Source organism: Bidens hawaiensis, unplaced genomic scaffold, assembly GCF_021521415.1.
Source record: "Bidens hawaiensis isolate Kalapana, Puna unplaced genomic scaffold, B.hawaiensis_p1.1 tig00027748_1, whole genome shotgun sequence".
NCBI classification, from domain to species: Eukaryota; Viridiplantae; Streptophyta; class Magnoliopsida; order Asterales; family Asteraceae; genus Bidens; species Bidens hawaiensis.
Genome location: NW_027494491.1, coordinates 81735 through 153823, shown reverse-complemented (window position 1 = coordinate 153823; position 72089 = coordinate 81735). Strand labels below are relative to the sequence as shown.

Here is a 72089-nt window from a genome sequence, read left to right as displayed (position 1 = left end):
GGACATCAGAAAATGCCTATAAATAGCAAGGTCCGGGTTCTTCACGATCCGTCCCAAAATTCGGCATATATCTCTCTCTAACATCTCACTACACATCGAAAACCGCGCCTTCGATCCATCTAGATAAACGTGCCCGAATCCTCGTTTCCCGTGCCCTACCTCGATAATCATGCCATTTTCCGATGACGTGTATATCAAGAAGGTGATCCCGTACCGACGTCCCGACGATCATTTTGGAGTGCATGCCGTGAAGTGTTGGTGCCTCGAGAAGCGTGCCGACGAGTGATTCGTTGACTTAAGGAAGTGTTGATCAAGTGGCGAGGGGGTGCTGCTCGAATCCTTAGATATTCCAAAACGCCAACAAGGTTAGGCGTAATGTCAAATGAATGTAATATAATATTATATTAAAGGCTTAATACCCCAAGTCGAAATTATACTCGATGTTTATAAAAAGAAAATAAATAACAAAGAAAAGAAAAGAAAGAAATATAAAAGTGTATACATATATATATATGTGTGTGTGTGATTATATATATAATTCTTTGTTATAAATATTATTTAAGTTTAATGGGTATTCTTAAATAATAAAGAAAAGAATACGTTTCTTAAAGAAGAAGAAACGTAGGGTTTTTATAATAAACTAAAGGTTTATAAACATTACTTTTAACTAAAGGTTTTAAAGTAAAAGAGTATTGAACTAAAGGTTCATCGAGATAAATAAGACTAAAGGTCTTAAGCCGGATTGTATATCCGACTAAAAAATGGTTATACTCGTACTATAGGTGCGAGATAGCAAGGGAAAGACCCTCAGACGGTGTTGAAGCCGATCCCAAAGCGATAAGGTGAATAAGCCCCACTTTTACAAACTTGTTTTCAAACAAATCAAACATGTTATGTGTAAAACTTTACATAAGGCTACGTGTCTCTAAAAACATTGTAAATAAGAGTATGAGCCTAGCCCTCAGGCTGTAGTATACGTTTGTCTGGATCCTTACATATGTGGAATGCGGTGGGCATTTCGCACCACGCCTGGTCACGACCTCCAGCCACGATGGGCCGAACCAAATTATGTTCGAGTGAGAATGACCATGTATATATATATGGTACCTAAATATGTCGAAACGCTGCGGTGTTTTGCTAGGGTAACCTAGTGTAGAGACTAGAGTTTATAATGATGTTGTTTTAACTTTGTTATTCCTAAGCCAAGATGGGCCGAGGCTTGCGTAACCCTCGAGGGGTAACAAAGTAAAAGAAAATGTTTTTAGCATCAGCATATTCACCAGCAAATCTTTGCTGACGTATTTGTAGGTAACCAAGAATAGAGCTTGAAGGACGAAGGCTCAAGAATCCGATGGCTCGGATATTTTGTTTGAATATTAAAATATAATGGTTTTTGTTAAACTTATAAACAAGTAAAACTAAACGAGACTTTCGTCTCGTCTTTTGTAATGTATATATTTTAAATTTAAATCCACACGTTTTATAAAGACTTCCGCTAATAAACCGTAACTCTGATTTATTTACAAATATGGTACCAATTGTCGAGTCGCACTCCTAGGCCTAAGATAGGGGTGTGACACATACATACATACTTTCATTCATTCTTTCATACTTTCATTCTTACATAATTATTTATATGTTTTAAAGAGCATTTCTACCTATAACCATCATATATTTTATTAGGGTCTGTTCCCTACATTAGCAGATATTATTTGGGTTTGTTCCCTACATTCGCATATATTATTAGGGTCTGTTCCCTACATTCGCAGATATTATTGGGTCTGTTCCCTACAATCACAGAAATTATTAGGGTATTTTCCTTTCATACTCGTACAACCATACATTCATACAATTATATAATTCATCATTACACATATCTTTCCACATACATATAACATTCATAAGGCATACACTTACCACTTAAGGTAAGTGTATTAACTATCACATAGAGTATGCACACAGCCCCGAAAACATAACAAGGAAATGAGGCTAGAAACTCATTTGGATTCTGTTACGTTCGTAGCTAATTATAATCCCCTTCCTTAGCTGTGCACGACTGACTGTAATGAGGCACATAAGTTAACTACTACTCTAGTGTCCGTTTGCGTAGTTGGCCCTTCTTTCTTGGTCTTTTTCATTTTAAACATTACCTTTCATTATTAGTTGGTTCCTGGTTCTTCGTATTTACCGTAAGTCCATATTCTTTGCTTACACACGTATACGTCATCATATTTAATATACGTACATACACGTTATATATACATATACGGTATATATGCATACATGCTATATATACATATATGGTATACATACATACACGTTGTACATACAGACACGCTATATATACATATACGGTATACATACATACTTATATGGTTTAGCCATATACATATACACATACATACTTATACGGCCTATATATACTTATACGGCCATGTACATATACGCATACATATTTATACGGCCTATACATATACGGAATACATACTTATACGCTTTATATGTGCAGACCAGCCCTCTTCTTCGCGTTTTTAGGGTTTTTCTTTGATTCTGGCGCCGTCAGCCGCTGTTAACCACCATGGTTGGCCAGATTTTGATTGTTTATAACCCAGGTAGCTTGGGGTGTCTAGATCTAAGCTAAGGTGGCCCTTAAGCTCGTTTTTGGTTGATTAAACACCCGAATAAAGCTAGATCTAGATTCAAACGGCTCTTTCGGCATCCAGGGGCTGCGTTGTCGGGTTCTAAAATGTTAGGTCAGTTGAGATAAATGATTTCTTACATTCGATTGGTCTTGGTTTGTTGAATAGAATAGTGTAGCGATTGTTTGGCTTAAGTGTATGTTTTTAATGGTGTAGAATGATGGAGAAGAAAAGGATTTAGCGTTTAAGTGGTATTTATACTCCCCAAGCCCATGGACATTAGGCTCATCTTCATCTTAATTCCATAAATAATTCAGTCTATTTTAGCCCACCATCCTTTTATTATTATTATTATTATTATTATTATTATTATTATTCTACTAACTCAAATTAACTCTTCCGGCTCAATTAATATTTAACTATTACTCAAGAAAATCTCGGGATGTTACAGTTCTTGGGTATGTTTTTACACGTGCATTATTATTATTTTTAATAAGTTCATTTATTTTTTGGAAAAAAATCATTTTTGTGATATAAATAAAATCAATTTATATATAATGATACAAGCATAAATGTAATACATTTTTTCATATACATTATGCATTGCTTTGTTTTTAACTTTATTATTTAGATCATCTCGTTTGTTACACGGCCTCTAAAGCTAGTGTATATAACATAAATTAACGCAAATGTCATATTTATGAAAAAGAATAATTTTACGTGAATTATAAGGCATAATATTGTTGTTTTAATTAAACAACAAGTTGGGGCGATAAGCTGAAATGATAAAATTAAATAAATGTTAAATAATATATTATTTGGCCTAAAATTAAAAATCAAAAAGTATATTTTGGTTAGTAACCGGAATAATTACCAATAGTCCGATAACAATTGATATCACATAATTAATGAATTATCAGTTTTGGAATATTTAAATTATTTGGCATAAAATAATTGAATTTCCAAATCTACCATTAATATCATACTGTATAACCGGAATAATTACCAATAGCCGAAAAAATTGATTTTGCGATGACTATAACCGGAATAATCAACAATAACAGGAATAATTGAATTACTAATGGATTTACGAAATAATTAACGTAGTAAATCTGATAACAATTGAAATCACAAGATAAATAAACCACTCACTGTATGGAAAATAGATCAAGTAGAGAAAGTTCAACATTTCCATTGAATCTTGGATTTTGATATTAAACCTAACGAGATTATATGAAAATGATATAATAATTAAAATCAATACAAACAAAAACGACTAAGAAAATGAATTAACAATAAAAATAATGAATAATATGATAATCGGGCATTAGAGAATAAAAAAAACTTACAGGAAAAATGTAATAGGCGATCGGCAGAGGCAGTCGAGGTGGTAATCCGATATATATATATATATATATATATATATATATATATATATATATATATATATATATATATATATAGAGAGAGAGAGAGAGAGAGAGAGAGATTAATATGGTTAATAGGGTTTGTAAACTTAAGGTTTATAAAATGTGAATTAGATTATTAGACATTAATAGGAAAGGAAACATGTGACTTGACAATGACTTGCCATCTAGGTGGACACCCTAGATTGATGCCAAGTGGAAATTCTTGCATGCTTAATAGTATAGTAAGATTTAAACCGATTAAAATGTTTAAAACCAAACTGGATTACATATTCGGTTTTCAGTTTCAGAATCATAATGGGTTCGAATAAACTGAATATTGTTACAATTTTACCTACAATTTTGAATGACCATTTTTCAACACAATCATATAAGTTTGTCCCCTAAAAAGTATTTTTCAATAGCAGAGAAGTATTATAAATATCAACATATGTAACAATAATTTACATCAACAAAAGTTACATAAATATTTTGCTATCTACTTTCTCTTCTCTTATTTTTTTTATCATCTCCTCAAAGTTCAAATATTACAACATTAATCTTAGACTTAACATTGTTTTCAGAAATTACGAGCTTGATTCTTAAACTTAAATAATTACAAATTTGATCCTTGTAGTTATAAACTTATTACTATGGTGGTCCAGATGTATGAATTTTATTACTATGGTGGTCCTTACTCATTAAAGTCGTTGAATTTTTCAGTTAAATCCATTTAAAATGACCTAACTACCCTCAACAATAAAAAATACATGGGTAAAAGATAAGTTTAAAAACAATATAATTAAAAAGAAAAAAATACAGCCTTGATGTATGTATAAACACTTTGCTAGTTTACCCTTTACATAATGGGAGAATACGACGAAGATCACACATATGATCAATGCATGGAGGATGCATGTGCATGAAAATCTACTATAGATCCAGTGGCTGATCTAGACATAAATCTCAGGGTAACGTTCAAAATATATTTTTTTACCGTATTTAATATAGTTATACGAAACAAAAATAGAAACAAGATACATGGGGTGCAAATTTCTCCTATTCGGTTTTTGAATGCTTGAAATTGAGTCATTACACCATGTTCTTTTATTTTATCGAACATTTCTCTTTCACTGCACAAAGTAAAACATTATTCAAATACCCATCACCCATTCGCTTTTGCAAACTTGTATTGATAAGTTTCATTTCAGAAAAATATATTTCAATTGTTGTGGTTGCAATCGGTAAAACCAACGTTAACTTCGATATTTGATAAACAAAAGAAAAGGTGGTTTGCTTTCCGATTACCACCATTACACGAACAAGGTCACACATTCATCCAATTTTGAAAATTTATCATCTTCCATTAAAAATTGATAAAAGGTGTACGATCACTTACCATCTTTCTTCATTGACATAACAATTGGGATACATTTCCGAAAATGCACTATCTTAGATATGTCAAACTTGGAAAACGAATATCAAGCTTTAAACCAGACATATTTTCTAAAAAACTAGTTAGATCTCACTAAATCTATTTCCAAGTTCTTGAACTCGCATATCCAAAACTGTATTAAAAATTTCAACCTCAAATTGATGATTATGTGGAGCCTGTTTGTGTTTGATGTTTGTCGTTCAAACAAAAAAAAAAGGTTAATGGTTGCTATCTGCTTTGGGCTATACACTTTATTTGAGCTTTATTTGATTTGAACTTTCAAAAAATGATGATTCTATTGAGCCTGTTCTGTTTGAGTCTGTTTATGTTTAATGTTTCTCGTTCAAACAAAATGAAAAAAGATTAGTTGTTTTTATTTTCTTTGGGCTATAAATTTGTTTGGCCTTTATCTAATTTGATCATTTAAATTGGCTGACCTTTTAACAAATAGGGATAACATAATATTTTTTCAGGGGTAGCGAAATATGAAACCGACCCAAAAAAATTAAAATTACACTATCCGCTACCCATCCTTATTAAGTGAATTTGCCACTATGTACATCATAAGATATGTCAGGACGAGTAAGGACCACCATAGTTACAAAAGTCATACATCTGGACCACCTTCAAAATAAGTTTATAACTACAATGATCAAATTTGTAAATATTTAAGTTGAAGGTTTAAGCCTGCAATTTCTGAAAACCACAGGGACCAACCATGTAGTTAAGTCTTATTCTTATTATAATTAGTGGTAAAGTTATAACACATTATTAACACGAGTCATATATATCTTAAATAAGAAGATCAACCGAGCAAAAAGACAGCAAGGTAAACACATCGTTAATAAGGATTAATAAATTGAGAACATAATTATTAATATAAACAAAAGACATCTAATTATGGAATTTTTACTAATTATGGACGAACTCTCTAACCTTTATTTATGTCTCTAACTTTTATTTATACATCTAACCTTTATTTATGCATCTAAATTTTATTTTATGTCAACTAACTTTTACTTATGCAAATTAACATTTATTTATGCACACTAAATTTTATTCATATACTAATGTTTATTTATGTATACTAACAAGTTTATTCTTATTATAGTGCATACTAATTTTACATCTTATTTAATAACGTGTCATTTCTATTTCATTTATTCTATTGATGTGGTCTAAATTATATATATATATATATATATATATATATATATATATATATATTTATATTAATATTTCTTACACTTTTAAGTATTTTTGAGCCATGTTTTTATTAAATATTATTCCTAATTGGTTCATATGTGAGTGTCAATGTTTCAAGAGACAACGAGCCAAAACTTGTAAATCAACTAAAAAAAAGAGATATACGTATTTGTTGGTTACATCACACATGATTTACGTATGAGTTATATATTTAAATTTGAAATGTTAAATTATTGTGTGGATACTAATTATATGTCACAAATTGGCAAAATACGTTGGCGACATATATAATTTTCTTGGATGCACATAAGTATAAACGATTGGTGGGCTATAAGGCTTTATTTAATTTGGTATGGACCGACACAATTTCATAGTGGGTCTATGTGGAACGAATGGTGAAGTTAGAACAAAGTGGCTATGATTTAACTTGACTAAACATAATTTATAATTCAAATCGAGCTACGGGCTGCTGACGTCAAATTTGGTGGGCCTTTTGTTGAGATTTCTTGGACAAAAATGATTATATAATTTTTACCCTACTTGCCGCATGAGAGGAATATATATTAATTTGGTTTTGGGGACGTGAAGGAGGGTCAGAGCAATCAAAAAGATAACAATACATTATTATTATTATTATTATTATTATTATTATTATTGTGAGGGTTTGGGAGAGAAAAGTCAAGACATAGCATCGCCACATTTGGGATTAAATTGAAACAGGAGTAGCGGCCACAAGGAGCAGAACAGAATATTATTATTCAAGGGTCTACAACACATTATATATTCAATTCTCGTTTGGTGCTTTGGTGCTTCTGCTCACACGAAAGAAAGGCAAAAGAAAAGGGATCTTATATTCAAGTAAAGGCGCTTGGTTTCATCATCCAAACACGGTTTTCTTTTGGTTTAAAATTATTTATTATGTTATGGAGTTAGTGTTTGAACTTATTATTTTCTTGTTTTGAACATGATTATTGGCTAAAACCTTTTTAGTTATCTAGGCTTGTGATGATGTTTTGATGATTGTTTTGGACTTGTCAGTTTTCGGGTTTTGTTTACGGGATTTTGATTAATTTAAAGTTTTGATTAGTTTATTGGATGTGTCACATGCGTATTTACTTTTAATTTGTGTCTAAATGAATTTTCACATGTTACTTTATTGATTGTCTTCCGATTATAGGTTGCATGTTAGGGTTGTTTACTGTGTGTTTGCAACTTGTTTATGGTTTAATTGAGCTCATTTACCATAGAAACTGATTTTTGGCATATTATTAGAAGTTTATATTCTTACTAGCTTAAATATCCGACGGGTGATAAGTTTTCGGGTTTGTCTACGTTGTTAGGGTTTTAGGTTAAATTATCTGACAGGAGAATTGCCTATTTTTGCCTTAATTTCACTGTTTACCCATGTCCTTTAGACAGTTCAAAAACCACCCCGTGTACTTAGGTGCATTGAGATAGTGAAACCGACGGGTTAGCTGTTTTCTAGGGTAATTAATCATAGTTGGTGAACTGACAGGTGAACCAATAAGCCGGTGTTTTTACATGATCTCTAAGATTTCTTTTTAGGTGACACCTTGAGAGTGATTAAGGATCCATTAAGTTTCCTAGAGCTTCATACCTTTAGATTCCCGGTTCCCGTAGCATTTTCCCGTAACCGATAAAAGCCCGAGTCGTCATAATTCGGATTCCTTGCATAGGTAACTCTTGCTCTCATTTGAATTTACTAAAGTCTTATTCGGTAATTTAATTTTCTAGTTTACTTTAATTTAATTAAGTAATTAGTTTAATCAATTATTAGCTTTTAAAATAAAATAAATAAAAATCTAAAAATATATATTTTCTTAATTATTACTTTAAATTAGCTTTTAGAACTAGTCTTGTTAATTTAATAAGTGTCTCTAGGGTTCGATATTACCGGTCTTCCCATAGCTATTCTAAATCCGATACGTTCACTTGCCTGTTGCTAGTAGTTTGGTTTAGGGTATTCTAGGTTTTTATTACTCGTTGTGCCTGGTCATTATTTGTTATTTTTTTATATACCACTTCGTGCACATCAAGTTTTCTTTCAATACTTCGTACACATGATTAATATACAGTTAGCAGAGCTCAGTTAAAGTACAGAATAACCGTGAATGGGGAACGTAACAGGATCTAGATGAGTTTCTAGCCCCATTTCCTTGTTATGTTTTCGGGGTTGTTTTCATACTCGATGTGATAGTTAATACACTTACCTGAAATTGTAAGTGTATGTCATATATGATTTATGTGATAAATAATATATCTTGAATGTGAACGAAATCTTGTCGGTACGTGAACGATTTTCAGATATTGCACGTATTGACAAGGAAGATATGTATATGAAATATGAATGTGTATGAAGGATGTATGAATGACATATGAGTATGTATGAATGTTAAAAGAAGTATGTATATGTTTTGGGTACGTAAAGACAGTATGTATGAGTGTGGAAGAAGGAAAGGACCAGACCCTAATAATATCTGAGATAGAGAAGGAAGGGACCAGACCCTAATAATATCTTAGATAGAGAAGGAAGGGACCAGACCCTAAAAATATCTAAGATAGAGAAAGGAGAGGGACCAGACCCTAATAATATCTAAAATAGAAAAGGAAGGGATCAGACCCTAAGAATATATGAAATAGAAGGAACATTAAGTATATAGCATGTAAGTAATGAAGTATGAATGTATATGAATGTATGAAATGAAAGTAATAAGTAAATTACTTAATGTGTATCCTCGGATGCATATATGTAGGTAAGTGTATGTATTGCATGTTGAATGATTAACTAGAACTCATTCAGCGTAGCTGACTTTTAGTATGCACGCAGGTGAGTAGAATGAGGCAGCTGTCTTGAGCAAGACACATGGCAGGTGAATAGGAGGCTGGCATCTGAAGACTCAAGATGTTTTATGTTTATTGACGTTTAATTTGAAAGACGAAATGTTTGTTTAAGACAAGTTATGAATTATTATGTAATGCTTAATGAAAGTTTTAATATTCCATGAAAGTTTTAATTAACTCTGATATATAGAACCACGTTTATGAGTAAATACAACGTCCAACGTGAGGCACCGGGATCAGGGGCTTACAAGTTGGTATCGGAGCAAAGTTTGAGAGAATTAAGCATCCTACATGTTTAGACTCGAACAGAGAATGGGATTAAAGTAAGAAAAGAAAGAAGATGTCAGTTCAGGATAACCATGTGTCACTCAATCAAGTTCAGTAAAAGTAAAGTGTATGGTTAAATAATAATGTATATTGATGTTATCTTAATTGCTAAAGAAAGGATATGTGAATGTTAGGGATAGTATTGATTGATTGTTTGATTGATTAATTGTTTAAAAATAGAACTTAGCACAAATAGACTTATAAAGGGAAGTTATAGGACACGGAAAGTAACATGATCAGCTAATCACAGTTGGCCACTGTTATTACCTGTTAGCCTTACTATCCTTGTACTAAATAGTTCCTTGAGTGATTATGTTGTGTTTCCTTTTAGAATATGAATGGCTGGAACAAGGAAGACAGTTGGATAAGGAGGTCGTACGGGACGTCGTAGCAGGCCATGCATTGTCCGAGAACCTTCTGTAAGAACATCCACTAACACCGAGGAAGAAGTAAGTGCAGCTGGTCGAAATCCGAGCAACAACGAAGGGTATCAACTTGACCATGTTGTTCAAGCCGCCATTGCTCAAGCTGTAGCAGCTGCCATGAAGAACTTGAATCCTGACAAGTCTGCTGGAATTCACGCAAGAACTGCTGAGAGGTTAGGGGAGAATGGTAAGAAAGATGATGAAGGAGAAAAGGGTGATTCAAGTGAGGTTCGATTCGTGAAAGTTGACGACAGGAAGAGAGGCCGAGGCAGGTGTAACTACAAGTTCTTTAAAGGTTACGACCCGCCGAAGCTGACTGGTTTAGGAAACTCAATCGCTATTCTCCAATGGATAAGGTTATCCAAATTAGCGAGTGCAGTCCCGACCAAGCTGGTGGACTATGCTACCCAATCATTCGGTGATGAGTCAATGTACTGGTGGGAGTTTGTTGAACAGAGAAAGAGTCGGGAGGAGATTAAGGCCTTGAAATGGGATGACCTGAAAGAAATGGTCATGAAACGATTATGCGCTGATGCCGAGGTTGAAAGGGCTGAGATGAAGTTTTTGAACTTGAAGGCACGAAATATGACACACTGTGAGTATACTACCGAATTCAACCGAATGTCTAGGTTGGTGCTGATGGTCGGTTAATTTTTATATGTTTTAGTTTGTTTATTATTCAGTTTTAATCGTTTATCCTAGAACTTTCAATACTTCATACATGTATTATTGGTTTTCAGGTCACAGATGTTAAAGTACTCAGTTTGGACCTGTTGTGTGTCACACCCTCAAAATCCACTAACGGAGTTTTACCGTCAGAGGGTGTGAACTGGCAGGATCGGAATCATTAGTTATAACCAAACCAAAGAAAAACGTTTAAATGAAAGTAAGTGCGGAAGCGTAAAACCTTAATTCAAAAGTTGCGTCACGCAGGACGACTTAAAACCAAATGTAAATGTTAAAATTAAGTTTGCAGAGTAAAGATGTTTTCAATTAATGCATGCTCCTAAACCGCGCGCCCGCCTCGGCTACCTGAGAATAACATACTAAAAGTGTCAACACAAGGTTGGTGAGTTCACAAGTAAAATAAGATAAATCGTTTAGCGTTTTGCGTAACCTCGTTACGACGTTTAAATGTTGCGTAACCCCGTTACGACGTTTGAGTGTGTAACCACGTTACAACGTTTAAGTGCTGCGTAACCCCGTTACGACGTTTGAGTGTGTAACCTCGTTACAGCGTTTAAGTGTTTTGCATTACCAGATAGTGTTATGTCAAATTATATATCGATAGGTAGCTAATCTATACAACAAGTATCGCTAAGTGGTTCGCGACCGAAGCTGACTGTTTATCAAGTGCCCGTCACCAGGTCCTCCAGACCATGGTAAGTGTTAGCCAAAATTTACACCCACTCAACCTCCAGTTGAGCTTAGCGTCGGGTGGGGTTTGTCAAACCCAGTAGTACTACCCAAAAGTGACTCGCTATTCCAAATATTAACCGGTCCGATGTGTGGGACTTCAAATGTTACGTATGCCGCTTAGCCTTTACAAGTGATATATAATTTATAACAAAATCTTTCATATGCGTTTATCTCAGAAAATATGTTTATCGGAGTATGTTATCTCCCCCAAGTGAAAAACGTTTGAAAACAGTTTAAGAGTGGGGTAAGTGAACTCACTGTTTGCGAAGAATATCCGATCTAGATCACCAAGTGATGCGCGTCGTAGAAAACTCTCTAGCGTTCTAAAATAACAAAGAGATTTTCTAAGTAGCGGAACATTTAACGAGTCTCTAGACTCGGCACATAATACCTATGCACGTAACATGTTTCGTGTTTCGTTTGTGAATCGTGTGTGACTTGAACAAGTACAATTGTGATACGATACATGAGTGAGCAATTTCTTTCGTGTCACGTATTAATAACATACTTATTAGCAATTATTCCCGTAAGGGCATTTTGGTCAACAAACAAAGACTAACTAACCATTATTCCCCATAAGGGCAATTTGGTCAATTCATGGCAATCAACTAGCAACTATTCCCCGCAAGGGTATTTTGGTCAAAATACAACAATTATATAAAAACTATCATATTTCATGCATTCCTATACAACTCAGCAGCTAGTTTCGTTATGACAGAATTTCTACTTGAAAGATTGCACTAGTTTACCCATTATAACGTCTCAATTAATTCACCAAAAATTACCATAGGAGCATACATATCTTAGGTTTCCAGAACATCTTTTATCTTATTTTTATTCCATATAGATTGTTCATAATGATCAAAACATTACAGCTAACTTATATCAGTCAGATTCATGCGCAACAGAATGTTATTTGAAATTCCCGTTAAACGAAAAATCCAATAAATGCAAGACCACTTGGGTTTGGTTCCTAACTCAGTGAGTCAACTTCCAGAAGTGGAACCAACCCAATTGGTCTCGTAGTTCATGAGATATAATATTTACAACATAACCTAACAGCAGGTCTAACAGCTCAGCTTTGCATCACGTTTTTGTAAAATCATAAAAGTATACTTCCACTTATCCAAAAATTACGAATTTATACTTTATAGAAACTAGACTCAACCTAGTTTACTGCAGTACCCACAATCTCAATCAATTTTCACGTTTACACTTCGTTACAGTCAGTTAAACATCGTATATATATTCTGTCCAGAATCTGTTCACATCAAAACTCAACATAATAACAATCTATGAACTATCATGCATCCATATAACACTCTAGACTCCATAAACAATATCCATGCATATCAATTACACCCAATAAAACTAACAATTAAACATAGAGGATGCATAGAATAGTTGTTTATACCTTCCTAGCACCTTAATCTTCAATCAAACTTGAAAGATCTTGAGTGTGTGTGTGTGTGTATATTGATCGATCACAAGGAGAGGGGAGAGGGGATGGCTGGCCGATTTGGGGTTAGGGAAAAGGGATGGGAGTTAGGGTTTAGGTTTATCATGTATTTATAGACTAATATGTTACACCTTGGCCCCTCAACTCCTAAGTATTACTTTTTCTAGAACATTCTATCATAACTTGCACCTTAAGTTAACATTAAGTATTTCCTTTTTCTAGAACATTCTATCATAACTTGCACATTAAATTAACATGACAATAATATTATCACATAACACATAATCCTAACACATAATTATCACATCATTAGTGTTTTAGTGTGTTTCATTTATTCATCAATCGTTTGCGTTTCGGTGCAAATCCCGAAAGACTACTACACATGTAGTAAGTGTTAAGCGTCATTTAAACCCTAGTTTAAATGTAATGAAGTTTGCGTTATAGATTCAATAAATCTAAAGTTTGAATTGACGGAGTTGCGTTAACGGAGTTAACCTGAAATTGACGATTGTCACATCATTCCCATGTTAAAGAATTTTCGTCCCGAAAATTTGAGTCAAGTCGTGATGAGTGTCTGAAAAAGTAAGAAAAATTTTCAGTTTGTCATATCATCCCCTAGTAGAAAGAAATTTCGTCCCGAAATTTAATTCATACTTCCGGTGATTTCTGACGGTTTGCCGGGTTTCGCGGTTTTCTGTGTTTGGTCAGCCCTTCAAAAAGGTGAGGATACTTTTTCATCATTTGATTCTCGCGTTCCCACGTGAACTCCGGTCCACGTCTCGAGTTCCAATGAACTTTAACAATTGGAATTTTGCTGTGCTTGAGCGTTTTGGTTTCCCAATCCAAAACCTCAACTGGTTCTTCAATGAAGCGTAACTGTTCATCAACTTGCAGTTCCTTCAAAGGGACTACTTGAGTTTCATCGGATAGGCATTTCTTTAAATTCGATACGTGAAAAACGTTGTGTACACCGCTGAGTTCTGCTGGTAAGTCTAGTCGGTACGCCACTGGACCAATGCGTTCCGTTATCCGATAAGGACCAACATATCGTGGGTTGAGTTTGTTTCGCTTTCCAAAGCGAACCACACCTTTCCAAGGTGAGACTTTGAGTAACACTCGATCGTTTACTTGAAATTCGAGAGGTTTTCGGCGCTTGTCAGCGTAACTCTTTTGGCGATCTCGTGCTGCTGCCATGCGATTTCGGATTTGAACAATCTTTTCCGAAGTTTCGAGTACCAGTTCTGGACCAGTGATTTGGCTGTCACCCACCTCTGCCCAGCAGAGTGGTGATCGACACTTCCGTCCGTACAGTGCTTCAAACGGCGCTGCTTTAATACTTGCGTGGTAGCTGTTATTATACGAAAACTCTACCAAAGGTAAGTGGGGTTCCCAACTTTTTCCGAAATCCAACACGCATGCACGCAACATGTCCTCTAAGGTCTGAATAGTTCGTTCACTTTGCCCATCCGTCTGAGGATGGTAGGCTGTGCTCATATCAAGGCGTGTGCCTAGGGCGCTTTGTAGTGACTTCCAAAAGTGTGAAGTGAAACGAGAATCTCGATCAGAAATGATTGAGACAGGCACTCCGTGTCTAGACACTACTTCTTTCATGTAAATGCGAGTCAGTCTTTCCATTTTGTCTGATTCCTTAATCGCTAGGAAGTGCGCGGACTTAGTCAACCGGTCAACGATCACCCAGATGGTATCGCATCCCGTTGGTGTCTTAGGTAATCCCGTGATAAAAATCTATTGAAATTTGTTCCCATTTCCACATGGGAAGTTCTGGTTGTTGCAGCAAACCAGATGGTTTCTGATATTCTATCTTGACTCGGGCGCAAGTCAAGCATTTGCTCACGTAGGTGGCGATGTCGGCTTTCATGTTCGGCCACCAGTAAAGTGCCTTTATGTCGTGGTACATTTTATCTGAGCCAGGGTGGATAGAATGTCGAGACTTGTGTGCTTCGTCCATCACTAGAGTTCTCAACTCTCCGTATTGTGGAACCCAAATCCGGTTCTCAAAATATCGGATCCCGTCCGATTTGGTTTCAAGTTGTTTGTCCATGCCCCGCATGAGTTCTGATGGAAGATTATCATCTTTCAAAGCTTCAAGTTGTGCATCGCGAATCTGGTCGGGTAAGCTAGCATGAATTGTGAGTTGCAATGCTCGTACTCGTCTGGGTTTATCGGTTTCTTTTCTACTGAGGGCGTCGGCCACTACATTGGCCTTGCCAGGGTGGTACTTGATGGCACAATCATAATCCTTAAGCAACTCGACCCAACGACGCTGTCGCATGTTCAGCTCCCTTTGATCGAAGATATGCTGGAGACTCTTGTGGTCGGTGTATATGGTAAACTTGGTACCGTACAAGTAATGCCTCCATATCTTAAGGGCAAACACCACAGCTCCGAGTTCCAAATCATGAGTCGTGTAGTTCTTCTCGTGAATCCGTAGTTGTCGAGAGGCATAGGCTATAACCTTCTCGAGTTGCATCAGCACACAACCGAGACCTTGTATAGATGCGTCACAGTGTACCTCAAAATTTTCCGTTCCCTCGGGGAGGGCTAGAATGGGGGCGCTACAGAGTTTGGTTTGCAACAGTTGAAAAGCAGATTCTTGCGCGTCACCCCAATTGTACTTAGTGCCTTTTGTGAGTCAAAGCAGTGAGGGGTTGAGCAATCTTTGAAAATCCCTCGATGAAACGCCGGTAGTAGCCGGCCAGTCCTAGGAATTGCCGCACCTCAGTCGGAGTCTTAGGTGCTTCCCAGTTTTTGATGGCCTCTACCTTACCGGGATCGACATGGATACCATTCTCGTTGATCACATGTCCTAAAAAGTGAACCTCGCGAAGCCAAAATTCACATTTCGAGAGTTTAGCATACAGTTGTTCCTTCTTCAATAGTTCCAAAATTACCCTTAAGTGATCTTCGTGGTCAGTCTCGTTCTTGGAGAATATCATCGATGAAAACAATCACAAACTTGTCGAGGTACGCCTTGCATACTCGATTCATGAGATCCATAAATACGGCTGGTGCGTTGGTTAGGCCAAAAGGCATAACCGAAAACTCGTAGTGAGCATACCGTGTTCTGAAAGCCGTCTTAGAGATATCTTCTTCGTGCACTCTTAGCTGATGGTAACCAGATCGTAGATCGATCTTCGAGTAGTAACTCGATCCTTGAAGCTGGTCAAACAAATCATCGATTCGGGGTAAAGGATAACGGTTCTTGACCGTCACCTTGTTCAACTCCCGGTAGTCGATACACATTCGGAAAGTCCCGTCCTTCTTTCGGACAAACAAGACAGGGGCTCCCCATGGCGATGAGCTAGGTCGGATAAAACCTTTATCCAACAAATCTTGCAACTGGGTGGAAAACTCCTGAAGTTCCGCCGGTGCGAGCCGGTACGGGGCTCGTGCTATGGGTGCTGCACCGGGTGTCAACTCGATCTGAAATTCGACTTGACGAATAGGAGGGAGTCCAGGTAAATCCTCCGGGAAAACTTCCGGAAAGTCTCGCACAACCGGTATGTCTTCAATTCGTTTCTCCTCCGCGGGTTTCTCAACAATCTGCGCCAAAACTGCCGGATGACCCTTTCGTAAATACTTCTGTGCCTTCATAAGGGTAATGATGCTGGTGGTCATGCCGCTTCTCTCGCCTCGGACCGAAATGTTCTCACCGGAAGGGGTGGTAATATGGACTATCTTATCGTGGCATATAATCTCCGCTCGGTTCTCGGATAACCAGTCCATGCCGACGACGACATCGAAACTACTAAGCGTAAAAGGAATAAGGTCGATGTCAAAGACATGACCTGACAGTTTTAACTTACATCCCGCAAGTACATGAGTCGTTACTATAGTTTTACCGTTAGCTAGTTCAACAGGAAACTTAGCGTCTAACGGGGTTGGAGTTAGGTCTAAGAGTTGGCTAAAGGCTTTCGACACAAAACTCCTATTAGCTCTAGTATCAAACCACACAGAAGCAAAACAATCGTTTACAGGGAACTTAACAGGTTCCTTACCATGTAAGGAATGATTTTTATTAACCAAGACATGTTTTTATGGTATTAAACAAGTTTAAACAAGTTCAAAAGCTACTTATTGCGGGCTTGACCTAACCCAATCACAAAAGTTCTTCCTTTCCCATTGTTTCCACCACCGCTGCCATTTCCATTACCTCCATTGTTGTTATTCTGTTTCAGCTTAGGGCAGTCTTTCTTAAAATGTCCCTCTTGACCACATTCATAACATCCCTTAGTCGTCGCAGGTGGTTTAGGAGCATCCTTTGCCGCAAGGTCTCCTCTACATTCCTTTGCTTGGTGACCCCTTTTTCCGCATTTTAGACACTTGACTCGGTCACACGGGCCAGCATGATGATAGTTGCACTTGTTGCACTTCGGGTGCTTCCCAGCATAGCCGTTCGAACCCTGCCCGCTACCGTTGTTATTGTTGTTGTGACCTTGATTGTTGAAGCTCCGGGTGAAATCGGGCTTTCGGTAGTGTTGCTGCTGTGGGGGGTTCGAGAATGAGGATCTGGTGTTGTCGAACTTTCTCTTTCCGCTGCTCGGGTTGCTGTTGTTGTTGCTGTCAGTACTCGGGTTGTCACGGGCTTTAGTGGTTGAACCCCTAGGTGGTAACGCACCTTGGGTCACAGCTTGATCCGTCAGTTTGTGAGCTAAACGGATCGCTTGTTGGATCGTGGCTGGCCTGGAAGACGTCACCAAGCCCTGAATCTGTGGTGCTAATCCATCAATGTACATTTCTATTCTCTTGCTCGGCGGATCCACCATCCGCGGACACATCACAGCCAACCCGTGCGAACGAGTAGTGTAGGCTTCGATTTCCGAACCCACCATCTTCAACGACCAAAATTCTGACTCCAACTTCGACATCTCCTCTCTCGGACAGTACTCCTCTCGCATCATGTTCTTGAACTCCTCCCAGTTCATCGCGTTAGCCAGTTCCAATCCAAGAATTTGCACATCTGCGCATCGTCTGGGGACACCTCTGAGTGTGCCTCTGGCTCAGCCGGTTCTTCCTCCGGTTCCTCTTCGGGTTCCTCCTCGGGATCTTCCTCAGGTTCCTCCTCAGGCTCCTCTTCGGGATCTGCCTCAGGCTCGGCCTCAGGCTCTGCCTCAGGTTCGGCTGCGTTCTGAGCAATTTGCATTTGTAAGACATCGCAACGCTCTCGAGCTATCTCGGTTCGGGTCCTTGCTTCTTGGAGTTGCTCTTGCAAGTCTATCATCTCGGCTTGCATCTTCATCATAACCTTCGTTTGCTGATCACTAGCCTCTCGCATTTCCTTCATTGCCGCTGCCATGCGGGAAATCTCCTCCTTAGTCTCGATTTCGTCTTTTAACATTCTGGAAACGTTCTCCCTCGTATAGCGCATGTAACCCACGTCACGCTCCAAATATGAGACAACAGCTGCGAGAACTCTCTCTACAGGTTCGGTTATGGGTGGTAGGGTGTTGGGATAAGCAGGGTGGTTCGGGTGAGGTAACGGGGGAACTTGTTCGCGATAGACCATACGTCTGATCATGTTAGGGTACCAATCCCAGCTAACGTCATTTTCGTAAATGCCTCCGGATAGGCGGTACCTCTTTGGTGCGGGTGTTTCGAGTTCCGGGACTACTCGGGGTGGCAATGCGGTAGGTAATTGCGGTTCCTTCCCGTGAGCATGAGTCATCGGATCGGACGATGATGAGGATGGCGTCGACATCTCTACAGGTATGCCGTGTATGCGCGCGTATGAGTGAAAGAGGTAAAGAGATAAGACAACAAAGACTACACAAACCTATGCAGTGCGTATCATTATAACTAATGGGTCGTCGCGGTTATAGTCTAGTATGCATGCAGCTTCTAGTTCGCTATAACCAATGGCTCTGATACCAATCTGTCACACCCTCAAAATCCACTAACGGAGTTTTACCGTCAGAGGGTGTGAACTGGCAGGATCGGAATCATTAGTTATAACCAAACCAAAGAAAAACGTTTAAATGAAAGTAAGTGCGGAAGCGTAAAACCTTAATTCAAAAGTTGCGTCACGCAGGACGACTTAAAACCAAATGTAAATGTTAAAATTAAGTTTGCAGAGTAAAGATGTTTTCAATTAATGCATGCTCCTAAACCGCGCGCCCGCCTCGGCTACCTGAGAATAACATACTAAAAGTGTCAACACAAGGTTGGTGAGTTCACAAGTAAAATAAGATAAATCGTTTAGCGTTTTGCGTAACCTCGTTACGACGTTTAAATGTTGCGTAACCCCGTTACGACGTTTGAGTGTGTAACCACGTTACAACGTTTAAGTGCTGCGTAACCCCGTTACGACGTTTGAGTGTGTAACCTCGTTACAGCGTTTAAGTGTTTTGCATTACCAGATAGTGTTATGTCAAATTATATATCGATAGGTAGCTAATCTATACAACAAGTATCGCTAAGTGGTTCGCGACCGAAGCTGACTGTTTATCAAGTGCCCGTCACCAGGTCCTCCAGACCATGGTAAGTGTTAGCCAAAATTTACACCCACTCAACCTCCAGTTGAGCTTAGCGTCGGGTGGGGTTTGTCAAACCCAGTAGTACTACCCAAAAGTGACTCGCTATTCCAAATATTAACCGGTCCGATGTGTGGGACTTCAAATGTTACGTATGCCGCTTAGCCTTTACAAGTGATATATAATTTATAACAAAATCTTTCATATGCGTTTATCTCAGAAAATATGTTTATCGGAGTATGTTATCTCCCCCAAGTGAAAAACGTTTGAAAACAGTTTAAGAGTGGGGTAAGTGAACTCACTGTTTGCGAAGAATATCCGATCTAGATCACCAAGTGATGCGCGTCGTAGAAAACTCTCTAGCGTTCTAAAATAACAAAGAGATTTTCTAAGTAGCGGAACATTTAACGAGTCTCTAGACTCGGCACATAATACCTATGCACGTAACATGTTTCGTGTTTCGTTTGTGAATCGTGTGTGACTTGAACAAGTACAATTGTGATACGATACATGAGTGAGCAATTTCTTTCGTGTCACGTATTAATAACATACTTATTAGCAATTATTCCCGTAAGGGCATTTTGGTCAACAAACAAAGACTAACTAACCATTATTCCCCATAAGGGCAATTTGGTCAATTCATGGCAATCAACTAGCAACTATTCCCCGCAAGGGTATTTTGGTCAAAATACAACAATTATATAAAAACTATCATATTTCATGCATTCCTATACAACTCAGCAGCTAGTTTCGTTATGACAGAATTTCTACTTGAAAGATTGCACTAGTTTACCCATTATAACGTCTCAATTAATTCACCAAAAATTACCATAGGAGCATACATATCTTAGGTTTCCAGAACATCTTTTATCTTATTTTTATTCCATATAGATTGTTCATAATGATCAAAACATTACAGCTAACTTATATCAGTCAGATTCATGCGCAACAGAATGTTATTTGAAATTCCCGTTAAACGAAAAATCCAATAAATGCAAGACCACTTGGGTTTGGTTCCTAACTCAGTGAGTCAACTTCCAGAAGTGGAACCAACCCAATTGGTCTCGTAGTTCATGAGATATAATATTTACAACATAACCTAACAGCAGGTCTAACAGCTCAGCTTTGCATCACGTTTTTGTAAAATCATAAAAGTATACTTCCACTTATCCAAAAATTACGAATTTATACTTTATAGAAACTAGACTCAACCTAGTTTACTGCAGTACCCACAATCTCAATCAATTTTCACGTTTACACTTCGTTACAGTCAGTTAAACATCGTATATATATTCTGTCCAGAATCTGTTCACATCAAAACTCAACATAATAACAATCTATGAACTATCATGCATCCATATAACACTCTAGACTCCATAAACAATATCCATGCATATCAATTACACCCAATAAAACTAACAATTAAACATAGAGGATGCATAGAATAGTTGTTTATACCTTCCTAGCACCTTAATCTTCAATCAAACTTGAAAGATCTTGAGTGTGTGTGTGTGTGTATATTGATCGATCACAAGGAGAGGGGAGAGGGGATGGCTGGCCGATTTGGGGTTAGGGAAAAGGGATGGGAGTTAGGGTTTAGGTTTATCATGTATTTATAGACTAATATGTTACACCTTGGCCCCTCAACTCCTAAGTATTACTTTTTCTAGAACATTCTATCATAACTTGCACCTTAAGTTAACATTAAGTATTTCCTTTTTCTAGAACATTCTATCATAACTTGCACATTAAATTAACATGACAATAATATTATCACATAACACATAATCCTAACACATAATTATCACATCATTAGTGTTTTAGTGTGTTTCATTTATTCATCAATCGTTTGCGTTTCGGTGCAAATCCCGAAAGACTACTACACATGTAGTAAGTGTTAAGCGTCATTTAAACCCTAGTTTAAATGTAATGAAGTTTGCGTTATAGATTCAATAAATCTAAAGTTTGAATTGACGGAGTTGCGTTAACGGAGTTAACCTGAAATTGACGATTGTCACATTGTGACATGGTATGAAGACCTGGGTTGTCCAGCACGCAAAACAAGAAATCTTATAGAAGTTTGCTAATAGCAGGACCCATCGCTGTACGCGATGAGCTTGCTGAAGACCCATCGCATACCGCGATGGGTGGTTAAAATAAAGTTGAGTTTTGGTCAATCGCGATACGTCATTGACCATTGAAGACCCCATCGCGTACCGCGATGGGGGGTGCAGACGGGAATTTTAGGTTTAAATGATATTCTTCATCATAAGCAACCCTAACTCCGTTTTGACGACCAAGAGGCGATTACAGCAGCTACAAGAGGCGATTTTCACCACCATAGCTTGTGCCAAGACCCACATATGATTCATATCATCCGTATTGAAGATCCAATGATGTCAAGGCTCGGCTAATCTCCTAGAATCGCACCCGGGATGTGTAGTTTGTAAACTTTACAGTTTTTCTCATGTGACTAAGAATATTATTGTATTAGTATTGATGATTGATATATGATTATTGATGTTTAGTATTTCTGAGTGTTCGGTCGGTTTAGGTTTACGTTAGTCTGAACGATCTGTTACCAGTTGCTAGATAATTGATCATATGACTGTTTGGTTAGGTTGAATACAATAAAACATACACTTACCCTTAACTGAGTCACACTGGCAAGGACTGTTTGATAACCAGTGCCATGTGTAAAGTGATTGTTGATGTCTAAGGTTTTGTCTGATTGATCAGTCTTTAGTTAATCGTTAATAATTAATCTGTTAGGTTGCATGAGATAACTGTAGGTTGCTTACTTAAATTCCCGGGTGTGATTTGCTTTGTTAACTGCTTAATACTCGTTTACTTGTTCGTTGCTTAGTTCTCTAAATTCAATTTAAATTGCTTGTGTGATCAGCACTAAACACTAGTTACTTCATAATATTAAATCTGTACACGAATTGCATGGACCACATACTCCTTGTGATACGATAACCTACTTGCTCTAACTATTTAGTTTAATTAGGTTTTTGATTGACTCAAACGACGGTCATCAGGTGCCTGATATGGTTAACACTGAGGCCAAGACGATCAGGTGCTATGTGAGAGGACTTCCACAGAATGTTCGCACGCTAATAAGGGCAAATAAACTGGCTACTTTTGACTCTACTATCGAACTCGCAGAGATGGTTTATGATGACCTGGCAGTGGACGATGTGGTGGTGGAATAGAATAAAGATAAGAAGTGGGTCGCTCCTGTCAAACGACACAATACTCAATTATGGAACCATAAGAACAAGCAGCCGAGAGTTTGGGAGAAGAGGCCGTGTAAGACCTGCGGAAAGAAGCATGGAGGTGAGTGCAAGTGGAGTAAGGAGTCAGATGTTTGCTACAAGTGTGGTAAGGCTCATGGTGGAGAATGCAGGATTGGATCAATTGCCTGTTATAAGTGTGGAAAGGTGGGGCATTATGCTCCAGATTGTACTGCAAAGCCTGTATGCTACAAGTGCGGTAAGACGGGTCATTTTGCTAGGGAATGTACTGAAGCTGGAGGAAGCGGAAAGAAAGATGTTGAACCATCAAGACCAAATACCAGAGCCTACATGCTGACTCAAGAACAGGCCAAGCAGATCCCAGATGTTGTGACAGGTACATTTTTAGTAAACGGTATTTCTGCTTCAGTATTGTTTGATTCGGGTGCTAATAGGAGTTTCGTAACTACACTATTTAGTAAATTAGCTAAAATGAAATGTTGCCGAGTGCCTGAAACCTTTATAGTAGAAACCGCTAGTGACACCTCGGTTAAAATAATGAAAATGCTTAAGGATTGTAAGATAGAGTTAGAAGGACATGAGTTCCCTGTTACATTGTATGTGATGACCTTAGGAGGGTTCGATGAGGTTTTGGGAATGGATTGGTTATCCGAGTTTGAAGATCAAGTGTGGTGACGGTTTATGGTGATAAAGAAAGTTTAGGGTTTAATGTCATTTCGATGATAAAAGCCGAAGGATTGTTAAGGCGAGGGTGTGGTGCCTACCTGACGTATGTTGTCAAAGCTACGGCCGAGATGAAAGAAATGAAATATGTTCCTATCGTGTGCGACTACCCATAAGTATTCCCTAAGGATCTTCCGGGGTTTCCACCGGTGCGAGAGATAGACTTCCAGATAGATTTAATACCATGAGCCCAGCCCGTCGCGAAAGCACCTTACCGTCTACCGCCGTCCGAGATGAAAGAAATGATGTCCCAACTGCAAGAACTCCTAGACAAAGGTTTTATCAGACCAAGTGTTTCCCCGTGGGGCGCGCCGGTGTTATTTGTGAAGAACAAGCTTACGGTGAAGAATAGATATCCGTTGCCACGGATTGATAATGTGTTTGACCAACTACAAGGTTAGAGTTGGTTCTCCTGAATAGATCTCAGATTAGGCTATCATCAGCTAAAGATGAAAGAGGCAGACATCCCTAAAACAGCGTTTCGGACGCGGTATGGACACTACGAGTTCCTCGTGATGTCATTCGGTCTAACGAATGCTCCTGCAGCATTTTTGGGCATGATGAATAGGGTGTGTCGGCCGATGTTGATGATATATTGATTTATTCAAAGAGCGAGGCTGATCATGCTGAGCATCTGAGAGAAGTATTAGAGACTCTGAAGAAAGAAAAAGTCGCACGCTAATTTTTTGAAGTGCGCATTCTGGTTAAGAGAGGTGTAGTTTCTAGGTCACGTGATCAATCCTGAAGGGATTACCATGGACCCAGCTAAGATTGAGGCGATAACGAACTGGAAGACTCCGCAGAACCCGATTGATATACGAAGCTTCTTAGGGTTGGCTGGCTATTATAGGAGATTCATTGAAGGCTTATCCAAGATAGCCGCACCATTGACCGGTATGACCCGAAAGTCTGTAATATTCAGTTGGGGTAAGTTTCAAGAAGAAGCTTGTGAGGAATTAAAGAAAAGACTAACATAAGCTCCAATCCTTGTGTTACCCGATGGTGACGAGGATTTGGTTGTTTTTACTGATGATTCGCATCGTGGGTTAGGTTGCTAATTAATGCAAAGGGGAAACGTGATAGCTTATGCGTCCAGACAGTTGAAGGTTCACGAAAGTACTTATCCGACGCATGATTTAGAGCTAGCAGCAGTATTGCATGCCTTAAAGATATGGAGACATTATCTGTATGGTACTAAGTGTACTATTTACACAGATCATAAAAGTCTAAAGTGCTTCTTCGAGTAGAAAGAGTTAAACATGAGACAGAGAAGATGGTTAGAATTGATAGAGGACTACGACTGCGATATCAAGTACTATCCTGGAAAAGCTAATGTGGTCGCTGACGTGCTAAGCCGTAAGAATGAGGAAGTCATTGTGACAGTGAAGTCGTATAAGTTGATTGTTAGCTCGGATCTCTTTGAAGAAATCATCAAGGTACATTCTGAGGTACTGGAAGATGATAGACTAATGAAGAAAGAAAGAATTGTTGGACAACAAGGCGAACTGATGGAAAACATTCATGGTGTTAAGATTAGGTTTGACCGTATGTGGATTCCATGCCATGGAGATCTCAGAGGTCGAATCTTAGATGAAGCTCACAAGTCAAGATACTCGATTCATCCAGGATCCACCAAGATGTATCAGGATTTGAAAAGAGACTATTGGTGGCAAGGAATGAAGAATGATGTGGTTGATTACGTCAGTAAGTGCTTAACTTGTTTACAAGTTAAGGCAGAGTATCAGAAGCCTTATGGGAAGATGCAGCCTTTGGAGATACCTGAATTGAAATGAGAACACATCACCATGAATTTCATAACTAAGCTACCTCGTACAACTAAACATCATGATACCATCTGGGTGATAGTGGACCGTTTGACCAAAAGTGCTCACTTTCTGCCTATACGAGAGGCCATCTCGTCAGAAACGTTAGCAAGTTTGTTTATAAAATAGGTTGTGACTAAGCACGGAGTGCCACTATCTCTTGTGTCTGATAGAGATAATCGATTTACTTCGATATTATGGAAGAAGTTCCATGAAGCTATGGGAACAAGATTGAACATCAGTACGGCGTATCATCCTCAAACAGATGGAAAGTCTGAAAAGACGATCCAAACCCTTGAGGATATGCTACGTGCTTGTGTCTTAGACTTTGGAGGAAGCTGGAATGATCATCTGCATCTGACAGAGTTCTCTTATAACAACAGCTACCATTCAAATATTGGTATGCCACCGTTCGAAATGTTGTATGGAAGACGTTGTAGAACTCCCGTATGTTGGGGTGAGACTGGTCAGAAAGAGCTCGGAATTTTGGAAGTTGTTCAAGAAACCTCGTCAAGGTTCGATCAGATCAAGGCAAGAATGAAAGCTGCTCAAGACCGTCAGAAGTCGTATGCTGATAAGCGGCGATGACCGATTGAGTTTAACGTTGGTGACAATGTGATGCTCAAGGTCTCTCCTTGGAAAGGAATTATCCATTTTAGGAAGAGGGAAAAGTTGAGTCGAAGGTACATTGGACCGTTTAAGATTATGGATCGTGTGGGTGAAGTTGCTTATAAGCTAGATTTACCCGGGGAATTAGAAGGAATTCATTCAACCTTCCATGTTTCTCATCTGAGTAAATGTCTAGTTGATGACATGTCTCATGTGACATTGGTAGATATTGAGGTTGATGAACGATTGAACTACATTGAGCAACCGGTAGAGATAGTTGACCGCAAAGAAAAGCAACTTCGTCACAATGTTATACCCTTAGTGAAAGTGATATGGAAGCAACGAAAGGGATCGGACGCCACTTGGGAAGTCGAGGAGGAGATGCACAAGTTTACCCAGATTTGCTCTAGTAATAGTTAGACTTGTAATATCCTATATTTTATAATAATAAATAAAGGAATTTATGCTTGTTAAACGTGTGTTCATATTTAATTAAGAAATTAAATATAATAAAGAGTATGGACTTGGATGGGGAAAGATGGAATAAGGGGTGGGATGGGCTTAAGTTTCATGGGCTTAAGTGAGTATAAATACTCCATAAAACCTCCCTAAAACCCTAGAACCCTCATTTCTACCTTTCTTATTCTCTACACACTCAAAAACACACACATAACATCTCCCTATATACGGCCGCGGCTAGAAGGAGGTTCCAAGACCAAAACTGAGCCGAGATTCTCATAAACCTTGGATATTCAAGCAATATACATGACTATAGTCCATAACCAAGCTAAACCGTAGCCTAAAAACAAGTAAAGGTACGTTCTTTATCTTAAAAGATTACGCTTTTATGAACGGTTTGCCATGAGACTTAACCCTAGGGTAGATCGGGTATGGATGGTTCATAAAGTTATAAACTTTATGTTTAAAATGGACTTAACGAACTCTTGGATGTATACGTCTCATAAAGAAACCCTAGATCTAGCCTTTGAATGTTTTAAACCCATAAAGGTTCAAACTTTAGGGTTAAACGGGTTAAGTCTTGGCCGAAAATGGAAACGGGAACGTTTATGGGTTAATACCGAACCATAATAGGGTGTTAAGGTCATGAAACGTATTGTTAATGGCGATAAAAGAACCAAACTGGTTCAGCTCGTTCGAATACAATGTTAAGATTCGAATACATATACATAACTCGAATATAATGGATTAACTCGAATACATATGCCCATTCGATTACACTATTAAAACTCGAATACATTGTAGCTCGTTCGAATACATTGGAATGTTCGAAAACAAGTAGGCATTCAATTACATTGGATATGTTCGATTACATGTCCCTTTTCGAATACAACTTCTATACTCGAATACAACCCTCAATTCGATTACAACACCAGAATCCGATTACATGTTTAATTTGATTGCAAAGAGTATTTCATTTACATTGATAGACTCGATTATAGTGTGACTCGAATACAAATACTCAATCGAATACAATATAGACTCGATTACACGTCTATAGTCGAATACACTATAAGCCCGATTACATATGTATACCCAATTACAAATGAGGACTCGAATACATCTTAAACACTCGCATACTTATATACATTCGAATATATATATACAAACACTCGAATAAAAGGGAGGGAATTCGAATACTTACATGCATTCAGATGCCCTGTATTGTATACAAGTTACATATCAAACTCCATTTCGAATGCAAGAAGGAAAGATTTAGCGAGTAATGAGTAATTGATTATAAAAGGAAAGAAAGAAAGGAACTCAATGTATTTGAATACAAGTATACGATTACAATAGGGTATGAAAATAAAATTGTAATCTAAGTAAATTCTATTCTAAAACAAGACCATTAGAATAGACCAGACTTAGCCATTTTGGCTTAAATGTGAATAATATGATTAGGAAGAGTATTGATACACGTGATTAATATACAGTTAGCAGAGCTCAGTTAAAGAAAGGAATAACCGTGAACGGGGAACGTTACAGGATCCAGGTGAGTTTCTAGCCCATTTTCTTGTTATGTTTTCGGGGCTGTGTGCATACTCGATGTAATAGTTAATACACTTACCTTAAATGGTAAGTGTATGCCATATATTATTAATGTGATAAATAATATATCTTGAATGTGAACGAAAGCTTGTCGGTACGTGAGCGATCTTCGGATATTGCACGTATTGACAAGGTATGTATATGAAATATGATTGTGTATGAAGGATATATGAATGACATATGAGTATGTATGAATGTTAAAAGAAGTATATATATATATATGTGTGTGTGTGTGTGTGTGTTATGGGTACGTAAAGAAAGTATGTATGAGTGTGGAAGAAGGAAGGGACCAGACACTAATAATATCAGAGATAAAGAAGGAATGGACCAGACCCTAATAATATCTGAGATAGAGAAGGAAGGGACCAGACCCTAAAAATATCTGAGATAGAGAAAGGAGATGGACCAGACCCTAATAATATCTGAGATAGAAAAGGAAGGGATCAGACCCTAAGAATATCTGAGATAGAAGGAATAGTAAGTATATAGCATAGAAGTAATGAAGTATGAATGTATGTATGAATGTATACATGAGTGTATGAAATGAAAGTACTAAGTAAATTACTTAATGTGTATCCTCGGATGCATATGTGAAGGTAAGTGTATGTATTGCATGTTGAATGATTAACTAGAACTCACTCAGCGTAGCTGACTTTTAGTATGCACGCAAGTGAGTAAAATGAGGCAGCTGGCTTGAGCAAGACACATGGCAGGTGAATAAGAGGCTGGCATCTGAAGACTCAAGATGTTTTATGTTTATTGAAGTTTAATTTTAAAGACGAAATGTTTGTTTAAAACAATTTATGAATTATATGTAATGTTTAATGAAAGTTTTAATATTCCGCGAAAGTTTTAATTAACTCTGATATATAGAACCGCGTTTATGAGTAAATCCAACGTCCAACGTGAGACACCAGGATCGGGGTCTTAAAGTAGGCGTGGTCAAAACCGTTTTTATAAAGCCCATTTTGGTGTTCACAACCACTCATTTAAATTGCATAATAAACGCGGGCGTGGTCGCGGGGTGGTCATGGTTATAACCAAAAAGCTAATAATTACCACGCTAACTAGCGAAATAAGTTTAACAATGATGTTGGTACGTCCCAGAATGATGGAAGATCATGCTTTAGATGTGGTAGCATTGATCACGAGGCAAAGACTTGTTGTACACCTCAATTAAACAGGAAAAGGAAGTGAATTATATCGATAAATTTGATAATATTGATATTGAGTTGAATACCTCAAACTTTAAGAATCAGAACCCTGAAAGTGATATTGTCGAAACTTAATAATGATTATGTATTTCATTTGGTATTTATGTCTTAACTATGCTTAATTACTTTTCCTTCATGCAAAATAAAAGTTTCTTTATATTTGAATATTAAAATGGATTTCATTGGAGAAAAGGATCAATCAAATGATGCTGATTTTTGTATAGCAAATAGTGATGCTACACATACTATCCTTAAATCTCAAAAATATTTTTACAAACTGAAACCAACAAAGGGAAATATTAATACAATCTCAAGTCCTTGGGATATAATAAGAGTGGAAAAAACTAATTTAGAGTTATCAAATGGTACAACGCTTTAATATAAAATACTTTATTTTTCCCAAAATCAACCAGAAATTTGTTGAGTTTCAAGAATATATATATCATAATGGATATGATACCTACTCGAGGATTGTTGATAATAAAAATTTTTTACATATTGTAAAAGGAATCATATATTAGAAGCTCCATTCGTGTTTGCGTTATAAGTATATAAGTGTGCCTCAAACACATATGTCAATCAAAGAAAACTATTGTGATTCTAGTATCATAGAATTATGGCATGACTATTAGGACATCCAAGATCTACACTGATAAAAAGGATCATTGAAAATACACATGGGCATCCTTTGAAAGATCAAAAGATCCATAAATAGATAAAATGCCTCAATTACATCTTGTTCTCTTGGAAAATTAATTATAAGACCTTCACCACTAAAAGTCAATAAAGAATCACCAATATTTCTCGAAATAATTCAAGGTGACATATGTGGACCATTTAGATACTTTGTGGTCTCAATAGACGCATTAAGTAGATGGTCTCTTGTCTCTTTATTATCAACTCGTAATGTCGCCTTTGCAAAATTTCTTGCTCAAATTATCAAATTACGTGCAATTTTCCAAATTATACCATTCAAAGGGTAAGACTTGTCGCATGCTTTCAATGATTATTACATGTCTATGGGAATTGTTGTTGAACACCCCGTTGCTCATGTACACACACAAAATGGTTTAGCTGAGTCGTTAATCAAACGTCTACAACTAATAGCTCGACCATTAATAATGAGGACAAAACTCCCTGTGTCTATTTGAAGTCATGCAATTCTGCATGCTGGATTATTAATTCGTGTGAGACAAAGTGCAAATCATGAATACTCTCCCCCATAACTTATCTCCGACAATGAGCCACACATATTCTACCTTAGAGATTTTGGGAGTGTTGTGCATGTTCCTATTATACTATCACAATGCACAAAAATGGGTCCTCAAAGAAGGTTAGGAATATTTGTCAGATACGAAACGTCTTCTATCATAAGGTACCTTGAATCTTTAACATTTGATTTATTTACAACACATTTTGCTGATTGCAATTTTAACGAGGCAGTTTTCCCAGCATTAAGAGGAGAAATGAAAAGGCAAGAAAGTGATATATCGTGGTGTGTGCCATCATTGTTACACCTTGACCCAAGGTCAAAACAAAGTGATACAATGGTGCAAAAGATAATACATCTATAAGAAATTGCAAATCATTTACCTAATGCATTTACTGATACAAACAGGGTCACTACATCTTGTATACCAGTTGCTAATGCTCCAGCTCGAGTTGAGATTCCAAGTATGAAAAAACATGATAATATGCTTCATGAATCCCATAAACGCTTAAAACGGGGAGGAGTCGATTTAAAAGATAAAATCCGCAAAAAAGAAAAGTTCTGAAAAGGATACTGATCATAAGGACAAATTAATGACAAAACCTTCCTTCATAAGTAAATGATATAACCTTCCCTGAGGAAGATATAAAGGATTCCACAAAGAGTTGTCAATTAATTATATTATAGTCAAACACATATAATATGGGATCGAGATGATATGAAAAATATTGGTGATATAGTTTATTTTTCTATGGTAAGTGATATTATGGGAGAAAATGATGATCCTGAACCAAAATTTGTAAATGATTGTCAAAATTGGGATAAATGGAAAGATGCAATGCAACCTGGCATGGACTGTTTGATAGCCAATGTCATGTGTTAGCAATTGTTGATGCCTAAACTTTTCCTAGTTAGTCAATTTGATTTGATCATTGATGATTAATATGTTAAGTGACATGCTAGTTATTTACTTGCTTGAAACTCGGGTGTGATTTTTCTTGTTTATTGATTGAAACTTGCTTTGTTTACTTGTTTGATATTAAAACTAAATCTCTTGCTAATGTGATCAGCACTCATAATTGTGACTTCATAATTAGAAATTGGTTACATGTTACACTGACCACATACTCCTCGTGGTTCGACACCATACTTACTCTAACTTGCTTAAGGTGATTAGGAATTGATTATAATTGTTTTTGACTAGATAGCGATAATCTAGCATCACTGATCTTTTCACAAAGGTACTCCTCACAACAACTTTTAGGAAACACGTTCATGATATTGGCATGAGACACATACAGATAACGTAATGACATACAACTTGAGGGGTAGGTTTATACTAAACTCTTTTTCCCTTAGCTAAAGTTTCTCCCACTGAGTTCTATCTAGTAAGGTTTTTAAAGATTCAAGACCCCGAAGTTTGAAAAGTGTCATCCAAGGGGGAGTGTTACTATTTTACCTACATATTTGAATGACCACTTTTCAACACAATCATATAAGTTTGTCCCCTCAATAGTAGTTCTCATAGCAGAGTTAGTATCATAAATATCAACGAATGTAGCAATAATTTACATCAACAAAAGTTAAATATTTTGCTATCTACTTTCTTTTCTCTTCTTTCTTTATCATCTCCTCAAAGTTTAAAGATTATAACATTGATCTCATTATAATTAGTGGTAAAATTATAACAAATATATTTATGCTTTATCATTTAGCTAAATTGATCGAATTGCAACCTTAGCATGATGTTGTGATCTTATTTTTACGAACACGGTATGTAATATTACAAGTAATACTATAATAGTATAAAATTAGTTCTTTGGTGATGAGATCATTTATAGTATCAAATTCTCAAGAATTCCAATAACTTACTAATGGTCTTCTAGTCCAATCATACAAAGGCGTTTTAAAAAAGACGTATTTCCTTGTGAGTTTGAGTTGTTAGCATTAGGAATATTGGATGTGTGTATTAAAAAGATATAAAAAAAGGTTATATATATATATATATATATATATATATATATATATCAATAAAAACAATGCTTAAATAACATTAAATTAATAAGAGGGATAAACTTATTACGACAAGTAAGTTTTATTATTGGTCGTCTAAAATATTTCTTTTTTTTTTTCTAACTATAAAGTTATGTAAGACGTGAATAGAGTAAAGTTATTTTTCTTCACATTTACTTCCTACTCAAGCTTAAGATTTGAGTGATTGTTATAGTTAGAAGAAATTTAAGAAAGCTTATGTGATTTTTAAAAAAAAAAAAACAAACCTTGAAAATATAAAAATAAATCAAAGAGAAAAAACACGTCTATTCATTCATAATTTAACACAACTATCATATACATGATACAACACATATACATACATACAATTATAACCCTGTAACTCATAGACATTCAGCCGGGAAATAAAATAGTCTATTTTCATAACAAAAGCATATTAAAAAGAGAGAGTTGATAATCAAAGTGTAAATAAAATAGTCTAAATGTTGTTTATATAAGTATAATAATTAAATAGTGGATCGAGTTATCCAAAGACAGCATGATCATGTATTTTGGTCAGAGAGATGTATGTATGTATGTAACTAATTAAATAAACTTATGCCACGTCATCATTATAATTACTAATAATAATATTTAATCGGTGCGGGTCAACGTCACTCACGGGTTGACGTCTGGATTGCATACAAACACACGAAAACCTCAAAACAAACACAAATCAACGTCACAACGAAACTCGGTGGAAAGAAAGAATAATAATAATAAATTGAACAATTCAACCGATTTTCATGGCGTCGTTGCATATATCAATCCATTGCCGCATTTAGCTTCAGTTCACCAACAAACAAACTCACCTAATTGTCCCCCATTCCTAGGTAACACCGTCCGTTGTTCTTCACTTCATCCGTACTGATTTAATTCGGTAACGCTTGTTTCATTTACACGTGCTATGTTTGATTTAATCGGTAGTGTTAATCTGGATCAGTGTGTGTGTGTGAATTGAGTTGTGATTAGGTTTTGTTCAAGTGTGAGTTTGTGTTTAATTGTATGCTCCTGGTTGACCTTGACTTTCTAAAAGTATTAAAAATTAGGTATTGTTTTACCTAATTGAATTGAGTCACAATGATTTCGGATAATCTATTAATTTTTTGGCACTTAATTAGGTTTCAGTTAATTGATTCAAATTCAAATTATTATTTTCTTGAATTATGATTTGTTGTTTTAGTGATCACGATTCTCATTTTTGACCTTTTATTTTTTAAACTTTTATGTATGTTTTATGCTCACACATGTATGCATACTAGCTGAGTTCCCCAGAACAGTAGATGGATAGAATCATAGAATGAATATTGACTTTTGAAGTTAAGTTTTAAGAGTCAAGGTATGTCTATTTTCATCAAATCAGATACTATTCTTGTTCTTTTTGTTGAAGCTACTTTGAACTTTTAATGACGTGACTTAAGGTTTTAACGAATGTATAATATTCACACATCAGTATACAAACACTTTGCTGATGTTTAAAGTTAAACATCTAAGACTTGTAGCTTTTAGATATTAGATACTCCGCTGAGCTTTTTACCCTTACTTTCAGTTTTTAAGTATGACTATCAAAAGCCCCATCGTTCATGATAGTTTACCTTAAATTGTTTATTTTTTAGTTTTTATGTGTCTTTTCTAGCCTAAAATAAGTTGGTTACCTACAAAAGAAATTAAAACAATGTTGATTGTTTTTTAGCTTTTATTTGTTTTTGCATGATTAAGATCATTTTAGTTGTTCTACATTTATCTGCCCCCATATTTGCATTATATTTATTCTATATATCTTCTCATCTTGAAATAATGAGTTTTAGGCTTACTTTAATTAAGAAAAACCTTTTATATAAATTGCAGGCATAAATAAAAGTAGAGTTAATGGGTGGCAAAAGTTCAAAGAGATCGTCAAGTAGCTATTCATCATACGGGTCAGCATCAAACTCATGGGCCTACCCTTAACCATCATATCCACAATCACCATATCCGCAACCTCCAGTTAACTAACCATATGCTTCACCTTCTTCTTTTCAAAGCTATCCTGAACAAGCTCCTGCACCTAAAAAAAGGCTCGAGAGAAAATTCTCCCGAATTGATGATAATTACAACAGCTTAGAGCAAGTAAAATTAGTAGCAAAAATGATGTGTTGTGTTAAACGGGTCGTGTCATAAGTTGCCATCCTAGGTTAGGTCTGTAAACGCACCGAACGGGCATAATTGGTGCATGTTCGTGTTTGTTCGTTTAACTTTAACCTAACAAACGATTGAACAGGACTCTTGTTCATGCTTGTTCGTTAAGAAAATGAACAGGTCACGAACGTAAACAAACATAGATGAATGAACATAACTAAATAGATTAACAGTCATAAACAAGAAAACACCAATTGAAAGTAAACGTTAACTAAACTCGTGGACCTTAAAATTTAAGAAAACTAGACTAGTTACTGTCAATTGGTGTTTATTTACTGTCTTTGTTTTGTATCTTGTTGATAATTAATTTGTCGTTTTACTTTCTCTAGGTTACTGATGCTTTAGCACGTGCTGGTTTGGAGTCTTCAAATTTGATTGTTGGTGTAGATTTTACCAAGAGCAATGAGTGGACTGGTTGAGTTTAATCTTGGATGTTTGCATATATTTATTAGAGGTGGCATGCATGGGTCGGTTTTGGGTTCAAAGCACACTAATAACCAAAAATTCGGTTTCTGAATACCATAATACAGTTTTCGGTTTTACAGTTTGGGCTAAAAAAGAAACTGGCAAAAAATAATGAATTTTGGCCAAACTTTGGTTATAAATATATATTTGTTAAATCAATATTTAATTACCGTTCTAAAAAAGAAATATTAAGTAATCGATTATTATACATTTGGGCTAAAATATATGGGTTACTGTATTCTTTAAATTCTTATAAATTGCTTAAAACTCAAAATTAAAAATGACCCTACTGGCAGGGGGACAATTACACATCTCAAATGCCGACCGCAGTGCCCTTAAACGAACTGGGCTTGCAGTCAAGGTAATTCTTGAAGGTACACGTTCCACTTGGACCTCCAGCTTGATTCTGAACGTGTGCGGCTAGAGCGGCCGCCGCATGGTCGTTCAGCAGAGTTTGGAATTCAGCTGCAGTCAAGTTGATGTTACCACGTCCGTGTCCAGCGTTTCTTCCAGCCATTTCCTAGAATCACAGTATAAAATGTTAAACATGAATTTTTCTTTCATATACAACACACCATACATGTAATAAAAAGATAGGTAAGAAAGGAATAAGAAACAACATCACATCACAACCATATATTAATCTAATTAATAATTCATGATTAAAACCATTGTATTCACTATAAAGTATTTCCAATCAATCCTTAAAATCATAGAAAATAATAGTTCGGATGGAGACAACCCCTCCATCTAGGTGTCATCATCACTAGATGTCATCATCTGAGGACACCTCTGAGTGTGTCTCCTCCTCAGCCGGTTCTTCCTCCGGTTCTTCTTCGGGTTCCTCTTCGGGATCTTCCTCGGGATCCTCCTCAGGCTCCTCTTCGGGATCTTCTTCAGGTTCCTCTTCAGGCTCTGCCTCAGGCTCGGCCTCAGGCTCTGCCTCAGGTTCTGCTGCGTTCTGAGCAATTTGCATTTGTAACACATCGCAACGCTCTAAAGCTATCTCGGTTCGGGTCCTTGCTACTTGGAGTTGCTCTTGCAAGTCTATCATCTCGGCTTGCATCTTTCTCATAATCTTCATTTGTTGATCACTAGCCTCTTGCATTTCCTTCATTGCCGCTGCCATGCGGGCAATTTCCTCTTTAGTCTCGGTTCCGTCTTTTAACAGTCCGGAAACGTTAGCCCTTGTATAGCGCATGTAACCCACGTCACGCTCCAAGCAAGAAACGACAGCTGCGAGAACTCGCTCTACAGGTTCGGTTATGGGTGGTAGGGTGTTGGGGTAAGCAGGATGGTTCGGGTGAGGTAACGGGGGAACTTGTTCTCGATAGACCATGCGTCTGATCATATTAGGGTACCAATCCCAGCTAACTTCGTTTTCGTACATGCCTCCGGATAAGCGGTACCTCTTCGGTGCGGGAGCTTCGAGTTCCGGGACTACTCAGGGTGGCGAGGCGGTAGGTAACTGCGGTTCCTTCCCGTGAGCATGAGTCATCGGATCGGATGATGATGATGATGGCGGCGTCGACATTCCTGCAGGTAAGCCGTGTATGCGCGCGCGTATGAGTGAAAGAGGTAAAGAGATAAGATTACAAGACTACACAAACCTATGCAGTGCGTATCATTATAACTAATGGGTCGTCGCGGTTATAGTCTAGTATGCATGCAGCTTCTAGTTCGCTATAACCTGGATCTGATACCAATCTGTCACACCCTCAAAATCCACTAACGAAGTTTTACCGTCAGAGGGTGTGAACTAACAGGATCGGAATCATTAGTTATAATCAAACCATAAAACAAAGTTTCAAAACCATGAAAACGTTTACGAGTAATTAAATGCGGAAGCGTAAAACCATAGAAAACAATGTTACGTCACGCAGGACGACTTAAAACCCAATGATAACAGTTTAAAATAAGTTTGCATAATTAAAAGTGTTTCAAGCAATGCATGTTCCTAAACCGCGCGCCCGCCTCGGCTACCTGAGAATAACATACTAAAAGTGTCAACACAAGGTTGGTGAGTTCACAAGTTTATATAAAATAAAGCGTTTAGCGTTTGCGTTCAGCGTTTTGCGTTAAGCGTTTTGCGTTACAGCGTTTTGCGTTACCAGATACTGTTATGTCAATTATATATCTATAGGTAGCTAGCCTATAAAACAAGTATCACTAAGTGTTCGACACCGAAGCTGACTGTTTATCATTTGCCTTGCCACCAGGTCATCCAGACCATGGTATGTGTTTAGCCAAGATTACACCCACTCGACCTCCAGTCGAGTTTAGCGTTGGGCGGGGTTTGTCAAACCCAGTAGTACTACTCAACAATGACTCGCTATTATCCAATATTAACCGGTTCGATGTTATGAAGGACTTTAGTTATTGCGTTTGCCACTTAGTCTTTACAAGTGATATATAATCTATATTAACAAAATCTTAAATGCGTTTCGGAGTATGTTATCTCCTCCAAGTGAAAAGCGTTTATAAAGTTTAAAAGGGGAAAGTGAAACTCACTGTTTGCGAAGTATTCCCAAAATAATTCACCAAGATGCGCGTCACAGAAAAACTCTCTAGCGTTCTAAAACAATAAAGAGATTTTTCTAAGTATCGGAATATTATCGAGTCTCTAGACCCGGCACATAATTGTTGGTGCATGATGTCAGTAGTTCAGTGTCTAGTGTCTGTAATTGAGTTTGTAATGTTTTGTATTTGATGTAAGCGAAGTTAGCTAACAAGTGCGCTGATATGGGCGAACTTGTTAGACAAGCGAAGTTAGGGACAACTTCGCCTGAACATGCCAGGCGAAGTTGTCGTGACTATATAAGCTGATTAGGTTACGGCTGTTAGTTAATGAATTGTCATTCGAGTTTACGAGTCAGAGAGTTTGTGTAATCAGTGATCATTGTATCACGTGTTTCCGGTTGCAATACAACGTGTTTTTGTTTATAGTAACGTGTGTTTAATCGTATCGTCTTCTACGCTCGTAACGTCTTACGTAGGGATTCCGCACCTACGTAGAACGAGATATCTCGTGTAGATCCGGCTGGGAACCTACAATAATACCTATGCACACAACATGTTTCGTATTTCGTTTGTGAATCGTGTGTGACTTTAACAAGTGTATTTGTGATACGTTACATGTGTAAGCAATTATTTACGTGTCACGTATTCATAAAATTCATCACTAGCAATTACTCCCCGTAAGGGCAATTTGGTCAACACATAACAATTAACTAGCAATTATTCCCCATGAGGGCAATTTGGTCAAATCATGACAATCAATTAGCAATTATTCCCCGCAAGGGCATTTTGGTCAAAACACGACAATTAATTAGCAATCATTCCCCTCAAGGGCAATTTGGTCAAAACACGATAATAATTAGCAATCACGTTGTTTCATGCAACTTTCACAAAACTCAGCAACTAGTTTCTTAACGACAGAATTCTACTTGAAAAACTAGTCTATCTCACCGATCATAGCATCACAATTAATTTACCAAAAATCATCACACAAGCATATATGTCTTAGGTTTCCAGAACATATTTTATTTTATTTTTATTCCACATAGGTTTCTCACAATCATCAAATCATTACAGCAAACTCATAACAGTCAAATTCATGCGCAATAGAATGTTATTTGAAATTCCCGTTAAACGAAAAATCCAATAAATGGAAGACCACATGGGTTAGGTTCCTAACTCAAAAAGTCAACTTCCAGAAGTGGAACCAACCCAATTGGTCTCGTAGTTCATGAGATATAACATTTACAAAACAACCTAACAGCAGGTCTAACAACTCAGCTTTGCACAACGTTTTTGTAAAATCATAAAAGTTAACCTTTGCTTGTCCAAAAATTACAAATTTATATTTTTTAGAAACTAGACTCAACCTAGTTTACTGTAGTATCAATAATCTTAACCAATTTTCACATTTACACTTCGTTACAGTCAATTAAACATCAATAACACAATCTGTCCAGAAACTGTTTGCATCCAAACTCAACATATTAACTATCTATGGACCATCATGCATTCATATAACACTCTAGACTCCATAATCACTATCCATGCACATCAATTACACATTACATACATGATTAGGGTTTTTGTTTGAACTCAAATCAAAGACACAAGCAATTAACATGTAACAATATCCATTCTAGTTATCATATCATCATCAAATCAACAACAATCATATAAACTACATACACACATAAAATCCGCTCTTAGGGTTTTCAATTAACCCATTAAACATCAAAATTAAGTATAAAGGATGCATATGATAGTCGTTTATACCTTCCTAGCACCTTAATCTTCGATCAAAGACTTGAGAACTTGATTGTATGTGTATATAGGTGGCGGCAGCCGTGAGGGGGGGGGGAAGGAGTTCCGATCGGGACTTTGTGTGGGGAAGAAATAATAAGTTAGGGTTTATTATTAGTATTATTTATAATAATCTATGTTACACTTTGGCCCCTCCACTTCTAAGTATTACTTATCTAGCTTAACTAACTTGTTTACATCTTGAGTTAGTGTTTATAACGATGTTATCACACAACACATAAGTCTAACACATAATTATCACATAATTACTGTTTTGACGTTTTTCGTTTATTCACCAATCGTTTGCGTCAACTCGTTTGCGTTTCGGTGAAATTCCCGAAAGACTACACATGTAGTAAGTGTTAAGCGTTATTTAAACCCTAGTTTAAATGTAATGAGGTGTGCGTTATAGATTCAGTGATCTTAAGTTTGAATTGACGGAGTTGAGTTAACGGAGTTAACCTGAAATTGACGATTGTCGCAGACGAGTCATGGCCTCGGGCACCACGTCCTCGGAGATCCAAAAGAATTTTTTCTTCCAATCCTTGGAAGTGTCCTCGGTTACACTACCGATAACTCTATCGGTCAAGCCATGACAAGTGTACCATCCATTTCGGTTGGCCATCTTGTAGAATACAACAAACCGGTCCAACCAGGGAACTAGGTCATGTGCCATACACACAAACTCGAAGTGACGAATTCGCATGACGGCACGAGGATGGAGTTGAGATAAGTGAATCCCAAACGCCTTGACCACTCGTTGAAAGAACTTTGTGACAGGAAGCCGGAAATTCCCGTGGTCAAAATAATCAGCATATAAAGCCATCTTTCCTAGAGGAGGAAAACTGGCTATTGAACCAACAGAGGGGAACTCTGGTCCCCACTCTGGTGGAATGCCATATGTTGTAATCAACTTTTGATATTCCTCTTGGTCCCAGCAAATGTCTATCTCATCGACCTCAGATTGAGAAGGCGCCATTTAGAACACTTGATAATAATATCTGATTTTGTTTAAAGAAACCAAAGAGAGATTGAAGGATTCAGAAAGAAAAAGCAAGTTCGAGAATTCAAGGGCGATAAAACTTCACAGAAGTTAACTCCCTCTATTTATACCTACCGCAATTAATGCGATGGGATGAGAACAGTAGAGAGAGAAAAAATCGTTCAATAACAGATCGCCACGTCACGCTGGAAATTCGAAAAGGGGGAAAAGTTGTACAGTCGGGTACAGTAACGGCCGTCACAAACGTCCTTTCACCTGCACACGCGCATGCGAGTGGTCAACTTGTCATTTTTCATGATTATCCACAGTAACAAAAGATATTTCTCACCAACTTGCAAAATTAAAAATCCCCAAATCAACGATTAAGTCCAGAGTTCCACCCACATAAAATACTTCACACGGAAGAAACACTGGACTGGGGGGGACTTATAGAGGTAGGGTACCAAAAGGACCCAAATACCCGTATTAAATACCCGCGGGTCAATCAGAAGCTCCTCATAAGGCACCCGCGGGACATATAAACCATCCGCATAGTCATCTGAGGAAGAAACACCCTCATAGCACATGCGGAAGCATCACAGCACCCTCGAAAGTCATCCGCGAGAAGGAATATCCTTCCGCGTAAATAACTACGAGGTAATGCTCCGGGACAATTGTTAGCAACCAATTACCTTCTAGAATAATCGCCAAGATGCTTTCTTGGGCAATACGTGATTTATTGGCCAATTAGCTAATGACAGTGTCAAGGTCGTTATGACCGTGCACATGGCCAATATTACCCCGTTAACCAATAATAGAGCGACACGTGTCCAGGTTGATATACATGCACATGCAACGTATAAGCTAAACCTATCACATAAGGACACGCGTCCAGACGGTTATGCAGGCATCTTCTAAAAGGACAGCTGACCCAATCACTTCCCCACATCCTTCGGCTATAAATACCCTTTCAATCATCATAGGTATTCATTCACCATCACTGTACTCTTTCAATTTACTTAAGTACTTTATCTCTTCGTAAGATCGGTACTTATTCTCACGCCGGAGGGTGGTTACGGGAAGACCCCCCCCTCTTGTCCTTCCCGTAACGAGCTCACGGTGTTCTGTTTTGCAGGATTCACATCACTGGACTTTAGGAACTGTATTCATATCGTGTTGGCGGTCACCGTATCCTACCTTGTGTACTCATTAGATCTAGCACCCATCCGTGAGAAGTGGATCCGTGTTTCTTCATGTCCCATGATCATCCCTGGTAAAAGTCAAAGTATGCAATAGTTGACCCACTTTTAATCAAAGTCTTTAATAGTTCACAAATATATTCATTTAAAAGTTAGAACTATGGAGCACCTCATAGTTCACCAACTTTTAATCAAAATTTAAAGTCAAGACTACATATTCACAGTAACATTCAAAAAGAAAAGAGTAAAGTGATGATGTGATAGAACTATAAGAGCAATTGAATAAATCACATGGTACATCAAATTTTTTTTATAGCAAATAACAAATTTCCAAACAAAACGACCTACTAAATTTTCCATCTGTACGAGAAGGCACTGTATCATTATGTCAATACGTCAAGAATACATGAAACATCTAGTTAACTCTTTTAATAATAATAATAATATTCTAAACTTTTTAAATATTTCACATACCTCAAAACCATCCTTACAAATCCAATTGTGAATCACATTATATTATTTCTTCATTATTTATCTACTATTATAATAAATAAAAACAATAGTTGGTACCACATGGCACTTAATTGTCCATTATTTTGTCAAGTGGCATCATTAATATTATTCAACTTTAAAAGTCATAACTATCTAATTAATACAATTAATATATATTTTAAACATTCCATATTAATGATTTATCTATAATTTCATAGTAGTAAATAAAGTAAAATAAAATAAAATTAAAAGAACATATGTAGAACTTTTAAAACTCATTTTAGTGTGTGTAAATTTGTGTTGTATGTTTTTAGTTTATTAGTGACCGATTCAGAAGATGTCACGATTCGTCTTTACTCTGAGCAATACAAAAATGGTTCATCTCATTTGATTATTTTTTACTATTAATTCTATATAATAAACCTCTTTATATTTATTAATAATTTTTGCTAAAATGACATAGTTCAGCACTCAAGGGAAATAGCTTGACAATTATAATAAACATTTTTTTTACAAGTTAAGACCATAAAATATACTTGACTATTATAAGTGATAGGAAAATGGTTGTATTTATCGGTGTTGCAAACCCATTTTATGCTAAATCATTGATCATGAGTAGGGTGTTCGAAATACTAATCTATTTCTTATAAGTTGGTTGTTTATTATTATAATTTGTTTGTGTTCTATCTTCTATACAAAAATCTCAAAATTGATTGATATATGGGAGGAATGATAGTTTGTTTTTAGTGAGATACTTATTTGTTTCGAATAAAATCTTTGCAACAGTTTTTTACTCTGATTTACGTAATGGGTCTCAATAAGTTTCACTTGAAATAAACCCACCATTAATATGACTTGGAACATTTCGGGAAAGATCAACTTGTATTCGACACTTTAAGTTATTGGAATTGATATCAACCACATATTCTGGATATATATCATGATTTGTTTGCCATGCATATTACTTTGACATCCGTGAATGTTGCCACTGAATGAGGCTTACCTCCTTATTTATTTTATTCCTTTATGTATTTATGTATGGTCTTGGCATATTGTTAATCATTGAAAATACTCAATAAACTTTGAATCCATCTATTTTGAGATAAGTAAATGAGTCAAATTTGCTATTTGTGTTCTCTTATAGCTAGCAAAGGGGCGAGTCGTGTCAGTAGACGCAACACATAAGAACCGGTTTGGTCGATACAAATTAGGGACAAAACTGATTATTTTAAGAAAAATATTACTTTTGGTTCCGAACATGTTTTCTTTACACAGTTTTTTTACAATTACACACAAATATAAAACTCATTATAACTGTTTAGTTTCTTGTATGTTGTTAGAGTTGAGTAAAGTGTGTCAAAATCATCTAAAACTAAAAGTTTAATAAGATGACATGTTTGAAACCAAAAAAAAGTGTGATAAAATGCACATAACTTTGTTAGTATTACACTTTCTTTGCCAATATTACTAAATATGTAGTTGCTTTTGCCTCCAATTTTATAGCCTAAGATATGAATTAGAAAAAAAAAGACATGAAGTAAGCAACACAAGTTTATTTTTTGTTGGTTATAGATGGGTATCATTAGACTCTCAATTTGAATCCATTGGTACCTTTTTTTACCAATAGAAACTCTTGCAACTGTTAGTTCAGTAGTAAGATATGTTGCAACTAATACAGCAATATACTTAGGAGCAATTTTTTTTACATTTTTAAGCTCTTGAGACTTTTCAATGTTTTGATGTGATTTTTCTACATGATTATTGCAACTTGAAGAACCAAAATCGTATAATAAGATAATGAATTAGATTTTTCTACACGGGTTTATATCCTAGTTTATAAATAAATAAATAAAATTGATCCTAGTTGAAGAAAAAAGAAACTTTTTGGTGCAAAAATATTAGCATAAAAGAACGTGTTTAATAAAAAAAGCAAGACATAAGACAAAAGCACTTGGCACCTTAATCGAATATACAAAGCTAAAAGGCATCAAAGATTAACACGCAATTATCAAAACCCACAAAACCCCTTCCATTCAATTCAATTCAATTCAATTCAATTCAATTCCATGATCTTCAGAATCAATTCTCCACGCGTAACTTACTCTTCTGTTCCTTTCGAACCGACGTCGTTTTCAGGCAAAAAGAATCACGGGTTTCCTTAATCTGTTGGTATTTAGTAGATGCAGAAGAAGAAGACGACAAATTAAGCTGTGATTTTGCTCTGGTTTGTTCTAAAGATATAAAACTGTTTTGGGTTTCAGTTTAATTTTGATTTGAACTTGAAACGATGTCGTTTGCATAAATTGTGTTGATCATGCTCTGTTTTCTTTGAAGATTTAAAATGAACTAGGGTTTGATTTGAATTTGAAACGATGTCGTTTTCATAAATTAAGGGTTTGATTTTGCTCTGTTTTGTTCCTAAGATGTAAAATTGATTTGAGTTTGAAGTTGAAACGACGTCGTTTGCGTAAATTAAGGGTTTTATTATGCTCTGTTTTCTGAAGAATTAAAGGGTTTGAATTTGAATTTGAATTTGAAAATGGGGAGTGGGAGTGGGAAGAAAGACATGAGCCCAGTGATATTGAAAATTGGGCTTGCTTTTGCTTTTTCTCTTGGTGGGATGCTTTGTACTTTTTTAAACAAAAGGATCAAGCCGCCAGAGTCTCCGTCTGATCCGTCCAAGTCTGCAGGTTCGCGTTTGAATTTGGGCTTTATTTTTTGTTTGGAAAATAAGATTGATTTATGTGTTTGATGAATATATGTTTGTGTAGATTGCGATAATGATGGGATTTCACGGAGGAGTTCGAATAGTGAGCTTCGTGCTTTTGATCCTTTGGCAACTGATAAACATGTAAGATTCTTGATTATTTGCGAGTTTTGATGATTCTTATTATCGATTGGTTCTATGCTAATTGCTACAACTAGCCATGTGATTAACTGATTTAAGGAGTGTTTGGAAGTGCAGTTAAACTATTAATTGTGTTTCAATGTTAAGATAGATTACAGTGGTGTTTTAAGTGTTTAGATGAAGAAAATTTACTATTTTTGGCTGTTTTGAGATTTGTTTGTTCAGAATTTATTATACTTGGTGGATTTGTTATTAAGTTTACTCTTAATTGGAATTAACGTTTGTAATGAGTATTTGAGATTGCTTTGATTCAAAATTACCGGTGTACCCTTGGACTGAAATTAGCCATTTTCAGTAAGTCCATAATGCTAATGTACCCTTTTAAGCAAGAAAATAAAGCTTTAATATAAGTTTAGCGATGTTTAAATCTGTCATTTAATATTATTCTAAATCATGTGTTACTATCTTTGTTTGATGAACTTTGAATTAGATCCAAATTTTGGCTTTCAAGGTCAAACATTTCAAGTATCTACTTTGATTAGATATAGTTACTTTACATCAACATTTTTGAAGAAAATCTGCAGGATTTTTTTTAATTTGTTTATAAAATATCGGGGGTCATAGGTCATTCACCTTCGATACGTGAGTAACATGACAAAACCGACATTAATTTTGATCTCAAGAATAATAACTTTAATCCCGCATTTCACAACACTGTTTTGTATGTTTCCTATTGCAGAATCCCGTTCAAGATTCTTTTCTTCTGCCGGAATTTAACGACCTCTTGAAAGAATTCGATTCGACCACCACAAAAACAAATCCTGATCTCCCAATATCAGACACAAACTCACCACCAAAAGTCAACACAATGGTCAAGACCGACAGCCAAGAGCAGGAAATCAAGAATCTAGAAAACATGGTCAAACTGCTCAAGGAACGTGAGCGGAATTTAGAAGCTCAACTACTCGAATATTATGGTCTTAAAGAACAACAAACCGCAGTCACTGAGCTTCAAAACCGTCTTAAATTAAACACCATGGAAGCTAAGGTTTTTGCTTTGAAAATCGAGTCGTTAGAGGCGGATAATAAGAGATTAGCATCACAAGTGGTGGATTATAACAAAGCTTTAATGGATCTTGAAGCTGCACGAACTAAAATTAATGTTCTTAAGCAGAAACTAAGATCAGAAGCTGCACAGAACAAAGAACGGATTTTGGATCTTCAACAATGGGTTGAAAAGATGCAGGAAGATGAATTAAAACTTTGTAAATTGAAGGATTTGGAAGATGAAGTCTGTGAATTGAGAAAGTCAAACCATGATTTGCAGGTTGAAAAATCTGAGTTGACTCAGTGATTGGAGCGTGTTCAGATTCTTGCTACATCGGTGTTAGAGGATCAAGAAGTAAGATATTCGTTCATTTTTAGTTGCATCAGGTTGAACCGGACTGCAATTGAAAAATAATAAAAGAATGGTATTAAAAATTAAACTTTTTGTTGATTTTTAGTGAAAATGAGCCGAGTTGGGCTCGTTTCGAGCTCAAGCTTGAAAGTATCTAAATCTCTGCTCGTTTAGTTATTTCTTTATATACATAGATAATTACTTTTTTTATATATTTATGAATGGGTTATTTGTAACCTAATTTATATTATTTAGTTACTTTATCATAATTGTATGTATAATAACATCAAGATCAATAATATATTTATTATATTAAATAAAAACTGTTATATTATATAAGTAATAGGTCCGTGACCTTAGTCAGCTTGATATGTAAAGATAGGTTCGAGCTCCTTTAAGCTTGGATCGGTTCGATGGTTTTGATTGTTTGACCCAATTTTTATATTTTTTTTTCAAAATCATTAGTTTTTCAAACCGTTATCACAAGCCCCGGCTTGCTTCAATTTGACTTTGTGATCGGTTTGAACATCAAATTCTCGTTTTCAACTTTTGGTTCTTATACAATTAACTGTTATTATTGTTATTAGTAGTATTTTATTATTTTTTATTTTTCATTTTTCTTGCAGACGAAAAAGCTTAAAATAGAAAGTGAACACTTAAAAAAACAAAACGAAGAACTAACCAAGGAAATCGAGCAACTTCAAGCCGACAGATGCAGCGACGTGGAAGAACTCGTGTACATGAGATGGGTTAATGCGTGTTTAAGATACAAACTCAGAAACTATCAGCCTGGACCGAGAAAAACAATGGCCCGAGATCTCAGCAAATCATTGAGCCCAAGATCGGAAGAAAAAGCCAAAAAACTAATCCTCAGAGATGCTAACCAAGAACCCGATTCCGATCAGTGGTCAATGGGTTCCAGTGAACTTGATGAACCTTTTACTGATCATTCATCATCCCGTAAAACCAATAATAAGTTTTTCGGGAAGCTCGTGAAGTTTATAAGAGGAAAAGACAAAAATACCCCCGACCATCACCACCGCCATCACAGCCAGTGTAGTCATAGCAGGAACTCATCGTTTGAAGATATGAATTCATATAGTGATTATTACTCGTCTAAATACTCGATGGATTCCCGAATATCTGTTCATAGGCATAGTGATTTTGGAATACATAACCGGATTGATTCTATTGATGAAGGGGATGATATTAATGATGGTTTTTCAGGTTCGTTTTCTTCATCGGATGGTCAAAGATCCGAGCTTGTGAAATATGCAGAAGTTTTGAAGGATTCCAATTTGAAACCATCGACCAGATATCGTGGAAGGTCAAAGTCATTTAGTTCGTTTTGACTTTTGATTAGTTACATGTTCTGTATAGGTTAAGTAAAAATGTTATTTTGTATGTTCATAACTTATTAGAAACCACGAACTCATTACAGTTGGAGTTTGGAATTTGGATATTGCTTTATACAGTCAACGGTCAACGATCAATTGTATCTAGTGTGTATAATTATATAATTATGTGAGCCCAACCAATGTTTTCAGACCCGGCCCGGACGCCTTACCGGGTTTCAAAACATCGTGTCCAACTGTCCAAGTAATAATATCTAACCTAAATAATGGGTGTTTGTTAACTGTATTGAGTTGGCAGGTTGAATTGTTGAACCTAAACATGAGTTGCATATTTACTTCTACAAAAGAAGTTAGTTGACGTGATGGATGGTTGTATATTTACTTGTGCAAAAGAAGTTGGCCCTACGCAGACACGCTTAAAAACATAGTAACCTAACACACACATTTTAACCCTACAAATATAAAAAGAAGCCAAACACGCGTTGACAGGTTTAATCAAGTTGTAAATGTAAATGTGTCAAACGTGTTGTAAACGAGCTGGTTGGTCGTCTCGTTTAATCTAATGAGTTGAATAGGTTAGGTTAACCAAGCACAACTCATTGTAACCTTGTAAAGCATTACACATTGTAATTAAGTGAATTAACTAATGAGGAGTTTATTAAAACATTACACATTGTAACCTTATGTTTAAAAAAAATAAAAAATCAAACATGTTGGCGTGTTAACAAGTTGTTTGTAATCAATTTGTAAATGTATCAATCAAGCTTAAGAGTGGTAATAAATATGTTTGACGTGTTATAAACGGGTCCACGGGTCGTCCTGTTTAGTTAAGTGAGTTGAATAGGTTAACCAACAACCTGTTTAGATAAACATACTAATCTTGTTTAAAGACTTACAAAAAACAACCGGAAAAGGTATTATTTTGTTGACAGTCTTGCCATTGACCAAATTACTTTATTAACTTTTATTTAAAAAATGTTTCTCTAATAATAATAATAATAATAATAATAATAAAATCTATTTTAGTTTTATAATAATAAGAGAAAGAAATATAGTAGAGAAAAGGCGGGAGATGGGGTTTGTTTAAAGAAAAACGGTTAATAACATAACAGACTTAACAAACTCTCGCGCACTATATACACATACAATCTTCATACTTGATCCGCCATTGATACACAAACTGAGCTTCAAATCTTTCAATAATAATAATAATCTTTCTCAATTTGCCTTCATCCATCCATCAATCAATCATGGCAACGAATACCGCATCTCCATTACCACCACCAATCCACCGGTCCGCCCTGTACGTCGGTGACCTTGACCCGTACACCACCGAGAACGATCTCCTTCTACTCTTCTCCATGATCGGACCGGTGCGATCTGTTCGTGTTTGCAGAGACCGTCTCTCCTTTAAATCCCTCTGCTATGCTTACGTCAATTTCTTACTTCCTTCTCACGGTAATCAATTATTGCTTTCATTCATTATTAGGGTTTTATCGTTATTTATTTGTTTAACTCGTCCGTGAAGTTATGATTTGACTGATTTAGGGTTTCTTTCATTGTGTGTTTAATTGAATCAGTTTCAAGTGAATTAACTGATCTGATTATTGCTTTAATTTATTAGGGTTTTTCGTTATTTGTTTGATTAATTATTGTTAATTGATTTGATTGAATCAATTTTGTCTCTGAAGTTATGATTTGACTGAATTAGGGCTTTTATTAGTTGTTTGTTTGATTGAATTAATATCAAGTGAAATTATGATTTGGGTAATTAGGTTTCTTTTGTTAATTGTTTGATTGAATCAATTTCGTCTGTGAAATCATGATTTGATTAATCAGTTTTCTTTCATTAATTGTTTAATTGAATCCATTTCATCTGTTAAATTATGATTTGACTGATTTAGGGCTTTTTTATTTGATTGAATCAATTTTAAGTGAAATTATGATTTGGGTAATTAGGTTTTTTTCGTTTATTGTTTGATTGAATCAATTTTAAGTGAAATTATGATTTGATTAATTTAGTTAAATGTTTGATTGAGTCAATTTCGTTTGTGAATTTATGATATGACTGACAGTTTGACCTAATTTGAACAGCGGATGTGGCGATGTCGAGTTTGAATCATACTGAATTGAGGGGAAAACCGATGAGAATCATGTGGTGTCAACGAGATCCGCTTACGAGAAGAACTGGAATGGCGAATTTGTTTGTCAAGAATCTGGATCCATTAGTTACTGATACGAAATTAGAAGAGGTTTTTGGGGAATTTGGGAAGATTCTTTCGTGTAAGATTGCTAAAGCTGTTAATGGAAAGAGTAAGGGTTTTGGCTTCGTTCAGTTTGAATCAGAAGAGTCCGCTAATAACGCACTCGAAACTCTAGATGGAACTGCTCTCAATGACAAAATCATGTAAGTTTCTTAATTATTCAACCTCACATATTATCAGTTTGTTCATAAATTTGTGATTTACGGTTTAGTAACATTTTAAACTGGTTTCTTGTTTAGATATGTGGCCAAGTTTATGAAGAAAAATGAGAGGAAGGAGCCCGAATTCACAAACGTGTATGTGAAGAATCTTGATTTGGATTTTACAGAGTTTCTGTTGAAAGTGAAGTTTTCTGAATATGGGAATGTTACAAGTGCTGTGATCATGAAGAATGCTGATGGGAAGTCAAAAAGTTTCGGGTTTGTCAATTTTGAGACACCGGACAGTGCCAAGAAGGCCATTGAAGCTCTAAACGGTGCAGTAATCGGTAAACACAACATCATAGGTTCATAACTTGTTCATAAGTTTATAGGAGGTGTTTGAGTGATTGAATTTGTGTATGTAAACAGGTTCTAAGGAGTGGTTTGTTGGAAAGGCTATGAAGAAAGCAGAAAGAGAAGGGTTCATGAAGCTTTCTCGTCAAAATGACAAAATACACTTGTCAAATCTTTTTGTCAAGAATCTTGCTACATCTGTTAATGAAAAGATTCTTGAAGACACTTTTGGTGAATTTGGGAAAGTGGTTTTAACCAAAGTTGTTCGTTATAACACTGGGATTAGCAAGGGGTTTGGGTTTGTGGGTTTCTCTAATGCAGATGAAGCAAAGAAAGCTTGTGATTCCCTTAATGGTGATTATTCATTAATCTTTAATCCAAATCTTTTTTCATCTCTGGCATAAACTTGATTTTGGCTTTATTAAATTCATGTAGGGAAACTTTATCATGGAAAGCACATGAATGTAAGTGTTGCAATGAGTAAAGAAGAATGTGCACACAAATTACAAGCTCGTTTCTTAACAGCAAAGATTATTGGTCACAACCCGTATTTTGGTCCGTATTATGGTATGCAGTCATATGGTAAAACATGCATCTATGATCCGTACTGGCAGCCAAACATTTATAGAAGGGTGCAAGTTTTCCCGAATTTTAAACAAGAGAGTCATCAGGTATGCAAAATTGTAAACCGTTTGTTTCTGTTAGCTGTTTTTTAAGTTTCTATGACTGAAATACACTTATAATGTGATTAGGAACAGGTTAACTCAGGCTATTACAAGGATCAGAAGCCATTTAAGGAGGCTCACAAGGTGTGTACACAAGTGCCATATTTATGCTATGTAAAAAATTTAGGTTATGAATTAATGTACTATTGTAGTTTTTAAAATATTGATTATGAAGCTGGTTGTTCAAGTTTTGCAAAATGGACAAAAAGAACCAATTTTGACCTGGCCAGCATGTTGAAAGTTGACCAAAGTCTGTTCCAAATGTATACAAGTGTCAAAATCTTTACTTAAGGATTTAGATTGTTTTTTTGTAATCTGAATTGACACATTTGCTTATATAACTTTTTAACATATACCTGCCCATTTTTAGACTTTCAGCATACACTAAGAAATATATAAGTAATGCATAGCTTGATTTGTGAAACTTGCCTAACAAGTGCACTGCAAAGGCCCGTTTTAACTGTAACCCAATTTTACCTGTTATCGTTATTGTGTCGTTGCAGAATCTAAGTGGCTTTAAGAGTTCTAGAGGGGAATGAAAAAGCCAAAAGAACAGGGGTCAAGAAGGGCATGTTTGAAAGTTCAGAATGAAGTCGGAGCAAATGAAGGTGTGTTTGGATTACAAGAGAATTGGAGCCTACTGATTTGACAAGTAATGGCAGCCATGGATACAAGTACAGTAGTGATGAATAGTCTGTGTGTGTAAAGATTCTTTCATGTTTGTGTAAAGTCTTTGTAAATGTGTGTAATGTACAACTTATGATGAAAACTCAAAATGAATGTATATAGACCATAAGAGGATGGGTCAAAATTGGCCTGTTGTCTTAATGGGAAATAATAAATGTTCAGTTCTTGTGTGCTTTTGTTGTTTTATGTCTGAAGATTTTTTATGAGTATGCAACATACTTTTACCCTTTTACTGCCGCCACTTATGGAAAATGTTACATGGAATTCCATGAAAGTGTAGCATATGCTCTAAAAATATGTACAATCAGATTTTCAATACAAACACAATTTTGAATAAAAGAACTGTGAAAATTATGTTAATATTCTATTTAGAGAAAAATACCAATATGTCCATTTCCATAATCAAGTTCAAAGTTTTGTCCACTTTATATAAGGTAATGTCCTCCCTTATTTGTTGTCGGACTACTTTATTTCTTGACCACCTAAAACATAGTATATTATATTCAAATTTGCACTCTAAGATAGAAACAATACAAATATAAAAAGAGCTAGAGAGAGAGAACGAGGGGTGTCGTCTGTGTACACGAGGAGGAAGATGAAGCAGATTTTCCCACCATATATAACCGGCGCCAAAGTTGCTAAAAAATGAGAGAGACAATAAAAGAAGAAAGAGGTGGTAAAAGAACAAACATCGAGGAATACAACAATCGGCCATCCTAATGTTGGCCCAGATGGATCAAACAATCTATCAAACGAACTTATCAAACAAACGAACACGAGATATTGGGGTGACAACCCTCAACTCTTTTCATATAATCAAACGAACTTCACGAACTTATCTAACGTACATGGAGATGAGACTCCTTGACTCTCTCTCTTGTCTCTCTCAACTCTCTCTAGTAAAACTAATAATCTAAACCCTATATATAAACTTACTTAACTTCTCTCCAAGACATACCTTTCATAAACCTACTACAATTCAATTAATTAAAATAAATATAACATCTACATAATAAACCCTTAACTTTATTAATATTCAAGATTAATCCTTTACCTAAGACCATCCGTAGTGGGGTTGTTTCACACGTCAAAACTTTATGAAGTTATGACCCCCCCCCCCCCCGTTTCTAAGTTTTGGCATGAAGAATTATCCACAAAACGCCTCCCCCATCTCTTCGAGCCAATCAATGTTTTTGTCTCATACTTTTCTTTTATTTACATTAAAAAAGTATAATAATTAAAATAATAATAATTGTATAATGACTGTAACTCTAGTTTTGAGGTTTTTTACCACTACACCACTTTTTGCAAATCTCTTCATGGTGACTAGAATGCCACGTGTTGCACAATGGCCCTATGTGGAGAGTTTTGACTACACATGGTCTAAGATCTAATAGTTTACCATCGTCTACGGCAACGCAAGTTCAAAATATAAATAAAAAGGTTGGCTGACATGGGGACCGTCAGGTACGACGGGAACAAAATATAAAGTTAGGGCGATGGTGTTTTGGGTGGACGTTGTTGGGATTTTCTTTGTTCTTCGACATTTCTTAGATGTTGCACCGTCGGAAAAAATGGCATATTCGACTTTATTTAAAAACCGTCGGAATACATGTAGTTCCTACAGATATACGGTGGCAGGCCGTCGGAATAACAATAACGTTTGGTTGCGATGGAAACACGGTCGTTGACCGGCCATTCCGACGAGAACAACACACCCCGTCGGATCCGCCAATCTTGCTTGATCATTGGCTAAGAAAAACGTCGGTTGCCGGAAAATAAAATGGGACCGCCAATATTATCATGGACAATCCAGGAAGTTTTTTGGGTCATGGACATTTATTTGATTTGTCACTTGGGAATGAATAATATGAGAATTTTCCCTTCTATTTATATTACTAAAAATGGGACTCAAATTAGTTATTTCTCTCTTTCTTTGTAATTCTACTTTTAATTATCTTTCATGTAGTAGGAACCTTGAACCAATGGTAATATTGTTCTAATGTGACCCGTAGGCCGTGGGTTGAGTCATGGAAACAACTATGTGCACCCGGTTTGCCGTCATGCATTAGCCAAAAATAAAGTGGAGCGTGAATGAGCCAAGTCGCTCGTAAACTACTCGAAGTTGGCTCATTAAAAGCCCAAATCGAGTCAATGAGATTGAGCATGAGCAGGGTTGTTCAAATTGGTCACTGCTCGCTCGGATTATGCTTGTTCGATTCGTTTCATTTGGTGAATGAGCAGAGCACAAAATGAGTCAAGCAACTAGGTTCGGTTTGTAAGCGACTTGAGTGCAAGCAAAGCTACGTCAACCGAATTAATAATATACACATAAATAATTAATTGTTTTCTAAAAATCTAAAACTTGGTTCCATAATCAAATCAATTCTTTTTTGATAAAAATAATATTCCAAAAACTATTCACGACTTCGCAATTCCTGTCCTCAATTCTCATTCACGGATTTATATCTTGTTACACAAAGTTATTTTATATGTTTTAATTGAAACCGAATCAAACAGAGCTCCACAATTATAAACCGATCCGACTTCAAGCATTAGTATTTTGCTTGGTTTTGTAAATTCGAGCCAAGTTCGAGTAGGCCCTCAGTTCCAGTTCGACTTGTAAACAATCATAAGCCTGAGCCCGTAGATCATGTATGTAATTATATATATACTAAAAGGTTATCAGCGGTTTACTCACATTAGGTTACTATTCATAAAATGTGTAACTTTTGGAGCTTGGCATACAAGCTCTTAATGCTTCTGATTTGTTACACGTCATAACACGTGTTTGTCTCTTTCCAACTACCACCAACCTCATGTTTTCCTCTTCTGCTTCTTTCACCTAAATCGAGTACGCCAGAGATTGAAGGCCACTGTCTTCTCAACACAGCAACGATGTGAAGATTAACAACAAAAGTAAGTTTACTCTTCTGTATTCATCTGTAACCCTTATATGATTGTTCGAATCTGAAGAAGCCGACTGTTGTAATCACAATCGATTGAGACGAAACCCTATAAATTGAATATATGCACCAACAGTATATTCACACATCATATATGGTTAAACAAGTAGAATCACGTGGTTATCAATCTATTGTTCTCCTAAGCCTTGATGATTTGTTCTATTTTAGGTTCCTATGTTTAGTGGATTTCAAAGGTTATAAAGGAATTTTTCATAATTTTATGGATAATTAGAGGTTTGAAACATTTTATTAAATAAGGATGTTTAGGAGTTTAAGCAATCAACTAAGAGTTTTGAGATCTTGATGCAGCGTACGATGAGAATCCGAAGGCTAATCACGTTGAGTCTTGGAATACTCGTGAAGATCCTTCCCCAAACCCCCAAATTCGAATCAAGAGTCAAGAACTTGAAAAGTCAAAAGTTTTTTATTAATTCTGATCAATGATCAGTCACATTACATTCTTAGCATATTAACAGAAAAGCCAAAATAGGTTTGGGCCGAAACAAACAACCAAAGGCCCAACAACAGCACAAAACAAAACACAAAAGGTAGACGAAAAACACAAAAGTGGCCCAAAAGTGTATCTAGGCCCTTATTTCGGAAAAATAAACGGGATAACCCACCTACGTCTGGTTACCACAACGTGGCCCACGTTCCAACGGTCATTTTGACTGGTAGCACGCTTGAAACAGAGGCCCGTAGCCCAAGTTAAGCTCGTTTTCGTGTAGCCCCTTTTGAAGCACGATCTTGAGCCTCAAGAAACATAATGGCCCGGTCTTCTACATTGGGCCCACATCATTCCCCTGGATAGAAAAAATTCGACCTCGAATCAGTAGCACCCTAATCATCAGAAGTGCCCCCGTAGTAAGGTAGTAAATGTTTCACATTAAACACATCAGAACAACGAATGTGACTGGGCAGCTTTAGACGATAAGCATTTAAGTTTATCTTCTCCACAATTTCCACGGGTCTAATATTTTTAGCTGATAATTTGTTATATTCCCCAACAGAAAAATGATCTTTTGTCAAAACAGCCCAGACAAAATCACCTTCTTCAAATTCAACATGTCGTCGCTTTTGATTAGTAGCCTGCTTGTACTTTGAATTGGCTCGAACCAGGTTGTCATGCACATCTTTATGAATCTCATGTAGCCCTTCAAAAAAATCTTTCACCTTCTTGGGAACAGAACCAGGAACGGGAAGTGACATCAGGTCAAGGGGTCACCGTGGCTGAGCAGAATAAACCACTTGAAAATGACTAAACCTGGTACTTCGATTGACAGCATGATTATGAGCAAACTCAGCTTGACATGGTTTTGTGATCCTAGGCCTTCACATGTTCACCCACAAGGCACCGCAGTAAATTTCCAAGTGAATGATTAACCACTTCAGTCTGCCCATCTGTCTGAGGGTGGTAGACACTACTGATATTGAGCTGAGTATTCACTATCTTCCACAGACTACGCCAAAAATGACTTAAAAAACGAGTATCCCGGTCAGACACAATAGAAGTGGGTAACCCATGCAACCGGTAGATATCTCTAAAGAACAATTGAGCTACATTAACTGCATCTGTCGTCTTCTTACAAGGAACAAAGTGAGCCATTTTAGAAAACCGATCAACAACAACAAAGATCGAATCATGACCACGCTGAGTAAGCGGTAATCCCAACATGAAATCCATGCTAATATCAACCCAAGGCTGTGAAGGAACGGGTAAAGGAATATCGAGCCCAGCATTAGTAGCGGTTCCCTTTGACACTTGATAGACCCTACAACGCTTCACAAACCGGTCTACTTCCTTGCGCATAGTGGGCCAAAAGTAGGAAACTTGCACCAACTGTAAAGTATGGTCCCTTCCAACATGCCCTTCACCATGTAACTCTTGAATGATTTGAAGATGAAGAGTTGAATCTGGAATACACAATTGATTTCCCTTGAAAAGGAAACTGTCATGCACTAGAAAATCTGACCTCTTCCCAGATTGCACATCCTGCAAAACAACAGAAAAATAAGGGTCCACCATTAGCTGTTCCATGAAGGTGTCTACACCCGGCACACCAACCCTCATATAGACAAGCAAATTACTCATCCTACTCAAAGCATCTGCCACCCGATTTGAAACCCCATACTTGTATTTCACCACAAAAGTAAAATTTTCCAAGAAATCCATCCATCTTGCGTTCTTATGAGACACCTTGTCCTGACTACGCGAATATGCCTCAAGGAATCATGATCCGTAAAAAGAACAAACTCCTTATGGAACAAGTAGTGACGCCAATTTTTCACAGCCTGGACCACTGCATAAAACTCAATATCATAAGTGCTATAACGAAGCTTAGCACCTGTCAACTTCTCACTGAAATAGGCAACGAGCCCCCCCCCCCCTTGACTTAGAACTGCCCTAATTCCACCCTGCGGGGCATCTGTATGTAGCTCAAAAGCTTGAGAAAAGTCTGGTAATACTAGAATCAGCGTCGTTGTAAGTTTTTCTTTGATTAACTGAAAAGCGGACTCGGCATCTTCACTCCACATAAAGGTCTTCCCTTTCATACATTCTGTCACTGGTGCCATGATGGAACTGAAATTTCGTATGAATCGCCTATAGAATGAAGCAAGACCATGGAAACTTCGTACTTCAGTTATTGAGTTTGGGGTTGGCCACTGCTTAATGGCTGCAACTTTAGACTCGTCTACCTGTATTCCTTCCCTTGAAACAACATATCCCAAAAAGATAACTTCTGGGCCATGAAGACACACTTCTTCTTGGTTGCATACAAGCTGTCTTTGCGGAGTAAGGTCAAAACATGTCGTATATAGCTAGCATGCTCACCAATATTAGCACTATAAATGAGAACATCATCAAATACACCACCACAAATTTACCGATAAAGGGCCTAAACAACTGGTTCATGACTCGCATAAAGTGTTGGGGGCATTAGATAAACCAAAAGGCATCACCAACGACTCATACAACCCTTCACGAGTCTTGAAGGTGGTTTTCCACTCATCACCCAGCCTAAGGCGAATCGATGGTACCCACTCTTTAAATCCAGTTTCGAGAAAATAGTGGCATCGCTTATCTAGTCAAGCAGATCATCAAGTTGAGTAATTGGAAATCTGTACCTGATGGTAATCTTGTTGACGACACGACTATCAACACACATACGCCATGTTCCATCCTTCTTGGGGGTCAACAGGGCAGGGACAGCACAGGGACTCAGGCTTTCCCGAACATACCCCTTAGAAATCAAGTCTTCAACCTACATGTGCAACTCCTCATGCTCATTAGGACTCATTCTGTAGTGTGGCTTATTAGGCAGTTGGGCACCTGGTTCCAAATCAATATGGTGTTGGATGTCACGCAACAAGGGCAAACCATCCAGTAATTCATCAGGAAAGACATCAACAAATTCATCAAATAATGGAGCCATAGCTTCATGAATTTCAAGACTTCGGTCAACTCTTTTGGCTTGCTAGGAACAAGAGTTAGCTTCACACCACCAAACATAAACCTGTAAGTATTTGAACGCCTGTTATGTTCAACGCTACGATCAAATTCCCAAGGCCTACCCAACAGTAAATGTTACACCCCAACCCAGAGTGGGTTGATGTGTCACTATTACAGATATCATAAACCAAACATAATCCAGTTAAAAGAAAGAAATAGAATCCAAACCAACAAGTTAAAACAAACTGAAAGTAATCCTAAGTCTCATTTATTAAAAGCTGAATTAAAAGAAAATAAATAAAGTTTTTATTCTTGAACTTCATTTTACTCTCATCACTGAATTCCCTGATTTCCCGAATTACCTGTCAACAAATAAGACAAACACAAACAAGAAAATACGGCTGAGCCAAAGACTACCCAATAACGGAAAGAACAATGGTGATGGTGATAAGACGAATGAACGAAAGCAAAATAATAACAAAATTTATCATAACGAAATAAGTATGATACTGAAATCTGACACTTTTAGAACATATGACAATATAATACCAAAACATAAACCAACACTAAACATATAACGATGTTGCTAAAATAAGTCGCGTAATTAAAGGAGTACCTGGAGCGAAAACATATAACATATAACGTATGACGTGTAACATATAACTGAACTAGGATCGATCCATACACCCCTAAATAGCCAAAGTACCTCCAAAGTACTAGTTAGAGACGCCGTGAACTTTTAAAACTCACTGTCACGAAAAGTGTGTGCTCGGGTAACAAAGTACTAAACTTGGAAGACAATATGACTTCTTAACATATAACATATTAATATAAAATTCATATTATTATTAATAGGAACATGAAATAATGAGTACGAGATTATAAAATCTATTTCATTCTACAAAAATATATTATATAAAATAACTGAACTCAAATACAACTGACGCGCAACGAAAATCCGTACTACAAAGTATATGAGTAAAAGAAACCAGAAACCGTACTACAAAGTAACGAATTATAATTAATACTAAGAGTAAATAAAAACAGAAAACCCTACCTTAATCCAACAAGCAAAGCGAAACTGAACATGTCGTCTTTAATAAATAATAGATCCTACATTTTAATTATAGCTTGAAATAAATTATAGAACTTAATGTCATTGTTTTAATAACTTTTTTCGGCGACAGAGGTATTATATAAATCATCTTACTTAACTAGCTGATATTTCCATTATTCGAACCATCTTACAAATGTATTAGTATTATTATTATTATATATGTTTATTCATAGCACTAGTAACTTTGTATATAAATACATATAAAGGATGAATGGGTGTGCAGGCTAATAAAACACCCAGAATCACAAATAAGTCAGTATTACAAAAAAAAAAAAAAAATTAAATAATCCAATGAAGAGTGCTTATAACGTATAAACATATATTTGTATTCTTATCACCACACTTAACAGTAAGGTTTAACTGACATGATAAAAGTGGCACATATTAATAAGTAGAAAACATATCATGTAGGGTGGCAAAATTAGCAAGATATTTTATGTTCATTAACAAAATCGAATTCAAATTGAACATTTTAGTCGTCGGAAGCAAGTCGGAACTCAAGAACCATATTAAACCAGGTAATTCAAGAAACCAACGATTAACATAGAGCGAACCTTTTACTTCAAAGTTGAATGGTCAGAAGCAAAGATTTTGACGTTCGTACTAACGAGAACTCGTGAGGGCTGGTGAAATCGAATTGATCGAAAGATTCAAACCGGAGCACGGCCTATGGACGATTTGCAGTTGATCGATGGAGTGGCGATGAGATGCGATATGGTAACTTAAATCAGAAAATAGATAACACGATATGGGATACATACATATATATATATATATAGAGAGAGAGAGAGAATCAATTAGGATGGTTTAAGGGTGGACGTGCCTTGCGTTACTTCGTTAGTAGTAGATGAGGTTTATGGATCTTGGAGCCAAAAGTATGATCATACGGATAGCTATATTGGTTGTTAGATAAAGGATTTTTATTATCTTAATATTACTTTCAATTTAAAATTTAAATTTGGAGTCATATTAATCTTTCAATTTAAAATTTAAATTTGAAGTCATATTAATCTTTAACTATTGACGTTTTCTTTAAATTAATTCGTTATCCATTTATCATATTTTTATTCTTATTATTATTATCTAAAAATTTCAACTATCATACTTATTATCTAAAAATTTCAGGTTATTACAATTGTACCCCCTAAAAAATTTTCGTCCTCGAAATTGAATGGTTTCGGTAGTCCACGGAGCGTATAACATAACAATCACAGAACAAAACTTCAAACTTTATGGATCCAGACACATTCAAAACACGACGCGAGAAAGCGTAACAACTGAAAAAAGATGACTCATAACAATTGATATACCAGATGGAAACTAGTAACCCGTTTGGTGGCTAAAACATGTAACTGTAAATACTTAGTCTTATAGCTGAAATAGATATCGCAATGTACTACGATGTAAAGAATTATGGATCCGTACCTGGGGCATCAGTTGCATCATTAGCTGTAAGTGTAAAAAATGCGCCCCCATGCGGCAGGCTTAGCAGGGTTTTTCCCCGTATCGGTATGAGATTCTTGCTGAGGGCAATCCTTAATCATGTATCCAGCACGTCTGCATTTGAAACATAGACCTTCGGCGTAACGACATACTCCTCTATGAAGTTTCCCGCATGTGGTGCATGGAGGAGTATGATGATCCTGCTGAGGGTGTTGTTGATTCAGTGGTTGAACTTGAGTCAAGGGTGATTGGATCTGATTTTGAGCAGGTTTTGAGCTTTGGTTTCGGTTCTTCCATGGTCGCGGGTTGTGGTTGGTGTTTCGGTCTCGTGGTGGTGAGTACTGATCATGATCACTATCCTTAGACCGCTTATGACTATCATCAGACAACCTTTTCCGGTGTTTCTTATCGTTATCCAAGTTCTTGACTGCATCAACTATCTCATTAACGTCATTACGGAGATTCAAGATGAATTTTCTATCATGGTCACATATGGCCCACTTGAAATGATTGATTTGCTGCTCTTGAGTACCTACAGTCGGGCCCAGAAAAATTACCAGACGGTCGAAACGGTTCTTAAACTCTACAATTGGCTCATCATCTCCTTGAACAATTGAAGAATATTACCTCAGATATTCACTACGATCAGCATCAGTAAAATATTGCTGGTAAAACAAGGTGCGAAAATCATTCTAAGAAGTGTAGCAGAATAATTGTCTCCTCCACAGGCAGCTTTCAGTGTCTTCCACCATCGATGAGCATCGTCCTCCAGTTTGTAAGTAGCTAGCCGAACCTTAAACACATCTTTAACACCCAGCACCTCAAACAGTTTCTCGATATGCGCGATCCAGTTTTCAGCTTCTACTGGGGAACTAGCAGTACTAAAGGATTTCGGCTTTTGCTTTTGAAAACGCTCAAGCCAGACATGAATACCAACAGGAGGATTGTTGCCTTCGAGATCATTGCCACCGGCATTATTCTGTTGCAACTGTTTTATCAGATTAGGGACTAACGCAGCAATAGCCGCCTTGGCGGCGTTAGTGACAAGGGTCGCAAGAGGTGGGTCGTTTTGAGCATCATTCTCGTTTTGGCGGTTCACACGTCTTCTAGGAGGCATCTGAAAGAAAGATAACATATGAGCTGAAAGAAAAAGATTTATGGAATACGCGGAAGACGAAAAGAGAAATCCTAACCCGACGTCTACCCATAATCTCACATTTTTAATTATTTTTTTGTTTAAGTTTTCTAAAAGAAAGATCCTGGGCTCTGATACCATAACTGTAACACCCCAACCCGGAGTAGGTTAACGTGTCACTACATATATCATAAACCAAACATATTCTAGTTAAAAGAAATAAATAGAATCCAAACCAACAAGTTAAAACAAACCGAAAGAAATTCTAAGTCTCATTTATTAAAAGCTGAATTAAAAGAAAATAAATAAAGTCTTTATTCTTAAACTTCATTTTACTCTCATCACTGAATTCCCTGATTTCCCAAATTACCTGTCAACAAATAAGACAAACACAAACAAGAAAATACGGCTGAGCCAAAGATTGCCCAGTAACGGAAAGAAAAATATTGATGGTGATAAGACGAATGAACGAAAGAAAAATAATAAAAAAATATATCATAACCGAAATAAGTATGATACCAAAATCTGACACTTTTAGAACATATGACAATATAATACCATAACAAAAACCAATACTAAACATATAACGATGTTGCTAAAATAAGTCGCGTAATTTAAGGAGTACCTGGAGCCAAAACATATAACATATAATTGTAACATATAACGTATGACGTGTAATATATAACTGAACTAGGATCGATCCATACGCCCCTAAACGGCCAAAGTACCTCCAAAGTACTAGTTAGAGATGCCGTGAACTTTTAAAACACATTGTCACGAAAAGTGTGTGCTCGGGTAACAAAGTACCAAACTTGGAAGACAATATAACTTCTTAACATATAACATATTAATATAAAATTCATATTATTATTAATAGGAACATGAAATAATGAGTACGAGATTATAAAAACTATTTCATGCTACAAAAATATATTATATAAAATAACTGACGCGTAACGAAAAACCGTACTACAAAGTAACGGATTAGATTCAATACTATGAGTAAAAAAAACCAGATCCGTACTACAAAGTAACGGATTATAATTAATACTAAGAGCAAACAAAAACAGAAACCGTACCTTAATCCAACAAGCAAAGCGAAACTGAACGAGTCGTCTTTAATAAATACTAGATCCTACATTTTAATTATAGTTTGAAATAAATTATAGAACTTAATGTCATTGCTTTAATAACTTTTTCCGGCGACAAAGGTATTATATAAACCATCTTACTTAACTAGCCGATATTACCATTATTCGAACCATCTTAGAAATGTTTTAGTATTATTATTATTATATATGTTTATTCATAGCACTAGTAACTTTGTATATAAATACATATAAAGGATGAATGGCTGTGCAGGCTAGTAAAACACCCAGAATCACAAATAAGTAAATATTACAAAAAAAATAATAATAATTTTAAATCATCCAATGAAGAGTGCTTATAATGTATAAACATATATTTGTATTCTTATCACCACACTTAACAGTAAGGTTTAACTGACATGATAAAAGTGGTATTAGTAAGTAGAAAACATATCACGTAGGGTGGCAAAATTAGCAAGATATTTTATGTTCATTAACAAAATCGAATTCAAATTGAACATTTTAGTCGCCGGAAGCAAGTCGGAACTCAAGAACCATATTAAACCAGGTAATTCAAGAAACCAACGATTAACAGAGAGTGAACCTTTTACTTCAAAGTTGAATGGTTGGAAGCAAAGATTTTGACATTCGTATTAACGAGAACTCGTGTGGGCTGGTGAAATCAAATTGATGGAAAGATTCAAACCGGAGCACGACCTATGTGTAAGGTCCAAGACGGATCTTTCAATTATGATATTGACGGGTGGTCCATGGGACAACCCTTAAGTGAGTTAAAGTCGTAATAATCATGTTTTAAATTAATTTATTTGGTGGAATTAGATAACTACGGTGTTGTTGGTGAATTGCAGGTTTAAATGAGGTTTCGGGGCCCATTATGATGAATAACAAAGAAACCTATGGAACCGACGAGTTAAAAAGATCAAACAAGTGAAGAAAATGAGTTTTGTGGCTGAAGTTCACCGTGGTCCACGGTTGGAACCATGGGCCACGGTCCAATTTGACCAAAGAACACAGAGGCCACCGTACTGTGGACCTCTGTGTCACTGTGAGGATCACCGTGACCCACGGTTGAACCGTGGGCCACGGTCCAGCTTTTTCTGAAATCACCGTGACCCACGGTGTGAACCTTGGGCCACGGTGCGGGTCATAACTGCTGATTCCCTGCATTATTTTAATCGTTTTTTATGGTCTTTTCATTATCCTTCATTCTAAGCAAGCTAGAGACGAATTTTTGAGAGCAAGAACAAGACTTTGGTGATTATAATCATTTGTTTGGGTTTATGATTCGTTCGATTAACCTAATTGATGTGATGATTAATCAAATGATGTGTGGCCAGTACTCTTTATGTTCTCTCCCGAATTGTAAGGTTTTCTAATTGGATATTTGAATCGTTTATGTTATTAGTGAGATAGTATTTTGATCATATGATTATTTTGCTATGGTGATTGTGTATTTGTTTTGTAATTATTAGTATGGTATAAATTCGTGTTCTTGACTATCCGTTCTTGGTGCCATAGGCAATCGAGATTTAGTATAAGAGAATTAGGGTTAACAATACTAAACTGATTATTGAGTGACAACCTTGCATTCTTGTAATCCAAGTATTTAGTCCTCTCTTATCACATCCAAACGCATTTTCACGAACTATAATTGTTTAGTTCATCTCACAAGTAAACATTAACTTTATCAACATTGGAAACCTGAAATCAGGAGAGAGCATTATTTCTTATATTATTAAAACTCGTTTATTGTTTTAGTTATTTTTGTTAATCAAAACCAAGCAACCAAATCTTTGAATTTACTTTTGCACTTAGATTAATTTTATAGCTACTCAGTAACGCATTTTACACAAAACTCCCTGTGTTCGATACTCGCTTATCGCTATATAATAGTTGTAATCGGTTTATTTTTGAGTGAGTCTACGACCTCACGTCAAATTTTGGCGCCGTTGCCGGGGAGTAGTGCTCAACGTGTGTTAACTTTAGTAGTTTTAGTCTGTTATTTTCGGGTTTACGCTGGTTGTGTTAGTGTGCAGGTACCTACAGGTGTATGCATACTAGAAGCTCTAACAGGTCATCATCGCTAGTTATTGATCCCGAGATTGATAGAACACTTCGAAGAAACCGAGTCTTACTTAGGGAAAATAAGCTTCTTGGTTCTCCAACCGCATCAAACAACATAGATTCACCAGTTCCCACTTCGGGTCAAACAATCCCGACTACACCTCCACCAAATCCACCTCCACCGATTACTACTAATATACCTACAGCATCAAGTGAACTTCAACCACCACCCACAACTGAACCCATCAATGCTCAATTCACCTATGCAACATCATCAACATTACCACCTATTACCAACCTTTTTCCTAACTTTGGTGCGTCATCATCATCTCAACAATATCAACCACCACCCTTTCAACAATCACAATCAAGTCACCAATACCAACCCCAACCTTTTATGCAACATTCAAGATCACAAGGTGACGGATACGGATATGGGTTTGACAGTGAATTTGAGGGGTATGAAGTGGAAGGTTACTACATGGGAGGTGATGGAGGAAGAAGGGTAAATCAGGGAAATTTTGGTTATGGTCAATGGCATCAACCGCAACAGTTGCAATAGCTTAATCAACAACAACCACCGCTGGTTGTCCAACAACCGCCAGTTATACAACAAGCTCAACAACAACCACCGGTTGTTGTTAATCAAAAAGTTCAACCGCCACCGATGGTTCAACAACCACAAGGGCAACCTCAAGAACAACAATTCCAACCACAAATGCCCCAACCACAGTTTCAACAATAATTTGTGCAGCAAGGCCCGTTTATAGACCAATGGGTCAACCAAGAGTACCGGTGGGGTACCAAGAAGGAACGCAAGAGAGAAGGTTAGGGGGATTGAAGCCCACTTCCGACCCATAATTACTAATAATCCGTCTCCGGTGGTTATTTCTCTCAATCATCAAGGGAGGATATTTGAAGTAAGAACCAATTCCCTTCAAAGTCTTCCGAAGTATAAAGGTCTAGCAACGGAGGAACCTTACTTCCACTTGGAGGCATATGACTCCATTTGCAACACAATTGGGGGTTAAGGTTTTACATCAGATGAGGTAAAGTTGGTTTTATTTTAGTATTCGTTGGAAGACAAGGCAAAGAGATGGTTTTACACTCTGCCTTCCGCGTCTATTTATACTCGGGCCGAAATGCAACAAAGATTTTTGGAAGAATTTTACATGGCCTAAAAGACCAATGATGCGAGAAGAAGTTTGAGAACCTTCCAACAACAAACGGGGGAAATGTTTCATGAAGCATTCGAGAGGTTTAACATGATGATCAAGAATTGTCCTCATCATGGTATTGCTCTTTGGGATTTATTGAATGCGTTTCATGAAGGGTTGAGTATGGAGGATGAACGGGATTTGCGATCGATCACTAATGGTACATTTGGTACCAATTATGAACAAGATGATTGGGCATATTTGGAACAAATGGCGGTTACATCAAAGAGAAAGGCTCAAACCGGATGAAGAGCAAGACCGGCGGTTGGTAGACCGCAAGTGCAAGCCGTGGAAGAAGGAAATGTACAAACCACTAATCAAGTAATTGATGTTTGTACAAATTGTAACGAGTTGGTTCATGTGACGTGAGGTCGAAGACTCACTCAAAAATAAACCGATTACAACTATTAGATAGCGGTAAGCGGGTATCGAACACAGGGAGTTTGTGGAATTGTGTTATCAAGTAGTTATGTAATTTATCTAAATTAAACTAAATACAGAAAGTAAATTCAAAGATTTGGTTGTTTGGTTTTGAAAACACAAGGAACTAAGCAATAAACGAGTTTTAATCAATATGCGAAAATATGTCTTCCCTCGGTTTCAGGTTTCCATGAATGTTACAGTTGATGTTTAAACTGAGTTCGTGTTTATGTAAACGAATGCGATAAATGAAGATCAAGTACTTGGATTATACAACGCAAGGTGATCAATCAAAAACCAGTTAGTTTATCTAACCCTAAATCCCTCCCGATTAATCTCGATTACTTAAAAACCAAGAACTGACGGTTTAGAACATAAAATCGATAAATTAATAATCTATCAATCAATACATAAACATCATAATAATGAAATAAATAAGATCAAATATTATCTCAGAAATTGATAAACATTCAACCAAACAAACATAAGAAACCTTACAATCCGAGGGAAATCACAAAGGAATTTAGCCACACATGTTTCGGTTCATCATTCCTTTGATTATAATTTGCATAAGAATCAAAAACGAGTCTTTAATGATTACCACACTCAAAATATTGTTCTTGCACTCCAAAATCGCCTCTTGGTTGCTCTAGGGTCAAAAGATGTGATAAAAATACCAAAGGCCGTCCAAAAATACATAAAAAATAGCAGTTACGAATTTCAGTTACGCGTCCACCGTAAGCTACGGTGGCCACCGTAGCTTACGGTGGCTTCCAAAAACCCGACGGTGGCTGGTATCTCCCTTACGGCAGCTAAAATTCTCCAACCCCACCGTAGCTTACGGTGGGTACCGTAAGCTACGGTGGTTTTCACACCAACTTCTTGTTTTCTTGATATTTTCTTCGTTCCAAGTCCGTTTTCGCCACCGTTTTCGCCTACGTTCTCGTAGTTCAATCATCTAGCTTCTAATACCTGCCATTACACGAGTAAACGTAGTTATCTAATTCAACCAAATAAACCAACTAAGCGCATGATTAGTAACGAACTTAAACTACTTAAGGGTTGTCCCATGGACCACCCGTCACATTCCCACACTTACACGTTGCTTGCCCTCAAGCAACAACTCACACAAACTCGTTATTATTTTCAACTTGTATCCACCAATCTTACCATAAATCCGGTTCGGTCAAGGTCCCAAGTCATACCCTACTCCCTTGTTTTTATCGGGTGCACTAGTTCAAAGTTGATAACCCACCAAATAATTTGATGCTACAATTTAAAACTATGGAACCGCCCAAACGAGTGTACTTTGTTTCCGGTTAGGGAACACATGATCACACCCCTCATAATATAAAATCTCTCATCTCGGTTTAATATCTGGACCAGCATAAAATGTGCTAGTATCTTTCTGCCCTCAATACCAAGTATGAACACAATGTAATAAGCTTGGAAGCAAGTTATATCTCCACCCATTACCCACTGGTTGCATAGAGAATAGAACTAAGGGTTTTGTTGTGGCTTAGGTTAGGGTGTGGAAGCGGATTTATTTAGTGACTTTTGGTGGATGAAACCCAATTTATTCAACAAACAGACCACTCACTCACAATTATTTACAAACGATACTACTCAAACATCGACTCTTTTTGAGCTTTTCTTTGATTTTCCAACTTTTTTTTACACAAACAATAACATTAATATATACTAACAACTAACCCGAGACATACGTACATTGTGTACTATGCTCGACAAACAACTTATATACAACTCTTAACATACCGGGTTTCATCCACAGGGTTAAAACAAAAGGCCAACGCTAACACGGCTTGTAATGTGGGTTAAAAAGAGCAAAGAAAAATGGAAAAAAAAAAACAAATGGTTACTAAGGGATAATGTAAGGCAGGGATATTTTTTTAGGCCATTATATATGAGTTTTCTAAAGTCCTATTTCTCCATATAGGTGGTGGTATTAAGATCTCGAAATGCATCAGACAACCAAGTTCTAGATATCATGTGCATACCGGCTACTCTCTATAATGGCACTCATATGACATGTGTATATACTATATAATATATGTGTATTATATATATATAAAGCAAATCTCACACACGTACCGGAGGAATTAGGCTGCCGATCTGAAACATGTGTACCCGTCCCCATGACTCGTTATCCCCATCTAAACGGTCCATTTTAATTTTCCCCCCTTTTTTTAAAACAACTTGGCACATGTTACTTAAGGAATTGTGACCATGAAGGACCCAAAACTTCACCCCGCCATCTTACCGCTTTCCGGTTTCATTAAAACATTTTTAAGATTTTTTTTTCTGATTTTTTTAAAATTTTTCAAAACAAACGAAAATTTTTCCTCATCCCCACACTTGGGATACATTGTCCCCAATGTACAGTTTTGAGAAAAATAAAACAAACTACTTAAAATAACACACAACCCTCTTTTCAACACAACCCATAATACTTAATCAAAAGTATTATGTCCACCACCCATCCACCCAAACAAATAAAAGCACAAAAGATAACTTATACAAAACTATACAAAATGATGTTCACCTGATAACACGAGATTCCATCAGAAGAAGGGCGGTTGGGCCGGCCCGAAAATGGACGTCATCACATCGTTGAACTCACCAAATCCAAATGAATCTTGACCATCACCACCTTGCTCACCTCCTTGTTGTTGCGAGGTGCTTTGACTTGAACCTTGATTGGGATCCACCCACCTAGAATGATGCAATGGTGGTGTAGGGTATGACACACAACCATCATACGGTGGAAAAGTGGTGTAATCCACATATGGTGGGTCGGCCACAACCGGCTGTCCCATATGCCACGCGTCATGCATCCGTCGCTGACGATCATCAAGGTATCGGCTATTCATGTCATCTTCAAGGGCATATGCATGGGTGCGATTCCACTTCTCTTGTCGATCATAACTCTGCTTTAATGCCCTTTCCATGCTCGCACCCATGAAGGTTTGTTGATCAAAAATGGTTTGGGAATATTCGGGCCAATTCCCAAAAGTAGGTGGTCTTTGGCTTTCGACCACCTCTTGCATCGTTCCCTGGTGAGCCCAGTTCGAATCATACGGCCTTCGTGCATAGTCAAATGCACTTCCCACATAACCGGATTGCATCCCCGGTTGCCTTCCATCCCTACTCGGTCCCGCTTGATCCACATTCATATGAGTTACATTTGGATCATCATGATATGCCTCATCTCCACTCATCTCTTCTTCACTTTCCGAGTCATCCGCTTCACCCGCAATTAATGGTCTTGCATCTTCCTTCAACACTCTCCATCTTCTCCCATCACTCTTCAATTTATGGTACCGTTCGGATTGGGTATATACCCAACCCGACCCCAAATGTGTGATCACTCTTCAATTTATGGTACCGTTCGGATTGGGTATATACCCAACCCGACCCCAAATGTGTGATGTCGAAGGGTTTAAACTTTTTGTAAGACCCCCTATCACCCGTCTGAATAGCACCATATTTCTTCAACAATGCCGTTATTAATCGACAATGCGGTATGATCTTCCGGTCCACACTGTTTCAGCTAATCCACACGTTACACATGACCAAAAATCAGTATGAAATAAGCGGTGAGCCATGTAACAACGTGTATAATATTGGAACTTCGGGATATCGTACCTCGACCCTGTCACCCCGACGCGGAATAACGTTATTGATGCTAATCGTTAACATCAATTTTGCTTCCATTTTCAAATGTTTTCGGTACAATTTCCCGGCGTATGTCCCGGGCAAAAACAGATCATTTAACATAGTGTTCCACATCAGGTGCTTCTCGGGAAACAAATACAAATCATCCAAATCCGGGTACTTATACTGATTGTGCGGTTTACTATCAAACTTTGCTACCCGTCTCAAACTATCAAACGACATTTCCACTTCCCATTCACAGTACCAATCAACTTGTCCTTTGATGGATGGTCGCCTGCAACCTTTCGTAGAGTGGCCATCCATTCTTGAATTTCCGAATCGAACAGGTTAGTTGACTCCTTGTCATGACATTTCAGAGCTGCTTCCCAACCCAATGCTCTGAACTTAGCGGTAACCCCAAATGGACCAAATTCTTCTTCTTTAACTTCTTTCTCGCAAATAAACGCAACAGTTTGCTGCCTTAATGCGTTCATTTAATCATGGAAGAGCTCCGCTTGTCGTTCTTGAGGTTGATCTGCCAAAGACCCTGACCTCCAAATGGCTTTTCCCTTATTTGATCCTCTTCCTCCTCACTTTCTGGGTCATCCCTTTGAAGAATTAACCTTCTTCTTTTCGGTTGGTCAACCGGGTTACTTGAAGACCCAACCGGTTCCTTTCCTTTTCGACCCATTCTAAACACAACAACAAAACAACAAAAGAGCAAGTTAATCACTTTTCAACCTTGAACATCCCCACACTTGCTTGACATTATGATTGAAGATGTTACATAGACCTATTATTCAACTTTTCAAATAATTTCACAAAATTTTGACATTATGTCCACTAAATGACCAATAATATGCCCATAATTATGTTTCAAATCATACTAATCATCTTCAATCATAACCCATTCAAACTCATTATTCAACAATTCAAGCAAGTGTGGGTGTAGCAATAATTATGAACAACTTACAATTTCCTTGCAATTTACCATAAAAAATGATAATAGATTACGTACCTTGTTGTTGTAGAGGATGAAGATGAAGAAAGCTTCAAAATACACCAAAACCCCAAAAATTTTGGACTCTATATGTCCAAACTCGACCAACAAAACAAAGGATTCTCACAAATACAATGGTATAATTGAAACCCTTGTGAGATTCTAGCCAATATAGACCAAAAAATCAAATTATTTGGTTGAGAGATGAGAAAGTTATGAAGGTATGAAGTAGGAGTTAGGGTTTTAATGTTTTGGGGAAGAAGAAGATAGTTTGGTGATATATGTGGTGAAAGAAATGTGTGGTGAATGTTAAATGTGAAATTAAAATATTTTTTTTTTTAAAAAACCGGTCCCGCTCGCAGCTCAAGGCTCCACCGTAAGCTACGGTGTCCACCGTAGCCTACGGTGGCCTTGATTCACAAAATCTCACTGTACAAAAATTAGTGGCCAGCGTAAG

The 72089-nt window shown here is 36.8% G+C and overlaps 2 protein-coding genes, 1 long non-coding RNA gene and 1 pseudogene across 4 annotated transcripts; all 4 read left to right on the top strand.

The window, feature by feature from the left end:
* The first annotated feature begins 33218 nt into the window (after positions 1-33218).
* LOC143575789 (uncharacterized) lies at positions 33219-35370 on the top strand. The gene is made up of 3 exons (XR_013142829.1): positions 33219-33460; positions 34476-34736; positions 35135-35370. It is a non-coding gene; the product is annotated as an uncharacterized LOC143575789 (long non-coding RNA).
* A 10387-nt stretch (positions 35371-45757) lies between these two features.
* LOC143575788 (protein CHUP1, chloroplastic-like) lies at positions 45758-48025 on the top strand. Its single transcript, XM_077060069.1, has 2 exons — positions 45758-46513; positions 47137-48025. The coding sequence occupies exon 1, from the start codon at positions 45980-45982 to the stop codon at positions 46463-46465; it is 486 nt and encodes a 161-aa protein (XP_076916184.1). The 5' UTR covers positions 45758-45979; the 3' UTR covers positions 46466-46513; positions 47137-48025.
* On the top strand, positions 46622-48013 carry LOC143575785 (uncharacterized). The gene is made up of 3 exons (XM_077060068.1): positions 46622-46660; positions 47137-47837; positions 47932-48013. Exons 1-3 carry the CDS (start codon positions 46622-46624, stop codon positions 48011-48013), a joined length of 822 nt encoding a protein of 273 aa, XP_076916183.1.
* A 1090-nt stretch (positions 48026-49115) lies between the features above and the next one.
* On the top strand, positions 49116-52266 carry LOC143575784 (polyadenylate-binding protein 2-like; annotated as a pseudogene). The gene is made up of 7 exons (XR_013142827.1): positions 49116-49323; positions 49960-50272; positions 50369-50616; positions 50699-50977; positions 51059-51294; positions 51376-51432; positions 51798-52266. The product of XR_013142827.1 is annotated as a polyadenylate-binding protein 2-like (transcript).
* Positions 52267-72089: the final 19823 nt, after the last annotated feature.

Coding starts and splice junctions, on each gene's coding strand:
- LOC143575788 (XM_077060069.1), top strand. CDS start 45,980: ATGGTCAAGACCGACAGCCAAGAGCAGGAAATCAAGAATCTAGAAAAC.
- LOC143575785 (XM_077060068.1), top strand. CDS start 46,622: ATGAGCCGAGTTGGGCTCGTTTCGAGCTCAAGCTTGAAA. Junction 46,661..47,136: donor TTTCGAGCTCAAGCTTGAAA/GTATCTAAATCT, acceptor TTTTTCTTGCAG/ACGAAAAAGCTTAAAATAGA. Junction 47,838..47,931: donor TCGACCAGATATCGTGGAAG/GTCAAAGTCATT, acceptor ATAACTTATTAG/AAACCACGAACTCATTACAG.